The 66,664-nt window shown below is 36.1% G+C and overlaps 2 protein-coding genes and 1 long non-coding RNA gene across 3 annotated transcripts; 1 reads left to right on the top strand and 2 right to left on the bottom strand.

Annotated features, from left to right (window-relative positions):
• The first annotated feature begins 17,903 nt into the window (after window positions 1-17,903).
• On the top strand, window positions 17,904-23,932 carry LOC127848872 (uncharacterized). Its single transcript, XM_052381534.1, has 5 exons — window positions 17,904-18,592; window positions 19,256-19,384; window positions 19,580-20,222; window positions 20,747-20,897; window positions 21,072-23,932. Exons 1-5 carry the CDS (start codon window positions 18,086-18,088, stop codon window positions 21,280-21,282), a joined length of 1,641 nt encoding a protein of 546 aa, XP_052237494.1. The 5' UTR covers window positions 17,904-18,085; the 3' UTR covers window positions 21,283-23,932.
• Window positions 23,933-47,367: 23,435 nt separating this feature from the next.
• On the bottom strand, window positions 47,368-48,966 carry LOC127847136 (uncharacterized). The gene is made up of 3 exons (XR_008033835.1): window positions 48,688-48,966; window positions 48,176-48,366; window positions 47,368-47,839 (listed from the first exon to the last, which is right to left on the bottom strand). It is a non-coding gene; the product is annotated as an uncharacterized LOC127847136 (long non-coding RNA).
• Window positions 48,967-56,478: 7,512 nt separating this feature from the next.
• Window positions 56,479-59,728, bottom strand: LOC127849295 (uncharacterized). Its single transcript, XM_052382014.1, has 3 exons — window positions 58,638-59,728; window positions 57,705-58,001; window positions 56,479-56,489 (listed from the first exon to the last, which is right to left on the bottom strand). The coding sequence occupies exons 1-3, from the start codon at window positions 58,993-58,995 to the stop codon at window positions 56,479-56,481; spliced, it is 666 nt and encodes a 221-aa protein (XP_052237974.1). The 5' UTR covers window positions 58,996-59,728.
• Between the last annotated feature and the right edge of the window lie 6,936 nt (window positions 59,729-66,664).

Here is a 66,664-nt window from a genome sequence, read left to right as displayed (position 1 = left end):
ACGTAATACCGGCATATTGGTTTTCTTAACAGCTCCTTGTCATATTTTTAATAATATTTGATATGTCAGTTTGTATGCATTTTCAAGTTAACTGCCTTCTGACAGTTCTCTCTGATGTAGTTTATGCTTTAAAAACGTAATAAAAGTAAAAGCCCGCGACTAGGTAAATATCACGTATTGATTCAAAATTTAAAACGGATTAATATATGCTTGTTTTTTGTAATTACTTTATTTGATATTTGATTTTGGTAATATGTTTTGGGTATGTAAGGGAATCTCGTCATAGTGATTAATAACGACGGCATGCAAACTTTGCAAAGATAATGATTGTGAACCATGTCTGGATATTATTTACACGTATTTGTTAAGTATTAAATGTAACTTAATTAATAATCAACGAATACAATATATTCAATATCGTTACCGTTGTATGATAATTGTTGTCTAAGCCGTCCCTCTTTCGAAATACCAATATTTCCGTACTGGAAGTGTTAACATGTATACAACGGTTTACATTGATATGTAAATAGAATTTATCTCAATGTGATAACTTCAGCAGGATACTGGCCAGGTTACTTCAGCAGGTTAAATAATAGTAAAATCAACACAATATAATCTGTAATGAAAACAGAATTAATTTTAGCTTGTTGGTAAAGTTTAAGGTCCTCAACAAACAAGAAAAAACAAAATCGGCGACATAACCTTATTGTTCTTCATCCACACCGCAGAACTAAAATGATCTGAATGAGATTAATATGATTAAACATATGACTTAACATACGCATACATAGCCTTCACTACTCTAAGCAATTTACTTGGTATACCAGATAATTTCGTACGATCGACATCAATTTATAAATAGCATAAACCGCTTAATAAGAACTGTGCATCAGAAATAATAGTTTCCTAAATGCAAAATGTTCAATCAATCGGTATCCGTGAGGATGACAACCGAAACATGGCACTTAAACATATACCGGTAAATAAAAAGTATCGAATATTAAGGATAACAAACCAACACATAGTGAGATTATGTCAACGAAGAAAACAACTCAAAAATGACATACGGAGTTCCACTATCTTGCAATCGACAATTATGGATGCTTAAAATACTAATATAGTCTAAACCCGATGGCTCAAAGTTGTGGGAACCGATAACAAAATTCGAACCGTCCGAACTGCGACCCAAAGGATGTCTAATATAATGTGTTTACTGACATAAGTCTTCAACAGATTTGCATCGCTATAGTATTTAAACTGCATAATTTCTGTATTTCTTTCTTTATATAAATTAATAAGAATAAAATATTTTCGAAATAGTTTTATCAACCATTATTTTCGTACAGTTACACATACATCAAACACAATTCATAATATCAATTTATAAAAGTTCAGCTCGTTTTACGAAACACATTTAGTGTTATTTGTTATAAAATATATAAGATACATAATTTGCAATGTCACGATATACACATCACAGAACAAGTACACAACATTATTTACTAATTCGTTAGTTTTTTTAAGAATGACATGATGTCAGTTTGTGTGGTGTTTATGAATTGTCGTTGAGGTGCGAATTTTGTATTGCCTCCATATTGTGAGCCTTCGCCCTGATCTAGAAATTTCCGGAATGTATTTATCGCTCATACTGTTGACTTTACGGACGTACAGGGCCCTCAATCCATTTTAGGGGAAGCGGGTCGCTACCCATAGCAGGGGGAATTTTCACGGCGTTTCCCTTTTTGGGGGATTTTTAACTTACTCTCTAATTATTACGTTTGTACATGTTTGCACTATATTCATTGCTTATTTCCTAATTTAGTATGTTTGACAAGATTAAATTAAAATAGAATTGAATTATAATAATCATTTGACTTCTATCTATAAAAAAAAAATTTTTTTTTTTTTTTTAGGGGGAATTTTTCCCCCAAAAAGGGGAAAAAAGTATACTTTTCAGGGGGGGGGGGGATGCGGCCGAATTTCGGCCGTGGATTTGACAGATTGAGGGCCCTGACATATTTAACTCAAATTAATTAACAATTGTGTCAATGCCATTTTTTCGACTGTATTCAAATTTGACATTATAATGATAACAACAAAAATTATACAAGTATCTAATCGTAGGAATAACAAAGACATCAATTCCAAAATATGTGATAGACGGGCACACCACCTTAACAATTGAATCGTGTTCTGAGAAAACTGGACTTAATGCACGTGCGTTAAGTGTCGTCCCAGATTAGCCTTTGCAGTCCGCACAGGCTAATCAGGGACGACACTTTTCGCCTAAATTGGATTTTTGCTAAGAAGAGACTTCATTTAAACAAAAAATGTCATAAAAGCGGAAAGTGTCGTCCCTGATTAGCCTGTGCGGACTGCACAGGCTAATCTGGGACGACACTTGACGCACATGCATTAAGTCCAGTTTTCTCAGAACACGACTCAATTGTACTAGTGTATGTGTGTGTGTTTCATAGTTTATTTACAGGTCCCGCTGCGTCTTTACGACTGCATCTATGGGAAGACCTCCCGTGTCAAAAATTGCAGCTTACTGAAGAACTACTAAATTTCAAACATCTCATAATAATGAAAAGAAGTCAAAATATCAAAGAGTGGGGTTAAAAAGTCAACACATGCCGTAATAGGGACAGCAACTAGACATATGATACAAAAGGACACCACTATACTCTGTCTCACGACGCATTTTACGATGCTTGTTATTTTCATTAAAGAAATAATAATGATATTTCAACATATAACACAATAACGACAATAAGAAAACATATGAAATTATTAGGACAACAGCTCAAAACATTAAAAAATATAAATATATCGTGAATTTCAAAGAAACATTAGGCTTTGAAAAGTTTTACACAAAAAAAGTATTCACGCCGTGTCCAGTGTCCATATTTTTGCGATAGAACAAAATGTTTAAAGACGGTTTGTACAAAAGAGTTTCAAAGAAAAGATAAATACTTTCAATGGAATGTAAAATTACTAAATAGCATTAAAACACATGTGCTTAGTTATTTATTAAATAACGGAAATGTACATTTAAAAACCATTCCATTTGATTGATTTATTTATTAGCTCGGCTGTTTTCGGAGAAAACCCGAGGCATTTTCATAGCCAGCTCGTCGTACGCCGTCCGCGTCGTGCCAAAACTTTAACATTTTGTTTAGGTTTTGAACATTGGCTCTAAAATCAAAGTGCTTCAACTCACAACTTTGAAACTTCATATGTAGCTGCACATTGATTAGTTCTACATGCCACACCCATTTTGGGTCACTAGGTCAAAGGCCAAGGTCACTGTGACCTCTAAAAAATACAAAAATAAAAATTCTGACAAGCTTTCATTTATTCAAAACTGCACCCGCGGCCGAGCGTGGCACCCGTCACGCGGTGCTCTTGTTTGAGTTATTCTTCTGTGTCCGGTGGCAAGAATAATGGTACCAGTTCAGAATGCCCTGACTTGACCAAAACTTCAGACATCTCTGCCTTGTCAACACGTGTCTGTGACAGCCTAACCAAAAGGAATCGGGCTGTGTTTTCTGTCATTTGTTTATCGTGTATCCGATCGAGCATTTCCTTGTAAAATTCGAATCTGATCATTCCCTTCTCGTACATGTGGTCGCACAATTTCATCGGGTCCAGTTTTTTAAGGATTGTTGTAAAAGATCTACGAATGGCCGTCTCCATGCTAACAGCTCTATTGGAAGTAACTTTCAAAAAGCTTTCATCATTGTTTGCGGGTTTGCCATAGTTCGCGATTTTAATACTGGCATCGGATTTAGAGCAAACGTTTTGATGTTTATTAGTCGGATGTAACATAGAAACATGTTTATCAAACGTTTCTTCCGCAGTGGTTTCTGTATCAATCGACAGTAGGTCAAATTTTGGTAAAATGTCTTTGATATCAACCTCGCGTGCCATATTTATGCCAATGTTCAAGTAACACTATGCAAATAAATAATATGAACCGTTTTGTTAAATAGATTTCAATATTTGTCAAGTATGTTTAAATGAATTAATCAACGGCATATTTATTAAGGGCCTCGAAGTTTTGTGACATGATTTCACCTGAAAGACCTGAAACCAAAAGTACCCACGTGTATTACGTCATTCGTATAACCATATTGTTTACCTGATTCGTGTATAAATGTCAAAAATGGCAATATATATTTCATATTTGCTTAACTGTAAAAGATACATATTGCGGAATGATTACATTCAAAGAATATTCGAACAATATTTTGTTTAATGTTGGTGACTATGTCGATGCGGTTATATTTTAAAATATTATAGCTTTACCTCATAAAAGCATAACACAACTCTGAACAGATTGTTCACTTTTAAAATGTTTAAAAAAGAAATAAATAGGGTACCTAATAAATAAATAAGTAATAAATAATAACACCAACCTTCGTTTTATGAAACTTTGTTGTTTTTACATTAATGACATTAAATTATGCACTGATACAATAAATCTATTGAGCAGATATTTTCGGCTTAACTTAACTTCCTTGTTAGTGTCTCTATTTTAAAATTTTAAACAGTGCACGCACATAGTTAATGTTTTACATTCTACAAATACTGATACTGTGGACACGACAGATATATCAGATAAAACTCCCATAATAGGTGACTCAATTCTAAGTGGAATTAACATGCGTGGGTTGAATAAAAATACACACATTAAAACTCTACCAGGGCGGAAAATTAAAGACTTTCGTTTAACACTGGATTCATGGGACATGACAAAATACAAAAATGTGATAATATATATTGGTGGGAAAGACATGGCGGAAGGAGGAGACCCAAGAAATGCATACCGTGAAATAAAGCAACTGTTACATGAACTTAATTGACATAACTGCACTGTATACTTGTGCGCAGTTGCCCAAAGACGAGATGCAGATGTAGTTCCACTGAATGATATAATTAAACAAATATGCGAAGAAACAGACTGTATACATCCTTTATTTATGGAAATGGTAATATGGCTCAACATTTGTATGGCAGAGATGGGATATATCTGCACGCTAGAGGCTGCAGTTCGCTAGTGGCTAACATAAACAAAGCCGTAAACATCATAAAACAGAAGACGAGCGGACTACAAGATCGACAAGCTAATCGTAGCGTAACCCTTCACTCTACTCAATCCGGAAGTAATGGTTACGTTAATTATGCTCCTGAACGAGGCAGTTCGAGAAACGGCGATTCACGTGACTATCAGTTGCAAAACGAAAGTAACGCACCAGGACGAGGCTCGAGAAATGGCTATTCACGTGACGGAAGTGGCAGTTTTCGGACGCAAACCGGAAGTTACGGCTACGGAGATCATGCACCAGGTCATGGCGTGACGGGCGAGATGACTGTCAGACGCAAACAGGAAGTAACGTTTTCCGAAATTACGCATCGAATAAAGGCTCAAGGAATGGCGATTCACGTGACGGTAGGGATGGCAAGAAGAATAATCTACATTCATATAAGAATAGTAGTAATTATAGGCAACAACAAAAACATTGTGAGTACTGTCTTTACAATAATCACTACACTAGTGAATGCAGACGATTTAGTTCGGCTCAGTAGGAACGCGTAGACAGACACATACATGCACTGATACACAATAAATTTAAAGCACTTAACAAGGTTTGTGAAAATTGTAATTTTAAGATTTGTATATGTAATGAATCCAAAATAGTGTTTAAATATGGTGATATAGACCGTGTCTTTGATGCCAGTATTAAAGTTTCTGATTACTCAAAACAATGTCATAATATGTCATGCAATAATAATGATGTTTCATTCTCAAACTTTATTGCAAATGAAAGATTAAATTTTTGCGAGGATTAAGATGATTCAACAGGGTCTACCTTAGAATTTTCCAAAAAGGGACTTCATATCGTAAGTTTAAATATTCAACACTTTTTGCCAAAACTTGATGAAATTAAGAACGTTTTGTTGTCTCAAAAATGTAATGTGGATGTTATTGGTTTTTGTGAAACATTTTAAAACGAAAATTTGTCTGATGTAAATTTAAATATTCCGAATTTTACATACATTCGTAAAGACAGAAGTAAAAAAAGGGTGTCGGAATCTTGCTTTATATAGGTAACCATGTACCATTTAAACATAGGCCAGACTTAGAGCCTGATGAGATTGAATCTGTATGTATTGAGATATGCTTTAAAAACACAAAATCTTTTCTATTAAATTTTATCTATCGTCCACCTAATGAGACGCAGAAATGGATAGAAAAATTTGATGCATTACTTGATAAGTTTGAGGGTTTAAACATTGAGTATCACATATTAGGTGATTTCAATTTTAAATACATTGCTGACAGCAAGTCCTATGAATGCAAAATGTGGTCAAAAACTGTATTAAAGCATGGCCTCGTGCAACTGGTAAACACACCAACCAGAGTCACAGATAAATCGTCTTCTATAATTGATCATATATATACTAATCGAACAGACAGAGAAAGTATTACTTATGTCCCACAACTATCTATAAGCGGCCACTATCCGGTATGCATGACAAGGAAAATTAACTATAAAATCTCGAAACAAGGCACGCACTCTAATATTAGATATAGATGCTTTAAAAAGTTTGTAATATCTGATTTCCGATTTTATCTATCGATTTCGCAACTAAATTTAATTGAAACTGTTCACGATCCAAATATGTCCCTTCAATCTTTATATAGAATTTTGAATAGCGTTTTAAAAAAGCACGCCCCTTACAAGCAAAAGAGAATATAAAGCACATATATGCCAAAATGGTTAAACCAAGAAGTTATTAAAAGTATGCGCGATAGAGATCATTTCCGCAAAATTAAAGACTGGGGCAATTATAAACTGTTACGAAATAAAACTACGGCATTAATTCGCAGAAGCAAGAAAGAATATTACAACAATGCTGTTAAAAATGGTTCTAGTACGGCACATATTTGGAAAAATTTGAAAATTATATCTAATAATGACAATGATCAAAACTCCGGAGTGAATTTGCCAAATAAAATTTTAGTGAACGGTGTGTATGTTGAGGGCAAAAGTAGGATCCTAATTGCCTTAAATGAGCATTTTACAAACATATCAAACATTGTTGATAAGCTGAAATTTCACGAAGAAAACTTTTCTTATTTAAAGCTATATCTCGACAAATCCTTAAAACAGCATGAATTTTCTATAAATTACATTACCCCTCTCGAAGTAGGTAAATTAATTGGCAATTTAAATGTAAACAAAGCTACGGGAATCGACGGGATCAGTGCAAATATTATAAAATACTGTGGTGAGCATATTGTTTTACCAATAACCTCGATAATAAATAATAGTATTCGTACAGGAATTTTCCTCGATTTGTAAAAAGGAAGCGTATGTTCTACCAATATATAAAGACAGAGAGGACTGTAATAACTATCGTCCGATTTCAATTTTGCCAACTATATCCAAGATATTCGAAAGACATCTATCAAATGAATTAAAAGAATTCTTTCGTGTAACAAATGTGTTAAATAAACATCAGTCAGGGTTTAGAGAAAATCATTCTTGCCAAACAGCACTGATTCGACTCATTGATGAGTGGCTAAAAGAATTAGATAATGGTAATTGTATTGGTTCTGTTTTTATTGACATGAAAAAAGCTTTTGATTTAGAAGATCATAAAATTCTGTTGTACAAACTAAAACTTCATCACTTTTCAGATGGTACCTTGTCCCTTTTTTCGGTCTTATCTTAGTCAAAGACAACAATGCGTTAAACTAGGAACTAGTTTTTCTACCCATCTGACTATTAAGAGTGGTATCCCATAAGTTTCTATTTTGGGCCCTCTCTTGTTTCTAATTTATATAAATGATATAGGGTTATTTTCTAAACCAATCAGACATAGACTTGTATGCTGATGACTCGACACTATATGCTACAGGGGCCAATCCTTCCGAAATTCAGACTAACTTACAAAATGATATGTATTTCATACAAAAATGGTGCACCCTCAATAACATGATGATAAACCCTAATAAATCAAAATGCATGCTTATTGGCTGAAAACAAAAAATTAAGAATATCGTCCTTAATCTAAAAATAGATAATAATGCTTTTGAGAATGTCACTAGCCATACAATTTTAGGACTTTATATCGACAAACATCTGCAATGGAAAGTACACATTGATAAAACATGCTCTAAAATAAGCAGCAAAATATCTCTGCTAAAAAAGATATCAAATTATCTCACTTTTGATATGATGAAATTATTCATAATTCATATATTCTAACCAATTTCGATTATTGTTGTACGATCTGGAGCAACGCTAATAAAACCAATTTAACAAAGGTGAATGTTTTACAAAAACGCGCAGCGAAAGTCATTCTACAAAAGCCAAAAAGAACACCATCCAAAAATTTGTTTTTACAACTTAATTGTCTTTCGTTTAATAAAAGATGTAAATACCACACGGCAATCTTAATATATAAATGTGTCAACAATCAGACTCCAGAATATATAAATGATATTATAACTTTTTCTCAAAATCTCAACTATAAATTAAGATCTGCCACCCATAACGATATTGTTAATACCAAAGCAAATACAGATTATAAAAAACGAGCTTTTTCATACCATAGCATGAATATCTGAAACAGTATACCAATTGGAATAAGAATGTCATGCTCTATCTCTGCTTTTAAAAGGCAATATTTTTTTTTAAAGCACATTTATTTTCTAATCAATGATATGTCATGTTATTTTCTAATCAATGTTATTTCATGTGTGTCTGTCTAAAAGACAAAATGTGTGTTATGTATAGGTGTAAGAAAATATTGTTTGAATGTTTTACTTGTTATAGACCTATGTGTGTATGCTTTTTAAGAAGGCAAAATTGTAAAAAAAGTATTGATTCATCTGCATAATATGTATAATGTGTCATTGTCTTAATGTGTAACCTTCTGTAAATAAAGCTTTTATTATTATTATTATTATTATTATTATTATTATTATTATTATTATTATTATTATTATTATTATTATTATTATTATTTAGAAGAGTTAAATATCACTCTCAAAAACGCTCTATAGATGAACGGTGGAATGTCAAGATCAAACTTTTACACAATTTCTAAATAAAAGACGAAAATGCTCATTAACTGGCCTTAAAATGATAGAACATGAATATCATTGTAGTCCATATGGAAAAAAATATTTTTTTCACCAAAACATGTGTTTTGAATCTTCATACAATAAAATAAGAATTGAATAACACCTGTTTTGAGGTTTACAGATTGTTGTTCATTTGAATACAAAATCAACTTAAATGAATCAGGCGCATCATTTTATTCGAGAAAGTTTACAAATAATAATTTAATTAAATTTTATCACAGTTCTATATCATTTGTGAAATGAAATGTGAATGATAATTATTAGATTTATCTAGAATAAGCACACAATATTATTATGCTACATTATTCAGAAATTACAAATTAACACCCATGTTAAACATACCAATGCCAATTGGACCTGAGGCAATTATTCCTTTTATTCTGAAGGCAATATGCGTCACGTGGGATGGCGCCACTACCATCTCGACAGTGGATCCGGATGTTTAAATCGCAACTTGTCAACAACTAGTTGACGTTTGCAGATTCAACGAGGTCGGAGACACAAAGTTGCTTGCTGACCCTTGTCAAACCCGAGCCAGATTTGGCTTTTTGTGTCGACCTAGCCCATCGGCGCGGACCGCTTTCGATAAAACCTTTCGCTACACCCGTAAGTGTTTAGGTCATTAGAAAGGTTAATTATTGTGCTACAGTTGCGTCATTTTACCGATGGTTAGCCTTGCAAGACTCAAAATAAACACATAATCGACCAACCTTGCCCTGCGAAAGGCATCGGAAAGCCACCCTATAGAGAGCGCTCCGCGATTTATCGGTGAGTTCCCCGTCTGTGTTTACACGGGCTTTGGACCGTTCCAAGTTAGTCCACAGAAAGTGAAAAAGAGAATGAGTGACGCCTCTTCGGCTCCCACCCTCGAACCAAAATGCTGCTGTCGGTCCGGGGGTCTCCGCCGTCGCCAATGGACCGCCCTGTCTTTCATGGTCGACCGCTTCCCGGGCAACTACTTACCTATCGTCGGATTGCGGGGCGATGCCTACTTATTGGGACACGATAAGCGACACCCAATATCTACCTGCCTCTTCCGACCTGCTAGAACGGAAACACTACCGTCAGTCATGCTGGGCATCCTGCGTCTACTGAGCCTTTTCCGGACACGAGCTCCACGAGCCGCTACGTACTTACCTAGACGGCGTCTTCCAATGGGCTTCGGGAAGCGCCGATTCATGTTCGTCATTTTCGGATGGATCCATACGTCACCGTGCGCAACCGCGTCGGCGGGGATCACGCCGTGGCCCCACTCCTACAAAATATCGTACACCTCGTTGGCGGTGTAAGTCTTGTCTTGAAGACAGCTTTCCGGAACCCACATGTACTATGTAAATGCGGCATAGTCTGCCTTGATGTGCCAACATACGGATTTTTTTAACGATATTTTTCTTTATATAATTGTTGAAAATCCTTCACATTCTGTCCAAGTATTAAAAACTGATCATTCATAATTTACGACTATTTCGTATCAAAAATAAACAGCAACCGGTGTTTGTTTCGGCTGTGTGTAATTTAAGCAATAATTACTAGAAATTGGAAACAACGTCCCATTTGATTGCTCCCACCCACTTGAAATGTGTTCAAACTATTTTCTCAACGGCTACTATAAATGAAGAGTACCAACATTTCATGTTTTCACATTCAATAGTTTCTTTCATATTTACGGAATACGCCATATACCTGCATCATAGTATTTGTAATCAGTTCGTGTGCATGATAGAATGATAAGATTAAAAAAACGACCAGTCCCTGTGTCAGGAAAGTCTTCAATTACCTATTTCTATGTCAGGACAAATACAGAATCCTCCTCAGAGAGTGCAATAAGTGGAAAATATTTTTTTAGAAACTATCTGATCACTTCAACATTTCCGTTGACGAAACACTCAACAACTGGAGGTATGTTGACGAGGCGATGAGGATGGATGACCATCTATTTACGGAACAGCCACATCCATCTCTACAAGCTGGCAGCTGTTGGCCTGCTCCTCCCTACATCTACAGCTGGTAAGTACTTGACTAGGCTGTCAAGAGCACAATATTAAACGAAAGGTGCAAAGGTGCTTTTTGGCTTTAATATCTCTTTGTATTTAAATCAAAGCGACTATATAGATATGGTGTAAAAGTAATTTACAAATTGTTAGTTTCAGACTGCGAAAGGGGCTTCAGCACCATGAACATGGTGAAGACAGAAGATCGTGCTCGACTGAAGTCTGCTGTCCTCCATGCTCTTATGATGATCAGCATTAAAGGGCCAGACATTGAGGCAGTGGACTTCGGAAGAATTGTGGATGCCTGGCACCAGGAGAAGCCTCGTCATATATACTTTTATTCCTCTATATACAAGACACGAAGAGCAAAACACAATATAACTATATATAAACAATGGTTAGATAGATACAAACATTAACGATATATATGGATGTTAATATCAACATCAGCAAAAAAAGAGAACTGTATAAATAATATTATTTAGTAAAACTGTGTTATGTTACGTAGAAGAGTCTCCAAGTTGTCCCATCTAGGAGGCAAAAGCGAAATTTTAGACAGGGAGCTAGGAGTATCGTGATATCACGATCATTATATAAAGTTACATATATCCCCAGAATATCTGTAGCCTAGCACCGAAACACAAAATTGCTAGACAGACGATTCCTGGCTGAAAAAAAACTATTTAAATGTACTGTATATACTATATATGAGTTAATGTAATCGCAATGTAGTCATTTAGTGAGTCCCCTACTGTAAAAACATTTTGCAGACTAGTGATGAAAGTTTTGTATGATTGAGGTTGTCATAGTTTATATTAAGAAACATCCGGTGTATATAATTGCACTGCTCAGAAAGACTAGAGCGACACATTTGGTTGAAAGCACTTAGTCCGTTTGTGTCTATTATGGTATTCCATAACTGTTCACGAGTGTTAGAATTCATATTACAGAGCAGAATACGATGGTGAACTATATTCAAATTCACTCCATTACAAAGTGCACATGTATTTATATACGCGGGCATAGTAAGTCGCCCAATTACTCGCATGGTCTTACTACATAGAGAGGAGAGTTCAGGATTATTTCTGGCGATAGTCCATAAACCACACACTCCGTCAGACCGTAATATTGTTGAGCCAAGAAAGGGGTACTTCTCTGAACACTCTTGAAACAGATTTACATTCCTTTTTGTGTAACGTGTCGGCGGAGCATGGTTTTCCACACACTTTCCACCGGGAACAGGCCTTCTGCAATGTATTGATCCAGGATGTGGTGTAGTTCGTACTTGCATAATAACGCACGTATGTCAGGAATAAATCCATGGTGTTGTTTGTCAAAGTTTTCATAATACAAGAGTCTGCTGTTAAAGGGATCTTTTCACGCTTTGGTAAATTGACAAAATTGAAAAAAGTTGTCTCAGATTCGTAATTTTACGTTTTAGTTATGATATTTGTGAGGAAACAGTAATACTGAACATTAACCATGCTCTAATATAGCCATTATATGCATCTTTTGACGATTTTAAAACCTAAAAATTATAAAGCGTTGCAACGCGAAACGATTGAATAATTTGGAGAGTTCTGTTTTTGTCGTTAAATTTTGTGAAACTACGAAGATTGCTTATATAAGGTATAAAATACGTCAAGGATGTGTAGTCGGCGGAATAGCTCAGTAGGCTAGAGCGTTTTTACTTCAGGACTCTGGCAGGACTCCAGGGGTCACTGGTTCGAAACCTGCTCCGGGCAATGTTCTTATCCTTTTTTTTAATTTTTTTCTTAATTTTTTACTGGAGCTTTTACGATCCAATGTTTACATTTATCAATATAAAGCATTTAATGCATAAGTTAAAAAAATGCCAAAATCTGTGAAAAGGCCCCTTTAAACAAATGTTTGGCCATGTATGTATTTGGCAGGTTACAGAGTTGTCCTGGAAAAACCAGCTTTCTGTAATCAACTATTGTCTCCATAGGCACGGCATGGATAGCACATGAAGTAAAGTTAGTTGCAGTGTTTCGTGGCTGACCCTGTATGTGTTTTAGGCAAAACCTATGAGAGCGTTCTAGCTTAATTATGTCCTCTGCACGTATTGAAGTCCACAGTTCACAGCCATATAATGCTTTAGGTATCACAAAAGAGTTATAGACTTTTATAGATGTTGATGGATTGAGTGCAAGGGGAGATATTCCACTATTAACGATACTCAGATATGTCCCTCGAAGCTTGTTGCACGCGTCATCAGCCATTCCTGTAACACGTAGAAACGGGTCGCACTTCAAACCGAGGTGAACGCAGGAAGATGCCTCTTTGATTGTGTGAGTACCGAGTTTGAAAATTCGGTTTGTCTCTCCCTTCAAGCGTTCATTAAAAACAACGACTGCACATTTGCTCGAGTTATATTGGTACTGCCACTGTTTTGAATAGTTGCTACAGATTTCAAGCATTGCATTTAATCCATGAACAGAGTATGACAGCAACAGCATGTCGTCGGCGACTGTAGGTGAGCTGACCCGAATATTTTACACATAGATACCAGCCCCAGATTTCTCTAAGGTACTGATAAGCCCGTTGATGTAGAGTAAGTAGAGCAACGGGGAGCTGCGTCCATCTTGCCTCGTGCCCTGAAGGACGTCGAACCACTCTGAGTGATTCCCCTGATACCGGATACAGCTAGACATGTTCGTGTATAAAGCACAGAATGCAAGAAAGCTTGTGCTGTCAATGTCTGTTTCTGTATACAGCTTGTATAGCATCCCGCGGTGCCAAACGGTGTCGAAGGCCTTTCTGCCATCCATAAAGCATGCATATAGCTTGGAGTTGGACTCTCGTGCAAAATACACAGATTCACGCAGAATGAAGGAAGTCATTAGGCAGGGTAATCCGTCTTGGAAGCCACATTGTTGTTTATTTATATTCGACATTATATTTACTTTTGACCTTGTCAATAGGACTGATTCGTACAATTTTAATAAGACGGAAGTGAGAGTTATGGCACGAAAATTATCCGGCAAGTCACGACGTTTGTTCCCCCCTTTGTGCATAGTAATGATGACGCCACGCTTCATGCTGTCTGGGACGTGTCCGGTACGTAGCATCCAGGTATAGATGTTCGCCAGCACTGGGGATATCACATGTTTTGCATTTATTAGATGTTCATACTGGAGATACTGTCTCGGTCCCTCACCGTTGTACCATCAAAGTTGATACCCGAGCTGAGACTAGAGCGGTTACGGTTCCTGCGGGCGTTTACCATCTTCCAGAACTTGTGAGAGTCGACTTCGGCCATTCTATCAATTTCGTTATTTAAGTTTGATAAATAGATATTAACACATTTTCTATGCAGACGGCGAAATTCTCTTTTAGCAGTTTTATACGCAGAAAAGGCTTGGTCTGTAGCGTCACGTGGCCGACCTTGACGACACCACTCTCTTCTTACCAGGGACATACTGTCGTGAGCCGCAGTGAGTTCCGAGTTCCAGTATGGCTTTAGAAAGGAAAGATATTTTTTCTGCGGAAGTGTAGCGTTTGCATAGCTGGTAAGTCTTTCACACACCCGCACATATGCAGCGTCTATAAAGTATTTTTGTTTCAGGTCACAGTGCGCTAAATCGTGAATATCACAATCATACATTAATAATCTATTATAATCATTAAAATGAGTGTCAATGCATTTGCGCCAATTAACAGACATTATCGTATTATCACATGCATCAGTTTTACGAGTGAGTACATCGATCGAGCAAATGATAGGTCTATGTCTGGAGACATTCATACAATCATCATCTATAACAATACAATTACTTACACAGTCAAATAGTTCAACGGGCACACAAACAAAGTCAATAATCGACTGACAATTGCCATCATATGATACATATGTTGCACTGGCCCCACTGCATTTTTTAGTTTTATTTACTGGGACAATATAATTATCTGCAAAAAACCTATACAGAAGTGAGTCTCTAGATCGCGGACTTTGAGCATCATACTTTGCGTTAAAGTCACCAAGCAATAATACAGTTCCATTGATCGTGTAAGAGTTCCATATGTCATACAATTTATCAATATAGTTTCTTAATATATCAGCTGAGTGATTGACACACAGCAAATATACCTGAAATATGAAAATTAATTGTCCCGGTGATGTCTGAAATTGGACCCCGACTATCCTGTCATCATCAATGGGAAGAGGAACCACACAGATGTCCCATCGTTTGTGCCACATCAGCGCCACGCCCCCAGTTCCTACCCTCCGCGCACCTGGGACTAGGAGCGCACGGTCACAAACGCAGTGCGAGCGGTAATCAGATGACAAAGAATCAATAAAATGCATATTATGTGGATACAGAAAATGTTCTGATATACCACAGAAGTCAATATTATGAGTATTTAAAGAGTCACACAAATATGATGAGCTTGAAATCAGCCCCGTTACATTCCATGTCATGAGTTTTATAATTATCAATAAGAGCGTTATATTGCAAAGTAATACAAACATTTCCATGACAAATAGCTGATATGATATGACACAAGATGATGATATTAGTCAATATTCACTGATTCAGATTCAACCGCAGAAGAGTCAGAGCGATTTACATCGTAGTAACGCTTCGACCACATGGAGTCACGTGATTCGAAGCCGGCATGCTTGTTGGAGCACTTGAAGCGTGGGGGTAGATCGTGGGTTCTTCGGGTTGTCCCGGGTCGGTGGTTGTCATCTCGTTGTTTTCTCAATGCCTCGCGTGACATCCATGGTCGGCAGGTAATACCATGCGGCCAGAATTCCTCTTGCATCACCTTGTCTGCAGAATGATCGGCTTCAACGTTGAGTCGGACTATAACTCTGTCGCGAGAACTTCTCACGGGAAAACTGCGAATGCTCGTTAAAATTGGCCCCTGTGAATTTACCATAGCCGTCACCTCATCTAAAGAGACGCGGCTTTTGTACCCCCCTATAAAGTACTGTTTTGTTCTCCGCCTACTTGTCTGGAAACCCTGATCATCTGTGTACGGTTTGTTTGTTCGCGACGATATAATAACCGAAATAGGTTGGCCGGTCCTGCCAATGTTACCGTCCGTGCGGCTGTGTAAAGCGCCCGTAGGTGTGATGAGTCCATAACTGACATCGGAAGTGCTGGTCCGTTTGGATGCATGGCCTGAATCCGGAACTATAATAACGTCAGTAGGTGACTTTGTATCAACAGAGTGGTGACTACCGCCTGGGCTACACAATGGTGGCCACTCTGAGTCCACTTCCGGTTCTTGGTTTGGTGGAGAGTAGGTTGGCGCAGCCTCGTCACACGCCGAAATGATAACCGCATTAGGTGGTGACGTTGGTCTCCTGGGGTACTGGCTATCCCCGGAGTTACTTAGTGGCGACAAGTTAGCTTTCTCGGCCGAATTTTGGTTACATGGGGGAATATTTTGCCTTGCCTAAAGTGGTTGCACAGCCGCTGTGATAGCAGAGACATTCGTCCTATATAGAATGTTCTCCGTGTTTGAAACTCGCCGGGAAACAGCTAAAATGGCTGATTCGAGAGGTTGTAGCGTAAGTTTCAGATCATTCACACTGAGGTTGAAATTGCTCAAGCAATTAGACATAAACTGTTTACATTCAAGTAGGTCACATTTCATCACTTGAAGCGAGTTGGTGAAAGTTTTCATTTGGTCAGAGCGTATTTTTTCTGCAGCATGTAACATTTGTTTCATGTTGAGAACATCTGTTTGAAGGGCCGTAACATTGTCTTTCAATAGTAAGACTTCACCGGAAGTCATGAAACATGACACATCAGCTCCAGTGATTGTTGTCTTAGGTGTCTTGCCCTGTGAGGGTCTTGATTTGCTGAGGCTGATAAGCTCCCGGATGTCGCAATAGTCTTCCCATTCCATGACCGACACTAGTTTGTAAATGTCTGTAGCAAGTTTCACCGAAAGTTTCTCGCCTTTCCGAGTGGTCACTCTCCTCTTTAGGTCAGCTTGAACCCCGAACGGAAAGTCGTCATAAGCTTTTAGCGCCTCAAAACACATCATTCTTGATTCCTCTAAATCGGGCTCCGAGTATTTATATTCACGCAACAGGCGTGATATGAACATGCCCTCCGGTAAATCTCTGTACCAAGACACTAAACGGTTATATTCTTTAAGAAATTTGTCTTCTTTTACAATGCCCGATAAGTTCAATTCGGAAGCCATCGAGTCAAAGTAGTCTAGATTTTGATTTAGAACATAAAAAAATAACATTTAAAAAATCGACACGGGTAAGGGGGCACTTCAGCTTCCAGCCCCCCCCCCCCTTCCGCACTGCCTTGTCGCTGTGTCAGATAATATATATATAGACATAAAAGAACGTGTTTATTCGAGATTCGCAAGCGTAGTATTTTAATATATTTGAGATTCGGACGCTTTCGTTTCTCCAGTGCATACATTCAAGTGCATATTTGAAAATAACCAAATGGACCCACGTCCCTTTAAACGCCAATTTCTAGCAAGAACTATGTATCGGCCATGTGTTTTTATTTATTTTTTTTATTTTGAAAGTTATTGCGTATTGTATGTATGTGAGGATTAATTTCTGCAATATCAGTAAATAATAGTTGTGTCACTCAGGTTGTGGATTATCCACATCGCTTAATAAATCCAACGGCAATATACAATTTAGCGACCTAAGAATGTGGGAGTAACGACAGTCAGGCATGTCTATTTTCAGGATCACATTTAGAACGCGGATGGTTTTGATGCACACCTTTTGCACTGTATTTCGGAACGAAGCTGCGTAAAGGATGTTAAATATTTTTATATGTTTAAGTAACTGATTATATCTGCGTTTGTTCTATATGTTACAATATACGGAAATGATGTGAAAATAAATCGTTGAATATAATTGCGATTTTACTAAAAGTATGTATAATTATGTAACAATTGTTTGTTATTGAACATGTCGTGCTTGTTTAACGCCATGTTTCGGCCTCTCGAATTCCTTTGTGCTTGGCATGCGGTACTGATGTGCATTGCAGCGACCGTGTCTAGTCCGCCATGTACCGGAAATCACTGTTTACCGGGACAACCGTGTATGCCGTCATTTCCGGAACGCCTTGCGTTTGCGCGCGATTTACAAGGGCAAGTTGTCTACCCATCAGATCCGGAATATCGAGGTCTGAATATCGTATACAATCCTCGGACGACTGCGTATCCATACGCCATAGTTTTTGTGAAAAATGTTGATGACGTCATCAAAAGTGTGAACTTCGCAAACCGATACAAGTTGCAAATAAGTGTGAAGTCGTCTGGTCAGGATTATATCGGGAGATCTACCAAAGACGGTACGCTGCAAATAAACCTATCTCGTCTGCAAGGAATTGCTTTTAATCTAACTTCCGGTCGCAATGAAGCGGGGGAAGTGACGGTGCAAACCGGAACCACATGGAGAAGGGTGTTCAACGAGGTACAGGTCATCGCTTGTGTTTTAATAATTGTTATCCGCGGCATGGGGCCTTACCTTATCAAAGATATTGCGAAACGTTTTTAAGTTACGTCTTTTGCAGTTAAAGATATGAGTAAATGGTTAGTGTTTCCGTAACGTTCAAATACAGAGCTGCCATATAAATGAATTTATTAAGGACTTGTTCAAAAACAATTAATACAATTACAAAAATAATGAAGTCTTTGATGTTGGTTATCGGATTTATCATTAGTCTTTAGATTATATCTAACCATAGATAAAAATTACCTACGATGTTAAGAAAAACGGACCCTGTATCCGGCGAAACGCGAATTATGGTCTTTGGTACAGGTCATCGCTTGTGTTTTAATAATGGTTATTTGCGGCATAGGGCCTTATCTTATCAAACGTTTTTAAGTTACGTCTTTTGCAGCTTAAGATATGGGTAAATGGTTAGTGTTTCCAGAACGTTCAAATACAGAGCTGTCATATAAATGAATTTATTAAAGACTTGTTAAAAATCTAACCATAGATAAAAATTATCTACGATGTTAAGAAAAACGGACCCCGTATCCGGCGAAACGCGAATGATGGTAATTCAACTTAGTAGTACTGGTATACAATTGCGTGCACACGTGACGTTCAAATTAGTTTTGTATTTCACAGACATTCAAACGCGGGCGAGTGTTACCCGGAAGTGCTGCCCAGACGGTGGCGATCGGAGGTTACACGCTGGGCGGCGGCCATTCTCCCGTTAGCCGAAAGTTCGGACTGGCCGTTGACAACCTGCTTGATGTGAGATATTTATATGAAACAAAAAACAATACGAAACTAAAACAGCTAAAATCTTTGAACACGTTTCTTTAATAAGCAGTGTTTTTCTCCACGACATTTGAATATAAAAGCTTGAGAAGACATGCCCGGTTTAAATAATTTACCGTACGTAAAAATTCGAACTAATACTAATTACTAATGACATGTTCTCACCAGGTGGAGCTCGTTGCTGCAAACGGAAGTCTCGTCTATGCAAATGAAAACTCCACTACCATCGTAGATCCAGTTTCCGGTAAGAAAATGACGTCATCAAACACGGACATTTTCTTTGCCGTTCGAGGAGGAGGCGGTGCGTCGTCCGGGATCGTGACGTCGTTCACGTTTCGACTGCACCTCGACTCAGAAATCGTGTCAGTATACTGCAGTGCGCCTTTCTATGACGATAATGGCGGTCATATTGGAAAGAGAGTCTTACAACTGTTTGAACGCGTTCTGACGTCACAGCTGGCATCAGAATGGGGAGGCTACGTCATATTTTCATCAAGAGCTGCGCCAAATACTAGCAATTACGGGTCTATTACATTAGCATTAAACCACTTTGGTCCTAAGAATACTTCGTCTTACCGGACAATCAATCCATTCCTGAGCGCGTACGGTCGATACTGTTCGAGTCGACACATCCCGGCGTTCTCCGACTACGTCAGCGGCATGACGGACTCTGAAAACCGGAAGAACGTGTTCACAATGAACACGCTGCTAGACACAATGACGGACGATTTCTTGGACTTTGTGTTCGGTCTGCTCCTGGACAGACACAACATTTCCGGCGAGATCGTATGCACGGGAACTTTGATAGGAGGTACATTTTGTGCGCACGTGGTTATTGGTCATCGACCATTAGGTTGTTTATTGATAAATTTCGCGTTTTATCTATGGGCAGTAAATTTAAATAGGTTCATGTGCGTCGTATACTTAAGCAAAGATTTCACTTCAAATCTATTAATATCTGTACATTTGATTCTGATACTAATTGAGTAAATGTTATCACGAGTATATTACAGTTAAATTCCTTTTCTACGTGTCAGAAACAAAATTGACACACACAACCGTTATTTTAATACGATTTTTGTGGTTTCTGAAAAAACTAGAATAAATTAATGAGATACAATTAATGCTAATTGTATAACACGTCGACGAAATTAAAAACAAATAATTTTTAATACACAGTTGTTCTATTTTATTAGCGAAATAAAATATGAATGCTTTATCGATTTTTCTACAGTGAGCACAAAAAGTGATTTTGTTCCAAAATTATAAACTTACACCAACATCAAACATATCATGCTCTTTAGACATAAGGCACATCTTCTCATTATTCTGTAGGAAATATGCGCAATGTGGGAGAACACGAAACTTCCGTTAACCCGCGCATGCGCACAAGTCATCTGAGCTTCACGTGCGACGTGAAGTGGGACGCCGGGGAGGTGGAGCCGCAGGTTTCCCTCTGCGCATCTCAGGCTGCGCATCTCATCAGGTATTAACAACTTCCGGTCGTACACTGCTGGTTATGCGTAGTAGCGGGACATTTCAATACGAATTTGAGTTCATGTATCAAATTTCTTTCTGCGTTCTAAACAGCGCTATTTAAAATAATCGCATATGTATATGTTTTCACGGATTGTTCACTCCACGTCGTCTCTTTTCGCAGGTTCGGGGTCGGCGCATATTACAACAATCCCACGGAGTCCCTTCCAGACTGGCCCCTGCAATATTGGGGCACCAACTACGCGCGCCTGCTCGCCATCAAGCGTCTGTGGGACCCTGGTCATCTGCTCTCGTGCACGCAGTGCGTTGGGGAGGAGGTCACCGGGTGGACCGGGAGTAGTCCCGGTGTCAACGTTCCTATTCTGATCGGATAAAACACGTCCTGTTATTTAACTGTATATATACATGTATGAACAATTAAAAAAATGAAAATATGTTTTCTTTAATGAAAAAATCCATATGCACGTTCAAGACTCAATCGCCTTAGTTTGTCAAACCCACGGGCACATGTGTTATTTTAAAACTCTCGTGTTTGTATTCTGTTCATGTATTTGCATGTTCATTGTTTCATTATTCGTGAATATATAACAGCTGCATGCAATTACTTTGAAACACTTAACACTGCATTCCGATATTGTGTTACTAGTATAAAACGAAAAACATTACAACTGCATCGGGAGTAATGTTAGAAAATGCATAAACTTGCACTTATTAATATGCTAAAAAACGCACTAAGCTGTTCTGGACATTATGTAAGAAGCCATCGCAGTTGTGCGTTGATTCGCTGGCTGCAACAGACCGACACTGGGTGCTTCAAGCAGTCAGGCGAGACGATGGCCACCACCGTCTTCTGGAGTCGCCTCACATCCGGGTGTTTGCGCGAGTGCGGTGGGGTAAAGTCCCAGACGTCATCCTCCAGGTTTGGGTCATGATAAAGCACCAGCAGCTTCAGACACGCGGTCTCCAGGTCGTCTCGCAGACGTTGGTACTTCCGGGCCGCCTCAACATCGAGCTGTCGTAGCGCCGGTCCTATGGTTACGGATTCCAGCAGAAAGGTGGCTGGACCTTTATCTAACAGCTCTGTCATAACACGGCAGAGGTTCTGTCCCGTGAGAATGTCCGTACGCCCGGCAAACAGGTTTCTCTCCGGCATGATGTAATGCGGAAGACAGTTGTCTATGACCGCGTCGCGTAACCGTCTCAATGCGTCCAGGGTATGGTCTAGGAGCGTGCTACTGGTGAAACTCTCCTGGGGTATTTCTTCCGCCATCCAGAACACGATCGTCTGCAGGACGAATGACGAGATCCTATGAGTGACCGGAAGGAAGTAGGTCCTAGCGAAGCACTGCAGGATGACGAGGATTTTGCGCTGCGTGTCGTTGAGGCTCCTCACCAGCAGTTGCTCGGCGCCGAAGAAGCAGATCCGCCACTCGCGCTGCACGCTGGGATTGATCCGGCTGTCCACAACGAGCGTCGCCTCCGATCGCGTCACGTGCTGGATGGTTTTGTTCGGAGGCCAGTTTTGGGCCCGCCTCCTCTGTGCCCATCTTTTCAGAATGTCCGGGCACATGCATCGTAGGCCGTAGTTGACCACTTTCTGTGGTCTGACTGCAATGCCGAGAATTTCACTCCGAAGGTAGCGCTCTTTCGAAAGCTTGACGTTCTTTCTGGTTTGAAGTGCACGAAACAGGTTACTTGACACGTATATCTTGCCGTTATCCACGACGAAGCATGACCTCAAGTCGGAGAGACTCTTGCTACCGAAACTCGCAAGTCGCAGTTCAGTATACCCCGGAGTACACTTGTCCGTCAGCATTTCTACCACGGTATAGTCCGGCGGCAGCGTTATAATGCCTTCTTTCTCTGTACAGATTATGTTCTTGGGTACCAATAACGTATCAATATCAGCCGTTCCCAGGAATACGTCGTTCGCGTTTCGGCTCCCGATGACAACGTGAACATAACGTGGGTCGCGGAACAGCGTTGACGTTAAAGACTGTAGGACGTCCTGACGGAACTCGGCCATTTCCTTACTATACCCGAGGCTGTCAAGCACTGATGAGAGGTGCTTTGAAAACACGGGAAGGAAGAGTATCTCACCTGACAAATGAAATGTGTATGTTAAGTCCATTTACGAGTTACTTTTATTGTTGTTAACGAACTTGTGTATAACTATGATTGAGCTTAAGTTTTTATTTTTATTTTATTTTTGGTCGAATACAATTCATTTCTATGTAACAAAATATTCAGATATATACATTAATTCAAGACAGAGCCATACAACCAATAAAATAAATAAAAAATACAAAGCATACAAAATATCGATAACAATGAATTCAGAAATTAAGCGACTAACAATTTAAAATGAGCTAAACTAACCGGTGAGGCTCAATCCGGGTAGCTGACTGACGTCACAACCGGTGCCCATCTGCATGCGGTTCTTCATCACCTCCAGCTCCCCGGTCCGTGACCTCGGTGTGACCTTAAGGTACAGCCATCGCAGAAACTGCTGGATAGCCGGAACACGGGATCTTTCCCCGCCGTGGTAACTAGACAAACTTGAAAGGCTCTTCCAGCGTTGCGTTGGCGCGAAGTATTCCATGTCAAATTCATCGTCAGGTGCGTTGTCGTTCTGCGCTTGCGCTCGCGGGAGAAAAGTTACTGTGTGTTCGTTCAGCGCCGTCGTACTTCCGGACAGGAAGCGAAGTTGCTGCTTCCACGCAGTCGGTCGGTGGTAAGAGCTGTTCATCGTTCTTGTGGTATACTGGGGCCAGTTTCATTAAATATCGATTGTTATATTATAAATGTTTTTTTCCGACTGCATGACACTTTCTTGAACACGGATCTGTGACAAGTATAGTATAATTAGTTCGTTATGTGGATTGGAATTATGAACAATTGCACCGAGAAAATTAAATAAATGTCCGCTTATGTAAAACGTCTTCTATCCACTGTTTAACAGATATCCAATTTTGTCATGTGTTTTATTGCAATTTATATAAATAAATATATTTGCTATCTTTTCTATGTTTAAGCGACTTAATTTGGTTTTAACTATTGTGTTGTTTAATTTTAATAACTACCGATTTCGTTAATTATTTATTAACACTTATGCATAAATATGTGATGACATTTAAATCTGCTTTCAATGTTATTCATTCGCGCAACAGTTTTGTTATGTCGTTTCTTAAAAATATAGACATTTGAATATATTATATTATTTTAATTAATTTATTCACAATAGATAAAGTCTGTGTAATGTTTAAATACCGTCTCCTCCACACATTACGTTACCACCTCTTACCAATCAAATACACTAATGTATTTTTCAAACAAGTTATGGTTTTAATTAAGCGAGCGTTTAATTTGCCGAGTTTAATTTATTCGAGTGAACAATGTGTACGCATTCGATTACACTACCAGACACAGATTTGTATTTTATGAAATCTAGAAGGGCACATTCCAAACGCGGGTCATGGATTTCAATAGACATCAATTAACATTAAAGTAACTTCTTTATAAAAGCAATCAATAAATATTATCGTATAGTATCAAGTGATACAGCTTTTCTTCAATACACAATACATATGATATAATTATATCAAATTCGGTTCAATCATTAAGTTTCTTCCAGGCCGGAGAGGCATAATTGAAATGCAAGAAAAACAAAATATTATAAGTATTTCGGGTTTTGCGGTGTAGTATTAAAGGGATCTTTTCACGCTTTGGTAAATTGACAAAATTGAAAAAAGTTGTTTCAGATTCGTAAGTTTTCGTTTTAGTTATGATATTTGTGAGGAAACAGTAATACTGAACATTAACCATGCTCTAATATAGCCATTATATGCATCTTTTGACGATTTTAAAACCTAAAAATTATAAAGCGTTGCAACGCGAAACGATTGAATAATTTGGAGAGTTCTGTTTTTGTCGTTAAATTTTGTGAAACTACGAAGATTGCTTATATAAGGTATAAAATACGCCAAGATGTGTACTCGGCGGAATAGCTCAGTAGGCTAAAGCGTTTTTACTTCAGGACTCTGGCAGGACTCCAGGGGTCACTGGTTCGAAACCTGCTCCGGGCAATGTTCTTTTCCTTTTTTATTTTTTTTCTTGATTTTTTACTGGAGCTTTTACGATCCAATGTTTACATTTATCAATATAAAGCATTTAATGAATAAGTTAAAAAAATGCCAAAATCTGTGAAAAGGCCCCTTTAAGGCTAAGACAACTGTGGTTTGCAATGTGTCGACTACAGACAAGCAGCCAATGATTTATCAATAAACGATTGTTATTGATAGATCTGTGTGTGTGTGTGTGTTCCGAAGTTTATGTGAGGTTCTTTCGCGCCTGACGCCGTCTTATGGGAGGACCAGATCGAGTATGTCCGAGCACTCCTACCTAATTATCATACTAGACTCATAAAAGTTGGCATGAATTTCAAGAACAGCTGATACTTGCAGCTATTTACTTTTAATGATGGCATTTTGGTGTGGTATTGTAGTGTGGGAGAGGGGGTAGGAGAACACGAAGGAAACGCCACCAATCCAGTACATTGACCTCCAACCAAAACTCACATGCTGCCGGGGACAGTGATTGAACCCTGGTCGCTTAGGTGAGGAGCGCGCGTACCAACGACAGCGCTAAGCGGACAGCCATGTTCATAGATTTCTGGGCTTACTACTTATTTCAGGAGCGTCTGCTGACAATTATATCAAGTCTGTACAAACACACCATTGTCAAGACAACTATGCAATATATTTTTATGATGTCATGCTATTATGATTATTAACCCACTGATCCGCCTAGCGACCGGGTGGTCACGGGTTCGATCCCCACTGCGGAAACGTTCTTTAGATTCCCCCTTAAGACACCAAGTACTGGTTCTAGGCCCAGGAAACGGACTCGAGAGCGTTTCAATAAGCCTGATCCTTTCGATGCAATCGAGCTAAAATAAATAGGTTTAAACTAATAACCCACTGGCTAGTAACAGTTGTATATAATATATAATGTTTTTCATACTTAACTGAATTTTCTTTCAAGCACAAACAAGAACATAATAAGTATGCTCAGTTAGAAAAGACACCACAGTATTTTTCGGACGAAAAAACCCTAAAAAATAATGTGCATATTTTTAAATGGATCGTCTTCCAGCATGGGAGGCAACTTGTCCCATTAGACATGTTTATTTATTACGATAGCTTCCCTTTTATTAAAAAAACAGAAGACAGAACTGAAGAACGGGCGACAGAATAAAGCCATTCATCAAAATAACAATTGAACTGCTGTGACTTGCAGAAAGATAATCATCGCTATAGTGACAGATGATTACCAATATTATAAAGATGAATAAAAGATCACTTTTGATATGTTTTAGTAAATTGTCGATGACAAAACAGCCATAAAGATCCAGTCGATAATGACATTCCTATTCGATAATTTCAAACAGAGTAATCTCCCGTAGCGGATGGCCTGATCGGGCCAAGGATGAATACATTGTGATACAAAATTATCAAACATAATTATATTGATACTAGGTACACAGGAAAATAATAAGGTAATGGTTTTATCTATCTGATTCCGTGTTACACACGATCCGTAGTACATTTGCGCTATCTTCCTGTTGTGAGCCTAATTCCGTCGCTCAATTATCTGTGCTAATATTTGGTTTTTTAGGCAATTAGGTCATAGGTCAGTAACTGTTTGTTTACAATTTTAAAATAAACAAGAAATATCTTTAAAAAAGATAAACGGCGTTCATAGTTCAATGAATGAGATCAATGATAGCGAATGTCTTTTTCTGTGCAGTTCTTAGCTGCATCACACGCAGTAAGGGATGTTACGCGGAGTTTTCGCGGCTTATTTTACATTATTACATATTGCTGGTCATGAACCTTTAATACAAAACAGAAAACCAAAAGAAGAATGGAAGTTAAACTAAAACATATGAGTCAACCGGCATCGCGCGAAGTATCCGTATTTATAAGCGCGTTCTTCGAACAAACCTGTTTTAGTGGTTTGCCGGACATTGCTATATGATTCGATTATAAACAGTTTCGAGAATCATCGCGCTCATGCTTAATACAATAGTCAATATGGTGGAATAATTATTGTTAAATTAATCTAAAATAAAATTTATCATTGTATTGTTGAAAACACATTAATAATCTATTATTGACATATCTTAATTATATTGCTGAATATCTTCATTTAACATTTCTATTCTAAAGAAAATTCCAGGTCACCTAGTTCACGGATAGAGTCTTTATTATATAACAATTATTTTACTGGCTGCGAACTCCGGTGATGAACTGTATATAAACTCTGACTTTCACACACTGGCCGCGAATTGACCCAAACCTCGCGGGTTGAAATGTAATGCATTAAAGTGAGGCCTCGCTTCTACTGCTCTTTATACTTTTACATGTTAACATGTTGACATGAATATGGAAGTAAGTACTAAACATGAGAACATAGCCTTTTGTATAAACGGTTTTTCGCTGGTAATTCTCTAAAAATTAAGGTGCACGCACAAACTGTATTTATGTCGAGAATTGATTGTAAAACTGTTCTATCTATTGAGCCTTTTCATTAGAGATAAAATTGTTTCATGCAGTATCACAGTGTTACAAAGACGCGGATATGTTTCCAATGTTTTGGTGTTATACTCAAATCAGCCAATGGAATAAATGAAGTGTATTCATTCGTACCTAGCCGCCGGAAATTTTATTTGAATATTATTGGACACTTACAAAGGTCAGGTCAGGTGAAAAGCTGTCTTAATACAGCACGCCGAAAAAATACCACAGATGATGATAGAACTGCAACTTGATATTTTACAGTTTTGTGAAAACTGCTGCATTATGTAATTTTATATATTTTGTTAGCAATTTGTGAACTGCATATTACTTTTAAATTATCACTTTTTTCCTCAACAATTTAACTTAAAATTAATTGAAATGCATATGAACATAACTATCGCAATACCATGAAACTACTGAATGTATATTCAAGAATTGCAGGGACAGGGAGCCATAGAAAATAAATCGTTTAAGTAATAAAAAAATAATTTTATGGTTTCTTGCATTATATTACTACAATTCTTCCACTTTCAATTCAGATGCATACATTTACAGCAGTTAGAATCTTACATTATCCTTTCTTGCTAATTTAATCATAGTTTTTCATACATTCAATAATTTTTCTGGTCCATATCGAGACATTCCATGAAAATTGCTTTTACATTTGACCTTAGAGTTGGACTGCCTGGCAGGGACACCTAAATGATCTTACTTCATTATATTATAAAATATCAATAATTATTGTTTTAGTATAGTCATGGCTAAAATTAGATAAAATCCCTGTAACTGTTTGCAAACTTAAATTGAGTTAGTCAAGTAAGTTTTATATATCTCTCACAAATATTGCACACTTAGGAGTCAATTTTTAACATAAATATGGAGGGATATGTAAAGCTTTTTAAGGTAGCGCACATGTAATTGGCACCTTTCTAAATATAATCTAATGTATTATTTTCTTAATCAGCATCATTTCACTGAACTACATGCAAATTTTTAGGTAGGCTTTCCATGCTTTAAAAAGAAATATACTGATTTTTTCAAAACCACCCCCACACTCGGCTTTTGTCCAGTTTATTTACACCACTGTGGTACATATATATGAAAGTTCCATAATTCATCCAGATTTCCAAATATGGGCATGCAGTTGGTGTACAGATGCAGTAAAGGTGTTTAGAGTTTGAACAAGATTAAATAAGTATTCTTTTACAGACATTTATTTTTTATAACTTGTTATACATGTATATGGAAGAGCACCATGAAATGTAAGTGGTTTCAGCCAAGTACATGTAGAAATTGGGTTGGTTAAAAACAAAGTGTCATAAAATTCAAAATAGTATCATTTAAGTCATATTTTAAACTTAGTTTTTATAGATACACTATATACAGCAAAAATACCAAGAAATAGACAGATGTACCATTTATTTTTGAAATAAAAATGCAACATGCATGATTCGTATTTTCAGCAGTAAATCACACAATTTAGCCATAACGTCGTTTTAATTTTAAAAATTGAAGATGTGATGATGATGACAAATTATTCATATGGTAAAAACGGCCGGTTAAAACCAGGGGCGGTCGATTGGTGCTAAGCCTGGTTTGGGGTTATTACAGAAAGTAGAGAATTGTTAAAATAATTTGTAGTAATCTTACAGAATTTTAAGCCTTTCTGTCTTCACATGTAACAGAAAAGGCATTCATTGTTTAAACATTAAAATATATCACCCGATGTTACATGATGTTTAGATTGGTGCACACAAGTGCCAACATATGTTGTATAAGAAGTGGGTGTTACTATTTACACAACAGTTAGAACGATACGCAATTTATTGCAAGGATGGAAATTACTTTTTGCTTGTTTCCCGAGTGGGCTCCTAGGTATATATATATCAATTTTGAAGCCCACCCACATTTTTAGATGAGCACCAAATAAATGGTACAACATAATAAAAACTAAAAAAAAATAAAAATAATTGAAAATCCAGTACTAGACGTCATAAGTGGACTACCTGCTTTTAAGAAGAAAAAATTCGCCCACTGAGTAAATCGGGTCGTGTGGGGTGTGCATGATGGGTAAATTTCCATCACTGGACCTTTTAGAATTGTTTTATTACAGGAGAGTCTGTTTCAAATTGCACGAATTTGAAAGAAAATCAGAATATACATAATCTTACCAAAAGGTATGTCATAAAAGCCTTACATGTATATGAAAAAAATTCTAATTCATCATGTACATTGCCAAGGTATTTTTATTTTTCAACAAGTTGCAGATCGCAACCTATCAAAGAAGGTCCCAAAGTATTAAGCTCCAATTTTATGGTCTATCACCTTTTTTTCCCAATCAAAAAGGCACATGCGGTAAAATATCAAGGAAAAAAAATCATTGCAACTGTATACATATTCAATGACCTACATTTAATTTTACAAGGCAAACAGTTCATCTTTGTGACAATAGCCGTTTGAGACAGTCGGTCAGTGTCAACCTGACTATAGATGCAAATTAAGGTACCATTCTCTGTTATCGACCTTTTATTATCAGGGGTGGAACAAGTGTGCTAATTGTTGGTTTGGTCAAAGGAAAAGCTGTGTAATTGCTGGCAAGTTGTGGATTGTTGGTTTGGTCAAAGGAAAAGCTGTGTAATTGCTGGCAAGTTGTGGACTTAAGTACAGATTGCATTTTTTTTATGGTGCTACATGTATGTATTGAAATTGTTGTAAGGGTTTGGCAATTTCCTCACCTTACTTTAAGCAACTGTATATACAATACTCAGTGATTTTTTTGGCAAAAATCAACGTTTTTTCCCAAAAATTGACCAAAATTTCCCCAAAAATAGCCACATGTTCCCAATAAACCCAGTGATAATGTCGTAAATAGTGCCAACAGAGTGTGTAGATCTCATGTGTCCCCGAACGACAACTGATCTAAGTATTGGTGTGCGAATTTTGTGCACTTTATGAGATTGACAGCGTTCGACACTAACGGGAGTCCGGGAGTCCGAAACTCCTTAAAATGAGAGTCCAAAACTCCTTAAAATGAGACTCAGACTCCTTGGTTTTTGAGTCAGGGGAGTCCGTGTGGCTCCTTTAAAATCATCTTTGAATTAAAATAAATCAGTTGATTTCCGTATTTGTTTCGCAAGATCAGAATGTCCGAACTTTTGTGGATCCGAAAAATTTGCCACAAATCATTCTGCTTGAACACATGGACAAAAACAAAAGAATCCAAAATTATATATTTTGGCTTCCTGTCACTGTCCGTGCGTGTAGTATAGGGGAACATGCAAACATGAAACGATCGTGGCCATTATTTTCACTGATATTTTTGCTGTAGTAAATTAGCTTCGCCAAACAGTTTTTCATTACTATAAAAATCAACACAATACCCACATTTTTTTACACATTGTACGTTTTATGGCCCCAAGGTTCTGAAGATCGGACCGGCTGTGAATCATTTGAGCGTGAATGACCAGTGTCACTATCAATCGATGATTTCAGTGGTTAATTGCAGTTTGTAGGCATTGTGTACACACCGGTCTTACTGACTTGTGTACTAAGGCGAAAGGAATTGTGGGTAGCACTTCTTTTACAAGTGAAAGCGAAAGTAGGTCAGGTAATCGTGCTTTTGATAATCGCTATCAGTCTTAATAGAGATTCAAAATCACATTTAAACATAATTAAATAACATTTCTTTAAACAACATTCCGTTTTAAACACACAATAAAAAAACGATTTTCTTTCTTATTAACACTTTCATTCCTACGCAGAACTACTTTGGCGGAAGCATAATTCCCCAAACCAGGGGAATGTGATGCGTCTTAGTATAGAGGTGACAATAACGTAGTGATGTCACCATATATGTATAGAATGGTTTGTAGGCATTGTCATACCAACCACACTCATCGGTTCTTACCATGTACACATCCAAGATAAAATAGAGGCAAGTTACTTAAGAGACTGATGATGGCAATAGGGTGTAATCCTCGTGGAAATTGTGCTTTGCAGGCAAAATATTGTCTAAACATGTTTTCATGGTGTAAAACCCTAATGATGAAATTACAATAAAATTAGAATTATATTGCGTTTCCCTTTTTCCACGTTCTTGGAAATATTATAAAGAATATATATAAAGCAATGAGAAATATAGGGTTGTTACACCCTTACGATGTGATTTAGTAACTATGACACTAACAAAACAGAATGCTTCGAGAATGTTTTTAACCCTTAAAATATCGAGGTTATTACAAGCAATCATAATGCATAATAGAAAATAGTATATGTTGAAATCTTACAATTATTAAGTTAATTATTACCTTAAATATTACTGGAATGCGTTAAATATTTTGCAATGTGATATAATAAATATTGAACGGCAATCACTTACAACTTCGATCTTAAAACAAACATACAATAACAATTTAACATTTCATAGATTGGCATGTGTAAATGGCCGTAAATATGATATAAAAAAGTGTCTTAATTGTTGGGCTCCTTGAATTCTGTCCAGACTCCTAAATTTCAAAAGTTAGGAGCCCTTGAACTCCTTATTCAGATTAGTGAGTGTCGAACACTGATGGAAGATGAGTTCCGCTTTGTTTTGCTATGACCTTACCCCTGCGAAATGTTGTTCTGCAGTTCACGAATAATTCCTGAACAGTTCATGAACTGTTCGTGAACTGAGTTCATGAATTGTTCACGAATAGTTCGTGAACAGAAAATGAGCCATGTCTGTGAAAAGTTATTGAAATTTTAGTTCATGAACTGTTCATGAACACTAATGGCATGAAGTGTTCATGAAATATTCTTGAAACCTAATGGCATGAAGTGTTCATGAACTATTCTTGAACCCTTATGGCATGAAGTGTTCATGAACTATTCTTGAACCTGTGTGGCATGAAGTGTTCATGAACTATTCTTGAACCAATATGGCATGAAATGTTCATGAACTATTCATGAACATCAATGGCATGAAGTGTTCTTGAACAGTTCATGAACAACACAATTCTTGAAAAATTCTCCAGGGTTTTGCTGTTCACGAACAGTTCATGAACATTTTCCTTCTATTTTTCAATGGCTCATTTTCTGTTCATGAACTGTAAGTGAATAGTTCATGAACCATAGTTCTTCAAGAGTTCATGAACTGAGGTGGCATGAAGTGTTCATGAACTATTCATGAACAAGAATTTGTCAATTTATGCAAAGGTTATCATAAGTGTTACTAAAGCTCAACAAACAGGTCAGGGTAAGAAGAAACAAGTCTTGTATTAGCACTTAACATATTGATAGCAACATATAACAATAATTTAAATATAACACTAATAACTGAGATACAAGTGGTTTGATAATACTCTTTAAATTTCATAATAAAACTTTGCACTATATGTTCATGAATAATTCATGTATTGAAAAGATTATGAATAGTCTCATTTTCAGTTCAAGAATCATTTACTAATCAATGGTTTCCCTGAAATGGTTACACTTACAGTGCCAAAGAACTTGAAATGGAACCAATGGCTGATCAGTTCAGCCGGTAATTTATTAAAGACTTACATTTTCAAATATAACATAAACCATGTGCCTTCCGTTTCAACTTCCTGTGCACACAATATTCTTTCTTTGTAAAAACAGCAATGCAATGTGCATTGAGTTCTTGATATCATCTTAAACTGTTCTTGAAATAAGATGTCCTTAAAACGTTCTTAAACTTGTCTTTTAAGTCTTCCAAGAACAATGACAGATCCTTTTAAGAACATATTGGATTCATAAAAAGTCCATCATACATTCAAAAACATTGTGTAGACCTGTTTAAGAACATCAGAAGGAAACATGTTGTTCAAAAAAGTTCTTAAAGTGTTCTTAGAATAGTTTAAGAATAATTCAAGAACAGGAAAGGTCCTTAAAAAGTTATTGAAGTGTTCCTGAAGGCAGTTCTTGAACAGTTCTTGTACAAATGTTCTTAAAATTCTCTAGAACAGGTCAAGAACTCTAACTTACAGTGGTGAAAGTACTATGCATATTCATACTAACTTCACAGGTTTCACAAATCTACAAGATTTGTATGCTAAACATTTCAATATTACTTTCAAAAATATGTATGAAACATCTAGCACAAAGGAATTCATGAATTATTCATGATGGATCCTTAAAGTCTGTCTCAGAAAAGTCATTAGAAATACGTGTGCATGAAATGTTCATCACTAAGTATTTATGGTTAGATGAAGAACTGTTCATGAACTTTGAAATGTTCAACAATAATTCATAAACAGTTCATGAACATGTCTTAAGAACAGTTCATGTCCAAAAGTTCATGAACCAAGCTCAGGAACTTTTTCAGAACCGTTCATGAACAGTTCTTGATTGGCTTGAAGTGTTCATGAAATCATGAACAACATTTCGCCGGGGTTGTATGATAATTTTAGAAATACATGTACAAATGTTAGGGCTGTCACGATTAACCAGTATATCGGTATATCGCGGTGCATGTCGTGAAAAAAATCGCACCGCGGTACGGCGTTGCCGCACCGGTTTTTTTTAAATATTATTATATTACATGTAGCACAGATATAAATACATTACATAATTATTTTGATATAGATATCGTTTTGAAAAATGTAGAAGCGATTCAAAAGGACTAAATAAATAATCCGTTAATATCCAGGTCAAGCAAGCGCTTCCACTTGTAGATGTTTAACTTTCACGTTTAAAATACGGCGATGTATGGGTCCGTACCTTTTTTGGAATTAGTGACAGATTTCCTTTGCAAATAAGTTCATAATTATCCAAAAGATGTTTATTCTATTTCTTATTTTCTTTCTTTAGTATATTGATCGTTCAAAGCATGGAACTTCGGAATCATGTTATCTTAAGATTCTGAATAAGTCAAGGAAGAGTCAGATCGCTACGGATTTTCAATACCGGGCCCGCTGACTCCGCATTTTGAACATGCCCTTGAAGCGTTCGATTTACACAGATCGTAGTCACAGCTATTGTAAACAACATGGCGGACATTTTAGAAAAAGACGCAAACAATAACAATGACTACTTCTATCAAGTTTATTACAGTTTCTTTTACAGTTTCTAGTCATACTATGATACCAGTGTTTTCTTATTATTGAGTTTAATAAAGTTTGTAAAACTTGTTATTCTGCTGTTTTCTTCACAGATACATATTCTGTAAAATATCGCGGTACGTACCGCGATACAGTGTTGCCGTACCACAATATACCGCGATACCCTCACGGTGTATTGTGACAGCCCTAACAAATGTACACTTATGCTTGATGTTTACAGAAGAAGACCAAGTATGTTTAAATTTTAACAAAAATTATTGAATGAGACCAGAAAATCTATACTGATTCTTCTTGCTAATTTCTGTATTAAAGCATTTAAACTTGGAGCCAAAAATATATAGAGAATATTTTTTCCCCACAATTGAAATTTTGTGTATGAAATCCTAACTGCATAATTTTTTCTTAATCAATAACAGATTTTGAAAATCCACTTAACTTTATTAAAAAATAATATAGTGCCTTTTCTTACATACATTGTATTACATTCTCACTACAATCATATATTGGTAAAAATGCATAAACAAATTTTTGTTATTTTGATGCATGTGTATTTATTGTTTAGTTTGACTATGAGCTGTAAATGCGTGAGTCGTAAATAAACTGATCTGTTCTGTTCCATGTTAGAATATGCTATAATTGACAGATCACATCTGGGTTTACTTAGCACAAACAACATTCAAACAAGTGCATGTCTATGTATAGAATCCTTTGTCCTAATGGAGCATTATGTTCAAACAGGAATGTGTATGCACTGGGGTTGGCATGTTTACAATGTTCAATCGATCTTATGAAATATATGTCATTTATTAGGTCTTTCTTTATTGTTATTAAGCATAACAGTATTACATCTGCTAACCCGGTATTAACATTTGGTAATTTAGATAATCAGATATCTTGTAGATGGTGTAATATTTACATGCAATATTGGAACTCAATATTTGCATTTATCCACAAAGGTTACAACTATAAATATAAAGATAGGTTTTAAAAAATGTTTGAAATTGATCTTGACATGAATTCTTTAGCAATATTTTCCTTATTGTCATTCAATTTAAACGTCATTAAAATTCATTTTCATAACTGTCACCAACATCTTCATTACAAAATATTCTTGCAATGAACTGTGTATTGATAATATTAATTGAAATGCCTTTCTCTTTCAAAATAATAAAGCAATGAAGTTGTGCATGTGTGATTTGTAACATCCTACGCAAAAAAGTTCAAGAGTAATGCCCCTTTTTCAACTCAGTTAAAATAGAATTGCCTTTAAAAAAAATGGAATCAAATTTCATTAAGAATGTTAAAGATTTTGAAAGCACAAACTTGGTTCACTTAATACTGATAGAAATCTTTTTGTTGTTGTTAATTTGTTAACAAGATTACATTTATCTATTAATAATCTAGAAATGAAACAGGATTATATATCAGGTATTTGAAATTAAGTGTATACACATGCAGAACGTTTCATATTACAGATTAAATTTTGTTAGCAATTTGAAGATTTAAGATATAAAACATGAGGGACTAAGTTTGGCAGACAGTGAGTCAAATGTTTGCTGGTATTTATTTCAAGCAACCAGGATTCTCAATTGTTGTTTAAGTGGGTACTCGAGGACCGATCCATTGTCTGATATAATCAGGCATTTTACTTTAAGAAGTATGTATCTGACATGGGAATGGTCAGCTGATACATCAGTTTCCCATTCAAACCTTGATAAATCTTGACATGGAATATCAGTAGGATGAGGACACTTGATGGGGTCGTCATGACAGGATCTGAGAGATGTCTTAGTAGATGTTTGTGTTCACTGATGATAGAAACACTGAAACAGGCATGCTTGCATCCTGGACAGGTTATTAGAAATGTTCTTAGAGGGTTTTTAATTGACATGTGTCTGTAAATGGTGAATTGAACATCAATACATACTCCTGATTGCTGAATTTCTTAATTTCCTGAATCCTTAATACTAAAGATTTCAAGCAAATATTTAGTCTTATGGATTCAGAATCTGTAAACAGATGAGCTGAAGTCATATCCGTATAGCAGATGTCTTTCTTAGATAATGCGCAAATATTTATGTTGGCTTATTTACATAAAGGATAGGAAAACAGTGTTATGTTCAATTTACAATATTATATCTATTTTCACTGAGACACTCTAATCAAAAGGGGCACATGAATGTATGAAACCATACAATTTTGAAAAAAGTTTTTTTGTCTCTTGGAGCTTGAGTTAGAGGGTGCGCACTTTGAATGGTGTCTTCGCAAAATTTGTTGTTTTTATGCCCCCGGATCGAAAGATGGGGGGCATATTGTTTTTGGCCTGTCTGTCTGTCATTGTAATATGTGTGTGTCCCAAAACTTTAACTTCGTTAAAGTTTGGTTATAACTTTTTGAATATTGAAGATAGCAGCTTGATATTTGGCATGCATGTGTACATGTATCTCATAAAGCTGCACATTTTGAGTGGTGAAAGGTCAAGGTCATCCTTCAAGGTCAAAAGTAAAAATAAAAATCCAAGGGAAGTACCGGTAATAAGCTTTGAAAGGGAGATAACTTCTAAACCTGCCATATGATATATTGAAATTTTATTTCAAAGCGGGGCAATAGGGGGCATTGTGTTTCTGACAAATACATCTCTTGTTTATTTGTGTAATTATTGCAATGTTCTCTTCCATGTATCTTTAATCTGTATGGTACCTACAACACTGAATTACTTTTGCAGGTTTTTTTTTAGCCATTTAGGGAAAAGGAGTCTGGTTTAATTGAGATTTGTTTATCGATAAAATGGCAAATTTGGGATTTTTTCATCGACAAAATGGCCCCAATTGAGATTTTTTTATCAACAAATACTGACACATCAGGCCTTTTCCTGACAATTGTGGGTACAAATCATATTAAGTATGTACATGTAAATTAAGTATATAACTATATGTTTATGAAATAAAATTTAGATACATGTATCATTAGACACTTCTTTGTAAAAATAAATAAATATATATTAGTTTTTTTGGAAATTGGGATTTTTGTTTCTACAATTTCGGTTTGGGTCCGTTTAATACTTTGGGATCGGATCTGTTTTACGGCCTTTTTTTACAGAGCAAAAAAAACCTGTTTAACAATATGCAAGGTGTCCTTATCTAACATAATGTTATTAAATTAGCTTTGCAAACACACAGGGTCATTATCTTGTAAGCTCTCAGCTAATACTCAAACTATGTGGATCTTTGAAATATGCAAGGTGTTAAATCTATTTTCTGATGCTAAGTTTGTAGCCTATCCATTGCATGTTACAATACAGTTCACTTGAACAGACAATAAATGTGTACCATCCATGATTTATGTGAAAACAGAGGCAATGTTTGGGGTTGTGCTTGATTTGATGTTCCTGAAATTTATAGCCATTTAATTACCGCTCTATTTCCCTCTGGCATGGCATCTGGCTCTACCAGTGGCAGGTTTTCATTTTGATAGGTTTTATCTGTTATAATCTTCACATGTTGTAAATCCTCCCAGGAAAAAAGTATGCATAAAACTGTGAATTTCATGTGTTTGGAGTTTAACTGGATAAAAAATGTGATAATTGTTTCCAAGAAACTTGAGCCTATTTAAATGTATGTTTTTTTGCAATAATGTATTCATGCTGGCATTAAGGTAATGAGCGTCCCTCTCTGCATATTTATATTCCTTTTGAATAAAGTAGAATATATATTCTCTGTGTTTGCTTGTACAATTGTATAGAAACATGAACCCCATGGTGTTTGCTTGTTATGTGAGTGTCTTGCTTTGAACTATCAACCTCAATTAATTTGCTTACTTCTTAGCATGTTTCTGCTCTATTCTACCTGATCATGTTCTCTTCGTTATGCTGTTTCTTCTTTAGAATCTCTTTGTTTGTTTCCATTACTTCAGAGACATTGTATTCCCCCAGTTTATTTGAATAAACATCGATTACATGCTACATAATAGTATACAGGAATTGCTCTCATGGTGGCTTAGACTCTGTGATCTGCATGGTGGGCATATTGATCAGGTATTGCTTGCCATGGAACCATAAACATGTCAGCAATATTTAGTGGTTGGCATGGAAGTTATCATATCTGATGTCAAATGAAATATTTGAATCCTCTTTTATGGTTCAAATGTTTGTTTTGAAAATGTTACAGAAAGGTAAAGAGAAAAGCGGACTTGTCCACAAGAGTTTTTCTTTGAATAATCTTGAAATGTTTGATGATGTTTGTTTAAGAAAGACTGGCTCTTAGCCTTATGCTCCTTGTTAAGTCAGTTAATCTTTAAGTGCTGATCAAGAAATTATCTGTGAATTACCTGTTTGCATGCAATTGTCAGAGTATTGTCTTGACACTAAAAGCAAAATAAATGTAAGGTAGATAAGCAAGTAATACAAGTGAATTTCTCTTGGTACAATAAATGCAATGTGTACTGGCGCAGTGAAATTCTTGCCAAAGAATTGAAATTCTTGCCAAAGAATTGCAAATTGCAATTCTTTGGCAAGAATTTCACTGCTCCTGCATTTCCTCATTATTGGCAATTATGCATTTACTGCAATTGTGTTTCTTTGGCAATAATTTCTCTGTTCTGGCAATACTTAATTCTTGTCAATAAATTAACTAATATTGCATTACTTTGGCAGTAAATTCACTGCTTTTGATTTGCTTTGATAATAAATCCACTGCTATTGCATTGCTTTGATAATAAATCCACTTCTGTTGTATTCCATTGGCTCTAACAGCACTACTTTTGATTTATTTATGCAAGTAATGTACATCTTGAGCATTTATTTGGCAATAAAATGCATTTCTCATGAATCAACATAGCTTTTGCAATTTATTCAATAATACATCTATAAAAAGTTGCTCTTGATGTTGCAAAGAGACCGAACATGCATCATGAATACAATTATTAGTTCAGGATTCCGCCTCACATGCAGTTGTGCAAAGCATTGTGTGTTTTCTTGAAAAAATATGACCCCCTGAACACTTCATTCAACACTAATAAATCATTTACTTGGCCTTATAAATGGCAGGGTAAGTCCCTAGGGAGCTTGTTAATTGCCTGGCCTTATTAGGAGGAACATTTTGCAATTATCAATAATACTCGATTGATGACAAAACCAGCAGTGTTTGCAAAATACTTGTTAATGGAGATGTTTCATTGATTTCTGCATATGAATAGACTTGACAAAGCTGAATACAAATACAACAGACAGGCATTGGACAAAGGGTATTCAGTTTTCAGATCATGATGAAATTAGATTTATTAAAAATGAGAAAACTGACAAAACATGATAATGCAAACTTTTGGTGGTTTTATTAGCAAATTAATATTATTATGTGGTTGCTATTATTGTTGCTAAGATTCAAACAACGCTGAAACATTTCTTTGCCTCATGCAACAAATATTTTAGAAGCTATGATTTAAACTGAGTTTGAGAATTCATGAGATCTTTAATGCTCAGTGCTCTACAGGCCGCTGAATACGATATATATGAAAGTTGCACTCTGGGAATATGGGGCTTTATGTTTGTGCAAAAAGTGTTGGCCCTCTTAAGCCTGTGCAGTCCACACAGGCTAATCACGAAATTAACTTTCGTTTTTTATGAATATTTTTTATTTAAATTTATTAAGGAAGTCTCTTTTTTAATTTTTTTATTTTAATGGCGGAAAGTGTTGTCCCTGCACAGGCTTATCTGCAGTTTATGCACATGTATTACGCCCAGTTTTCTCAGAACAATGCTAAGTTTGACACATGATTGGGACATGGGCATGGAATACTAATTGTATGGCCTTATTAAAAATGGCAGTTAGCATGCTAATCACACAACTTTACAGACTCAAGGACTAGCTCTTTCAGCGCTGGATGCTCATTTTAGGAATTCAGCAGACAACATTTTAGCAGACGACAAATTTCCCAGCATGCAAAGGGTTAAGGAAGGTGTGTCCATTCCTGGCATTTGATTGGATCCTCCAGACTAGCTGAGTTGGACTGACACATATCTCTTTGGCTGGCATTTGGTCAATTATTTACTGATTTCCCTGAGGAATAATTAAATTTGTTGGCAGGAAACAATCCCCTTATCTGGTAATGGCAGCTGCATGCTTGGTAGATAGTCAATGTTCCCTCATTATCTAATAATCGTTGATGCTGTTTAGTAGGTGGTTTGTGCAGTTAGGGCACTGATTAAAATTATATAAATAGTAACTCAGGCCTAAGTTATTTCATTAATACTGGTCAAGACAATTTAGCATGGGCATTTTTGTGTATCATTTATTCATGTCTTGTGTATAATAACAGTGGCCATTGTCTACTTTATAAATGATGGAAGGTAATTTATGGGTTTTGGTACAGTTTTTTAGCCGGATTTTTTTCGAAAAAATCTCGGCTTATAGATTGATGTTGTCGGGCGGGCGGGCGGGCGGGCGGGGTGGCGGCGTGCTCGAAAATGTTAAAGTTCTTATTTCATGGTATAACTTTGGTATGCTTGGACCTAGAGTCTTCAAACTTGACATGAAGGTTGGCCAGGATTAACAGATGACCACTGGTCATTTCAAGGTCATTCATTTGAAGGTCAAGGTCACTGTGACCTTCAATAAAAAAAATGTTAAAGTTGTTATAACTTTGGTATGCTTGGACCTAGAGTCTTGAAACTTGACATGAAGGTTGGCCATAACTAGTTAGTAACCACTGGTCATTTCAAGGTCATTCATTTGAAGGTCAAGGTCACTGTGACCTTGAATGTAAAAATGTTAAAGTTCTTATTTCATGGTATAACTTTGGTATGCTTGGACCTAGAGTCTTCAAACTTGACATGAAGGTTGGCCAGGATTAACAGATGACCACTGGTCATTTCAAGGTCATTTATTTGAAGGTGAAGGTCACTGTGACCTTCAATATAAAAATGTTAAAGTTGTTATAACTTTGGTATGCTTGGACCTAGAGTCTTGAAACTTGACATGAAGGTTGGCCAGAACTAGTAAGTAACCACTGGACATTTCAAGGTCATTCATTTGAAGGTCAAGGTCACTGTGACCTTGAATGTAAAAATGTTAAAGTTGTTATAACTTTGGTATGCTTGGACCTAGAGTCTTGAAACTTGACATGAAGGTTGGCCAGAACTAGTAAGTAACCACTGGACATTTCAAGGTCATTCATTTGAAGGTCAAGGTCACTGTGACCTTGAATGTAAAAATGTTAAAGTTCTTATTTCATGTTATAACTTTGGTATGCTTGTACCTAGAGTCTTCAAACTTGAAATAAAGATTGGCCAGTACTAGAAGATGACCACTGGTCATTTCAATGTCATTAATTTGAAGGTCAAGGTCACTGTGACCTTAAATGTTAAAATGTTAAAATTGTTATAACTTTGGTATGCTTGGACATAGAGTCTTCCAACTTGACATGAAGGTTTGCAAGCACACTTAGATAATGAAATTGATGGAAACTTCAAACAATATGTTACTAATTTGCTAATAAAAAAATTGAGATCAAACTTTCCTAATTGTCAATTCAAGTTCATATTTGTGACCTTAAATGTTATTGTTGTTCATGTATATGCATGCATTCAAAACATAACACAAGGTTTGCTCATGCCTTGAAAAGTACTTACATTTCATTTTGACCTTTGAACAATATTTCAGTAATTTAAGTATTGCATTGACAAAAACACGAAAGGTACTTTCCTGTCATTTAAATAAAAAATCCGGCTTCAATGCGGTCATCTCCGACCGCGGAACTCTTGTTAGCAATAATTTTAGAAATCATGTAAAAGAAATATTGTCAGTGATTTGACCCACTCTGGGTGCAACTCTTGTAGTCGTTGAAAATCAATCTTGGAAATATATCGGCCATAAGCAGATACATATTTATATTAGCCGGTCTCTCTGAGTATTAAATCGGGGTTAATGCATGTGGGTAAAGTATTGTGCCACATTAGCCTGAGCAGTCTGCACAGACTTATCAGGGATTTAAATTTTTCCTTAGTCTGGATTTAAATTTAGAAGAGACTTCCTCTAACTCTTTGCATGCTGGGAAATTTTTTGTCTGCTGAAATGTCGTCTGCTGAATTTCTAAAATAAGCATTTTCTTCGATTTTTTTTCCAAAGAATACTATCAAACAAGCAAACAGTTTGGATCCTGATGAGACGCCACGTTCTGTGGCATCTCATCTGGATCCAAACTGTTTGCAAAGGCCTTTTAAATTCGGTTCCAGCACTGAAAGGGTTAAAAAATTATAAAAGTGTTGTCTCAGATTAGCGGGTGTAGACTAGACTATACTTGACACACAAAGTACGGCTCATATATATACATTCTGCATTAGCTTTGGCATATTTATTGCTCTCTGAACACTATGTAATTCTCCTTATGCAGAATCATGCATATTAAACCACCCTTTTGTTACAAACAATCAGCTTTTGTGGGTTTTTAGACTTCCCATTGAGTAAGAAGAAGTCGACTTAATAACAGCGTGAGTAATGGTCCTAATCCCATATGTTCTTGCGTTGCATTTTTTTCCATTTAGAGTCGACTCATTGTCTATTCAAATGCGTCATTCTGTGTCTGCAAAACGCAGGAAAGTTTGTCTATCTGAGACATGGCCCAGACGTTTTATGTAATCAATGATTTTCAGCATGCAGTTTCCTTATTGACATAGTGCTTTATCATAAAAGCTTCATGTGGGTTATCTTGGAGACACACTTCACATCCTTCCAAATTGCTGATGCAGTAGCCAGTGCTCCGCTCCGTTTGGGATTTGAAAAGTGAAGCACTCTGATTTGTGCAAAGGGCATGTTTTCATTTAAAACATTGTTTGTACAATATATAAAATATGTAATTTATTAAACTCAGTTTCACTGTGAACATTTCCTGCATAATTAGTTCATGAAAAGGGCATATGCTTGGGTAAAACTGGACTGGGTGGGCGATAGGGTGATATATGCGTCCCTACTTTTAGGCCAAGCTGGAGCTCGCTGTACTTGTGACTAGTAAGCACCTATTGAGTATAGAACTATTTATTTATTGCTTTGAAATCCTAAGGCTTATTGTAAAACTATCAAGTCTGTCCTGTTTTTTTGAGGAGTCTATAGAGGAAACAGATGGAACCTATGACCTTCTGATCGCTAGGCAAACATCATTATCCACTATGCTATCATGAACTTTGTAAAAAAAACTTCAGTCTCATTTTCTGTCTTGTATTTTCCATCTCTGATGCTGAGACAGTTGTTTTCTAGATGCATGATAAATGATTGCGTGCAATTGCTCACAGACACTATCTTTGCATGCCATCTAGAAGCCTTTTAAATTGCTTATTGATTCTGAGTTTGGTTTTTGAATGCTTTGCACTTTGTGGATTATCTGTATGAAATCATGTGCGATGAATAATGAAATCAGGTTACAGTTGGTGTTTTCATGATGCTGTGGATGGTTTATCATACATATAATTATTCTATTGTGGGACCTCAGGTAATGAATGCGACATCTGCATGGCTTGTATTTAGATGCTTTTATTTAGTGTTTTCTAATCCACACTCCAATAAAGATCCCCATATCAAACAAAAATATGTTTTTTAAACACCAAATACAAGTTGTATGTTTACATTTTATATGCTGAAGTGAATAATAGTAAAGAAATACAGTCAAAACTGACCGGTCACTTGAGAATAACGGTCAACTGCTTGTGTTATAATTCCAAGTATTTGTGTAGTTTTAATATTTGCTTAAAAGCAGTCTGCTGTGGTCAGGTACTCATCAAATTTCCTGTTGCAAGTATTTCGTTATGAAACATCAAACCATTTAGTAAACTCACTCCACAGAAGAAATTAAATAAATGTAAACTAATCAAAGAAAAAAAAAGACCATGTTTTATTATATGATTCCCTCTCCCAGCACCTACAGAAGGGAAACCCAAAATGATAAATTTTCCTTAACATGTACATGTAGCATTAGGTCTTTTCTGTGCCATTTTGGAAAAAAATGTGATTTCTGGATTGGGATTTTTTTCAGGAAAAGTCCACTAAGTTGGGAAAAACTAATTAAATATTACTCTTTATAAATATTTCAAATAAGAAAAACAATATAATATAAACTATAGTTATATACTTTGTGAGATGTAATTGAAATAAAATTGAGATATAATAATCATAAGAAACATTTAAAATAATTTTTTTTAAATCTGGAAATTGGGAATTTTTTTTTCAAATTTAGAAAGTTTCTTTACGATTTGAGTTTTGAAATAGGTCCATTTAACAGACCCGTAGAAATGCCAGGAAAAGGCCTGAGCACCAATAGTACTTACTGCAAAGCTCTTATATACTACTCCAGTCCTTCCCAAAATTATAATTTATTGCCGGCCATGAGGTCCTATAATCATGCAGCCATTTCCGGCCCAGACTGATTATTTCAGGCCCAAAAAGTAAAAAATGATGACGAAAGACAAAGATGACATTTTTAACAATATTTTAATATTATCAGATTAATTTAATGCCCTGCTTGCTTACGAATTAATCGGATATAACGGGAACCAAAAGTATATGGTATCGTTTCTCTCCCTTTGCGAATCTACTCATATAGTGATGACGTAGTGTGTAATTTGCATTGACGACGCAGCAAAAATCTTCGGATACCGTATATGCACGTACGTCATTCAAGAAATGCAACCAATGAAAAAATGTTTTACATGATTGGATTATTCATAAATAACTCAGTAAATTCCCACTTTTGCCATGAAACTTTTCTGGAAATAGCTTATGGAATTCCAAATTTCGCCATAATTTTATAACCGGACACGAGGTCCGGTAATATTAGAATCATTTCCGGATTTTCCAAATTATTATCGGAAAAATCCGAGGACCAACGGTATTTCGGAAAGACTGCTACTCAAAATTTGCTAAGGATCACTTTTTATTTTCACATTATCTTCAATTTAATTTAATATAAATTGTTATTTTGCAGGTTTTGATATTAGAATGTGTGTTTTTGATTTTATTTTTATGTATTGATTTATCATGATGCGTTACGCTGGCTGAATCTAGCTAGGGGTGAACTTCAAGTTACACATATTTTAAAAAGTGATCCTTAGCAAATTTTGAGTAGTATATTTGCTCAGATGTCTTAATGTCTTAAAAAAATTCAAAACGCTGAAACATATCACCTGATCTCATTTTTTTATTTTTCACCTTGACAAAATTGGGCCTAGTTTTGGACTGAAGACTAATTCAGGTGGTTTAGTTAACCCAAAATGATGTATGTCGTCTAACATCCTTATCCCTTACTTCAAAACTTTGATTCTATGAATATTTTGCAAATTGTGGTCAATTAAAAAAATGATTGTCAGGTTATGAGGCAATTTTGATTGAACACTACATGCTTAAAACTTTTAAGTTCCTTGCGATCTCAGGTGAGCGCTTAAGGACATTTGACCCTCTTGTTAAGGTTGAAGATAAATGGATAAACACTACCTGCTCACAACCTCCCAATTCCATCTAGGACCTTTAAACAGAATCTTGATTTCTCTGATTTTTGCCACGAGATGCACTAAATGGTGTTTTATCTATGTGCAATGACTAATGGAACATCCTAAATGGTGTTTTATCTACATGTATGTGCAATGACTAATGGAACCACCTTGCAGGTAGTGTTAACATGATGATGTGTGTGATTCATGTTGTATATAATTAATCTTTTCTGGGACTTGCTGTAATATTTATGTCACACTTGGTTGGATTGTATTATAAGATGGTTTTAGTTTTCTTTCCAGGGCTTTGTTTTCTTTATTTGGGGAAAGGGCCTGTCCTTACATTTTGGACAAAACATTATCACAAAACTGAGGAAAGGGATTTTGTTCCCAAATTTAAAGCTTAAAATATGGGGAAAATTGCATCATTTTAAAGAAATTCATTTTTGGGAAGGGGCCTTTCTCTTGGGGAAAGCCCTTGTCAAAAAAGTGAGCAAAATCCGGTTATAACCCAGTTTTAAACTGGGTTTAACCCTGCGGTATTGGCACCGAGTTAAAAGCGAGTCTTTTAAACACACTTTTTGCTTACCGACTTGGTTTTATCTGAGTTGAATCTTGGTTTAACTCGCTTAAAGCCAACATAGTGGTTTTTTAACCGTCTTAAGTGGGTTTAAAGTGAGTTTTTTTCAGGCATCTGTGTTTAACTCTGCTGTATTTGCACTGTGCTAAAAGCGGGTTTTTCAGACACGCTTTTAGCTTACCGACTGGGTTTTTTAGCTTACCGACTTGGTTTTTTCTGAGTTAAATCTTGGTTTAACTCGCTTTAAACCAACATAGTGGGTTTTTTAACCATCTTAAGTGGGTTTAAAGTGAGTATGATTTTCTACAAGTTGGTTTTTTGAGGTTTTTTAAACATGCTTAGACCAACTTCTGTCTGTGGAGTTGGTTTTAAGTGGGTAAAAAGTGTGTTTTTTATGTGAGCTATAAGCAGGCTAAACACGGTTTTTAAGTGAGCGAAAAGTGAGCTGAAAGCACGCCTTTGTTAGTTTTTTTCACAGTGAAAACAAGCTTTTAACTCGCTTTAAACCTAGTTATTAACAGTATTTTATCTGTGAAAAAAAACAAAAGAAATTTGTGGGTTTGGGTAAGTTGATTTTTGTGGGTTTTAACAGTGTTTTAGTGAGTTTTTTTAAGAAAGTAGGTTTTTTGTGAGCCTTTTGTGGGATTTTGCAGTGTGAAAAAAAATAATTTTGGACTGATATGTTCTAGAAAAAATGGTTTTTGTGAAGCAATTACAACAGTTCATTATAAGCCCCATGTGGTTAAAAGGGAAAAAAACGCAATGTGTACGAAAATTATGTTTATATGACAAAAATAGTACACCGCAAATTTATACAAACAGATTATTTTTACAATACATTATAAAATAATAGACATTTATGGAAGATTTTAAAGCAAAAGGTTGACCGCAATGGACCACTGCGGGTGGAGTATTTAGACCGCAGCTGCTGCAGAGACCTGGATCTCAGCTGTTGGAGGTACCTGCACCGCAGTGGAATGAGGAACCTGGATTTCAGCTTATGGAGGGACCTTGACGGCATACGGTGTTGGGACCTGCACAGCAGCTACTGGAGAGACCTTGACTGCTAGGGGACCTGTAAAGCAGCCAGTGCAGGGAATTAGACCTGATCTTGGCGGGTGGAGGGACCTGGAAAGCAGCTGGTAGAGACCTGGAAAGCGGGCGCTGGAGCGACACGTAGTTGTACCATTGATGCTGCTTGTGTCCTTCTCCTCTTGAGCATCTCTTATGCCAGTTGATCTGCAAAGGATTAATACCATATCACTTTCAAAAGGGCAAGGCATTCTTCAAACATGTTGATTGGTTATGTTTTCGTTCCACTTATCTATGAAATATTGCTGTTATGGTAATCTTGTTGCTTTAATAAAAATAAATTTAAGTTATTTGCTTGTTGTTTTTGTTTGTTTATTTTTGAAATTTTAATCCCGTGATCACATGTGACTTAGCACTTTTCATCAATTATTAAAAGAAATTGCGTTTGGTAGAAAATGCAGTTTGAAAATGTACCAAGATGCGTGGTCTCATTTGGCTGTGTGGTCTGGTGGCATTGTAAATGCAATAACCTGTATAGTTTACCTCTCAACAAATCGAGCTTTCTTGGTCAAGGACAGGGCGAGGTTTTCCCACTCTTGTTCCCCTCAAGTTTGCCAGCTTGTGCAGGGTAAAAACCAGGTTTAAAAGTCCATACGTCAGGCAGGCGATGATGCACATTCTTTCCAAAGGATCTTCCCATCGATGTCAATTTTGCCTTGTGGCAAGAGTTTAACCTTCAAAATTAAAATATATACGTTCTAATTAAGTATGAGGGAAAGAAATCCGTTCAGTAATAACCAGAAATAGATATAAATAAAATTTTAGATGACAATAACCATGAAACACAACCATAATTATTCACTGTACACAACATTTACACTATTTCATGTGTAAGTTTATCTATTTTTGCTTCAAAATGTGTTGTTTATCCTTTAAATTGCAATACAATAACTTATCCATTTACATTTCCCAGTGACAATACATAAATATGATAATGATCATAATTAATTCAATAAACTAAATAAAAAAAGGGGTAAAGAAATGACAATACAAACCTGTTAAAACTGTTCTTCAGTATTCCAAAAACAACAACAGGCAGTTCAACCTCCTTTCCAACCAACTTATTATTGATTTCCACATTGCAGTAAAAAACACATTGTTTTCATCACACAATACTTCATGCTGACAGAATTTCAAGACATTTTACACTACCATTATAAGTCTTTCACTTCTTTATATTAATGTTGCTGAATTAAATTTAGCTCAATATTCAATTGCTGACACCAGCTTATTTTTCAAAAGTTGTTGTTTTCAAAAAGATAACTTCCTCAGTGCAATAGCCAATCAAAAGCCTTATATCTGGGGAGGTATAAAACCCGGAACTATCCGGAAATCTTTATGGTAAAACCCGGATCCGATATAAATGGTTATAACTTCATTATTATTCGTCCGATATTAATTATAATGGTACCGTTGTAAAGAAGATCCTCTACAGATTCTAACCATATCAAAATATTTTATGGCAGGGTCGTAGTCGGCCTGTAAATCGCGGACAAAGTCGGCCTGTTTTAACGTTTTTTTTTACACACGCAAATGCCGAAAAGAAAACCCGGATCCGATATAAATGGTTATAACTTCATTATTATTCGTCCGATATTAATTATAATGGTACCGTTGTAAAGAAGATCCTCTACAGATTCTAACCATATCAAAATATTTTATGGCAGGGTCGTAGTCGGCCTGTAAATCGCGGACAAAGTCGGCCTGTTTTAACGTTTTTTTTTACACACGCAAATGCCGAAAAGAAAACCCGGATCCGATATAAATGGTTATAACTTCATTATTATTCGTCCGATATTAATTATAATGGTACCGTTGTAAAGAAGATCCTCTACAGATTCTAACCATATCAAAATATTTTATGGCAGGGTCGTAGTCGGCCTGTAAATCGCGGACAAAGTCGGCCTGTTTTAACGTTTTTTTTTACACACGCAAATGCCGAAAAGAAAACCCGGATCCGATATAAATGGTTATAACTTCATTATTATTCGTCCGATATTAATTATAATGGTACCGTTGTAAAGAAGATCCTCTACAGATTCTAACCATATCAAAATATTTTATGGCAGGGTCGTAGTCGGCCTGTAAATCGCGGACAAAGTCGGCCTGTTTTAACGTTTTTTTTTACACACGCAAATGCCGAAAAGAAAACCCGGAACCGATATAAATGGTTATAACTTCATTATTATTCGTCCGATATTAATTATAATGGTACCGTTGTAAAGAAGATCCTCTACAAATTCTAACCATATCAAAATATTTTATGGCAGGGTCGTAGTCGGCCTGTAAATCGCGGACAAAGTCGGCCTGTTTTAACGTTTTTTTTTACACACGCAAATGCCGAGAAGAAAACCCGGAACCGATATAAATGGTTATGACTTCATTATTATTCGTCCGATATTAATTATAATGGTACCGTTGTAAAGAAGATCCTCTACAGATTCTAACCATATCAAAATATTGTATGGCAGGGTCGTAGTCGGCCTGTAAATCGCGGACAAAGTCGGCCTGTTTTAACGGTTTTTTTTACACACGCAAATGCCGAGAAGAAAACCCGGAACCGATATAAATGGTTATAAATGCATTATTATTCGTCCGATATTAATTATAATGGTACCGTTGTAAAGAAGATCCTCTACAGATTCTAACCATATCAAAATATTGTATGGCAGGGTCGTAGTCGGCCTGTAAATCGCGGACAAAGTCGGCCTGTTTTAACGTTTTTTTTTACACACGCAAATGCCGAGAAGAAAACCCGGAACCGATATAAATGGTTATAACTTCATTATTATTCGTCCGATATTAATTATAATGGTACCGTTGTAAAGAAGATCCTCTACAGATTCTAACCATATCAAAATATTTTATGGCAGGGTCGTAGTCGGCCTGTAAATCGCGGACAAAGTCGGCCTGTTTTAACGGTTTTTTTACACACGCAAATGCCGTAAAGAAAACCCGGAACCGATATAAATGGTTATAAATGCATTATTATTCGTCCGATATTAATTATAATGGTACCGTTGTAAAAAAGATCCTCTACAGATTCTAACCATATCAAAATATTTTATGGCAGGGTCGTAGTCGGCCTGTAAATCGCGGACAAAGTCGGCCTGTTTTAACGTTTTTTTTTACACACGCTAATGCCGTAAAGAAAACCAGGAACCGATATAAATGGTTATAAATGCATTATTATTCGTCCGATATTAATTGTAATGGTACCGTTGTAAAGAAGATCCTCTACAGATTCTAACCATATCAAAATATTGTATGGCAGGGTCGTAGTCGGCCTGTAAATCGCGGACAAAGTCGGCCTGTTTTAACGGTTTTTTTTACACACGCAAATCTAGATGACAATATACAATATACGCACCGTGAAGAAACTAACTCACAACTTATATACAGAAAATATTTGAATTAAATCATTAAAGGCACTTCTAGCAGAAGAACCTGGAGTTCGTAAAGACTTTTATTAAAAAGTAAGGAAATGAACTTTCAATTATTACTTTAATCAGCAATTCAACAACAAACGGGCCATATTAAAGGGTTTCATGTGACCTAATGAACTGAACTGTTAGCCCAAAAACCCCGCCCAAAACAGATTGTCATCCTATTCGTTGCCATCCTTGCAACCACAATTTACCTACGAAGGTCAGATCGGGATTCGAACCCGAAACCACCCATTAGCCATCTAAATAAGATATGATTCCGGCCTGGGTTGCTCTACCAATTAAGCTATTCTGACCTTTTGAAAAATATATGGGTAAACTGCAATGCTGTTGAATAGCATGATTAACTTGCTTAGAAAAACGTTTCCAAAGAATTACATGTACATTTCATTGAAATTGTTTTATGATTTAGAACGATATATTTGCAGTTTAAAAGGTCACACGAGGCAATGTTTGAAAAGCCCACAAAAGCTTCCGTTTGTAAAATGGTGATAATTTGCCGACCGTGTAGTTCATATAAACCCTTATTTTGCACAAATCGGGAAGAAACATTTATGGATCGAAAACCAACTGCAGATAAGAGCAACATAACAGTCCTTGTAACTAAGTAACTTTTTTGTTTTAAAATCGCACAAAAGCTGCTGTTTGTAAAATAGATAAAATCACCTTATGTCTGCACTCATCTGAAGTATATATGGTTCGAATACCATCTGCGGATAAGAGCAACTAAACAGTCCGGGGCAATTGCACTTTACCGGTACGCACTATAACCCAAGCCCTTATAATTAGTGTTAAGTTGCGCAAATTTCGGAATCCATGATGGCAGCGTACCGGTAAAGTGCAATATAGCCAACATAAATAAGGAGTTAAAGCGGGACTGCACGATTTGTGTCAAATATGTTAATCAGCAATTAAACAACAAACAGGCCATATTAAACGGTTTCATGTGACTAGACGAACTGATGAACTGAACGGTTAGCCCAAAACCCCGCCGAAAACAAATTGTCACACTATCCGTTTCCAGCCTTGCAACCACAAGTTTACCTACGAAGTTCAGATCGGGATTCGAACCCGAACCCACCCATGAGCCATCTAATGATACCGGCCTGGGTTGCTCTACCAATTAAGCTATCTGACCTTTTGAAAAATATGTAGGTAAACTGCAATTCTGTATTATAGCATGAATGACTTGCTCAGCAAAAGTTTACAGTTATTCGCACATCCCTGCTCATAGCAAAACACAATTGACTAACATAAAATCTTTTTCCGTAAATTTATAAATCTTTAATCGAAACATCTTCATTCATTTTCATAAGATAATGTTTTATTAATTTTGCATTGCCTTGTAGCTTTACATTTAAATTAGGAGATTTGTGACGTATATCGTGTGTGGTCATTTCAGTGACGAAAAAAACTAGTTTAACCTCAAAATATTTAACATACAGTCCACACAGGCTAAACAGGGTCGACACTCTTCGCTGTTATGACATTTTTCGTTTAAATGAAGTCTCTTCTTAGCAAAGATACCATTAAGGCGGAAAGTGTCGTCCCTCATAAGCCTGTGCGAACTGCACAGGCTAATCTGGGACGACACTGTACGCACATGCATTATGCCCAGTTTTCTCAGAATACGACACATAGTTTAAACGCATTTTCGATAGAATTAGCGACGACATATGAACGTGGTTTGTTTTTAACAGTTAATTATTTATTCAAAGCATCATCAAATGCAAAACGTATTTAGGATTGTTTGTTTGTCATGCATTATTGTAAACTTCGATAAGATTAAAAAAAGAGCAGACATGTGTATGTGGTTAAAAAAATGTAAGATAAATTGAAAGAGAGCATAATGTGGATGTGCATTTCGTTTGACTCTCTGGATTTTAATGACAAGTCGGACGTGGCATTTTAGTTAACAGTAAAATATTTGTTAAAAATTCGAACGAGCCCAAAACGCATTTTGGATCTTGTGTTTGTCATGCATACTAGAAAACTTCCATAGGCATAAAATAACTCGCTTCTACGTGATCGCGGGTTTGTAAAAAAATGGTCAGAATGGTTAGCGTTCGAAACAAACGTTATCAATAATGGTGTGGTTTAAATTAAATTGCGAAAAAGTGACTGAAGTACAAAAATGGTTGTGCATATCATTGTAAATATACCTTTAGACTTTTTTTCGTTGTATATTCGGAGTCCAATGCAATCAATGACGATTTGTCCAGTATACTTATTGAATTATCTGTCTATTTGTAAATCCAGTATGAAATTTATCAAACCCATTTTGATACTTAAAATACTTTCAAATATATATGCATTTAAATACAAGCAAAGTTCGGATTTCAATACACATATCTATACTTAGATTCTCAAAACCATACCCATATCAGTAATTTTAGTCGAAAAACTCACCCCGTATTTTCGGCACATCCCTATATACCCGTATATAGGAAGTTATCCCCCCCCCTTTTTCCGGGGCTGGATGTCGAAGGCATAAATTGCATTTTATTGGACGAGATAGATTAATTTGTTATAATGGAAATGACACCATAAAAGTAACTGTACTGGAGGATATCATTACATTATATCTAAATAGATATCATATTTATAAACATTAAGATATAATTGTTGTACCATAATCACATACCTTTATCTCAGTGCTTGTTCATCTCAAATTACCATGTGCAGTATGGACACAACCATTTTTCATCTTGGTTTGTCATTGTGTACCCAACACATCTTTTGTGAAACCATCTATTCATTTTGCATCTTTTATTGTCACATTCCACCATATCGCCAACTATATCAGGCAACTTACAAGCGCAAAAAATCTTAATAGAACAACTTTTTGCTACTTTACACGGCATTTTTGGCATTTTTTCTATTTTTGGAAATGTTGTAAACTGTTGTTTAGTAATACATTCTAATAAATGTGCTCTCATTCTTGGTATATCATATCTGATAATTGAAAAATCTACATCATAATTGTTGTGTAACACCTCAGTAAGATTGGCAATAGCAAAAACACCACAATCTGTGTAATTAGGTTGACGTTGTACGTCGGGTATTTGTACTTGTACACTGCGCTCTCCATTTTCATAGATTTGAGCGATTTGAATTGAAATACTACTGTTTAGAGTTCTTGGAGATTTTAAACTGTCCACCACAATAACATGTCGATCTTTCTGTGATTGGTATGATAATACCCAGTGATTACTGGCGTTGTAATGTATTTGGGCGGACGGGGGATTTTGTTTCGTTAAACGTTTATTTATATCCCAGGTACCTAAATCATGATTAAAGTACGGAGCAAGAAGTGTGTTCTGCATCCCACTGTCAAGCGCGAATTGTTCTTTTAGCATTTGCTGACATTTGTTTATTATTGGGTCGTTCAGCCACCCGGATGGATTTTTAACTAGCTCTAAATCTATTGTAGATATATTTGCAATTTCTACATTATCGTCTTCCGCGTCATCAATGATCATTTGATTAAAACACGTCTGTTCACTGGTAAATGAATCATCGCTGCTTATATTTAAATGGTTTTCTTCTTCGAGAACGTCTTCTGCAATTGAACTTAAATTGTTGTCAAACTTTATTTGTTTACAAGAAGTGAATGAATTGTTGGTGTTCCGGCTTCTTTTTTTAGACGTTGGTGTTTTTGGGGTTGATGCTATTAAATTGGCGAGCTTTTGTTTCAGCGATGTGTCGCATGATTTTCCAGTTGGTGTCATGAGTATTGAATCGGGTGCTGGGTTAATTTCGAAGTCGGCTTTTTTCGGTTTCTTTTGTCCCGTTTTTTTGGCAACACGCGGTTTGCTATTTTTTCGAAGAAGCGTGAGATTTTTAACCGTGCGTTTATCACAGATTCCATCAATATTCAGAGTCATTTTAACCGCTAGTAGGTGATAACAAAGTCCAGTTGACGGACAACTACATGTTTCTTTTGGCATGATTGTCACCAAACGTTTGGAGCCATGTATTCCCTCAACAATAAAGGTTTTCATGGATGGGATTAATTTTATTTTATCATTATTTATAATAAATTCCGCCAAAGCTTTTTGGGACATATTCTTTTCAATACCCTTCCTTTCCCCTAATTCCTTATCGTCAATACAAGTAATGTTTTTATCTTTAAATATTTCCAAATTATTTTTTTCTCCGTCGATGACATTTTCTCTTGTTATTAAATTGGTTTCAATCGGTTTATCAGTAATTTCACCTGATTTTTGGAAATGCTCTAGTGCTTCTTTCGCTTGTCTTAAAATATCATCCGGTGTACCGGATATGTGGGGTACATTAATTTCACTTCTGTCTAATCTGGCGTATTCACAGTCTTTTCTTAATTTAAAATTACCAAATCCTGCTCGACCACATTGTATGTCTGCATAAACTGATTTTTGACACATTAGTAAGTTTAAACATATTAAATCTACCGGTAGCTCTTTCCTGTGTTGTATTGCTTTTATCATATTATTAATTGATTCGGCGGGGTTACTGGTTATTCCTGAGTAGGGATTGTATATGCCTAATTTTTCTAACACCCAACGACCAGAATTATTCAAAATGGTTTGATGCAAATGTCTGTCAAAATAGTTCTTAAATTCCTGGCTCCACTCTTGTTCTATTTTAGATTTATGGTCAGTGTAATCGTCTTCAGTTGCACATTTCATTAAGTCTTGCACATGTTTAGTGTACACGGAGAAATCATCACTTTTTGCATTAGTTTTCTTAAGCCAAGTAGTTACGTCTGTTCGTATGTGATTCCAGCAGTGAATAATTTGTATGTTGGGTAGCGAATTCTGAATTGCTAATTTTATTCCGGCCTCGCGATCACAAATTAGCGGAAAATGTGTTCTTTTTAAATTTGGAATATGTTCCTTTAAAACACTGAAAAACCTTTCATGGAATTTTGCGTCTCGCCGTTCGTGCATCATGAATGCTACGGGCACTATTTTATTGCCTTCAAACAAAATATGTTGATATGACAGAACACTAACAAACAAGTGCCCCATTTTATAAGTTGTGTCATAAAACATTTTTAGGGGTGTATCGGAGTCGAACATTAGTAATTCATTGAATTCTGTCAGTATTTCTTCCAACCCCGATATGCACACCAGGGATGGAAAGACGTCAATTTGTTTGTTAAAATTTTCTAAATCTATTGAAATTTCACAGAGATTATATATTTCGTCGTTGCTATAACGTTTTTCACTTCTACTTTTGTATAAATGATTTTTTACCTGGCGAACGTTTCTTGCTGTTTTTACACCAAAATCTGTACCTTTCTCAGCTTTGCATTTCAATTCTTTGTCTATAAAATTAGCACTAACGGTTTCATCATCAGCACGTGACTTGATATGTTCAATAACAGAAGGATTTGTTCTTATAAACACCGTTTCCTTACTCTTAGAATTCCCATGTGCTAGTGGTGTATATATGGTGGGGTCTCCAAGGTAATGTATAATTGCAAATTTTCCATTTTCTAAGCGTTCGTATAAATGCTTTTGAAAAGATTGTGAATGTTGGTTTTCGACTAATTTAATTTTGAAAAATGACTTAAACATCGTTGGTTTTTTCTTTGGAAAGCGTCTGCGACCGTTATTTACCCACATATATTTGTCCACGCGAACGTCTTTTTTCATTGCTAATGAGTCTAAAGCTACCACATATATATCCCCACCACTTATGTTGAAAGGCATGTCAGTTGATACCTTACCTTGCCCAGCCTCACAAGCACCCATTATGTCGTCAACAATCTGTGCAGACAATGGTTCCTTCTGGTTTGAATGTACTACTGCAGTACCGCCCCCACCGGACTGTCTTTTTCTACCGTGCGGAACTTTGGTAGCATCTTCAATCCATCGGACTATCTCATCAAGTTCGAGATGAGTATATGGAGAAGCGTGCTGCTCGTGTCGCGTCTCACCACCACCATCACCACCACCACCACCACCACCCCTTCTACCAACACTACCACCACCACCACCATCAATACCACCCCTACTACCACCATCCCTACTACCAACACCACCACCCCTACCACCACCACCGCCACTACCACTACCACCAACACTACCACCACCCGTACTACCACCACCATCCCTACTACCACCACCACCACCACCAATACCACCCCTACTACCCACCACTCCTATTACCAACACCACCACCATCAACACCACCGCCACCTCTACCACCACCACCGCCACCACCACCACTACCACCACCACCACTACCACCACCACCACCCCTACTACCACCACCACACGCCACCACCACCACTACCAACCACCCCTTCTACCACCACCACCACCCCTACCACCACCATCCCTACTACCAACAACCACCAACCACCACCACCACCACCACCACCACCAATACCACCCCTACTACCACCAACCCTACTACCAACACCACCACCCCTACTACCACCACACCACCACCACCACCCCTACTACCACCATCCCTACTACCAACACCACCACCACCACCACCAACGCCACCACCACCACCACCACCCCTACCACCACCACCGCCACCACCACCACTACCACTACCACCACCGCCAACACCACAACAACCACCACCACTACCACCACCACCCCTACTACCACCACCACCACCACCATGTGACGTTACGCCCTGACCTGATAGAACATCACTGTAACGCCGGGGTCCATATTCGTATGTCGGTGTTGTATGTGTAGGCGCGGGACGGCTGGACTGAGTATCAGGCCCTGGGTAAGTCGGTCTAGTTGGTTTCGTTAGAGACGTGACGGCTGTTTCTATGTTGCTTGCAACCGTGTTCGTACCATCTATGGTCAGATGCAGACCATCTCTGCTGAGGAGATAGACATTGGCTCCTGCAATGAGACCAAGCTAAGATTGTTAAAAAAATGAACAACTATTGTTTTTAGAGAAATGTATAGATAAACAATAATAAGAATAGCAGTTAAGTTTTTCTTCAAAATTTAAAATTTCGCATTGTTTACGAAACACCCATGTGTTACGAATTTGCGTTGTTCGCCATAATTAAAGATGATGGACATTTAAGTCGAGGTCGATATTCCATGATACCACCATAGTTATGTTGAATACATAATATATAATAACAGTGCCACAAGATTGATCACCAATGTCAACATCTATATTTTTCCAATGTGTGTTAGCAAAATAGTTTTTGAATGTCAAAACATCCTGATATTGGCGGTCTTCGAACCCATAACCTCCCGTTCTATATGCGACCTCTCAAACTCTGCCGCACGGAAGCTTGATGTAAGTAGGCCAATAGTTAACAAACTTTAAGAGAGCGTAAAACATTAGCCAATTGTAGCGTCTTTTCATATTACATATTCAGGGAAAATTGAAGTTACTTGCGGGCGAAAGAATAGTACTATCAAACTCAAATATCCAAAAGCATTATCGATAGTTAAACGTGTGGATCGATATTACGGGTTCACATAGTATAAGAAGATACAGTAAAACGTAAGTTTGTTTACCGAACATGGTGTGGAATTCCGGATGTTCAATGACACGAACCCACGGCACCTTGCTGGCAAACTCGCGTAGCAGCTTGTTGACAACGCCAGCATCGTAGTTCCAGTGTTCTAGGAAGTCTTGTCGATAACCGTTGCCATTGAAGCGGTTCCGTGCCCTTGGGAGTAGTTCGGATATAAGGATAGTCGCGCTTGGTGTAGCGTTGTGTACCCCTTCACAGAGTGCCACGATGTCCTCAAAAACTCGAACCGGGGTCTTTGTGCCGATGTCATTTGCACCGACGACGAAAACAACAACCTGTAAATATGGTTTAATGTACAATGAACGGGATTTGATGTGAAGAAAAAACAATATATTCATGTTCCGTTCATACAAGAGAAATTGAGAAAAATAAGATTCAGGTGAGATGGGGACAAAGAAGGATGAAAATTCTTATCGCGCATGCATACGACCAGTTTCTTAGGTTTTACCTTAAATTGGTGGGGTCATCACAGGGGAGGGGCTCAGGCGGGCACAAATATTGACCAAGCGTGACCAAATGACCGTTACGAAGGGCATTCATAACGTTGCATATAAGTGACACGAGTGTGGTCCTTTATGAAAATTTAGGTTTAGGGGACTCAGAAAATTTAGTTGAAAATCCTAACAAGTATTATTAAAGTACGGAATCCGGATAGTGCTATTAATAATCTCGCCCTACTTTATATACGATTGTGATAAAACAAGTAATATCAAGAAACATGATAATTATAATGACGATTCTATAGTGTGCGGTCATTTATTTTTCAATTACAAATGTTTCACTATGAGTTGTGTATTAGGCAGCAGCGAATTTACTGTGTATCTCATTTCTGGAGAAAATCATATAATGAATTCACTGATAAGGATCTTGTGTATTCATTTAGGATACAATGTATTCATGGCTCAATTCTCACTATTACAGGTTTGGCACACCGTACTGTGTACGAATAAACAATGCATATTAAAAACTTCAAAAACAGAAACACAGTTGAAAGCGAGTTGATACGGATTTATTTGTATTATTCAGTATAATACTTACAAATATACACAATCAATTTTTGCAAAAGATGTTATTGAAATTCCGTAGTATGGTTCTGATATTCTAGATGTGGTCAGAAGATATGACCAAACATTTACAAGGGTGTTTTAATGATATAATAGAATAACACTAACACATACAAGCGTGTTTGTATTTACATTGCCTCGATCAAAATGCTCAACCTTATTCAACATATGAATATTTTTTTTTCTTAACCAAGGAAACATACATGCTTTATGAAATGAACACTTTTTCAGATACGGAATACTATATAAATACTGTGTTTGACGGTAATAGCCGTTTTACTGAGACAGTGAATTGTTATCATGAATAACAATTTACACATAAATATTAACCTTTGTATGGGGGAATTAGGTATTCAGATTCAGGAACAATTGGGGTTAATAGAATCAGATATTCCAATGGCCATAACTTTCTACATAATAGACAGTACATAACTTTCCGCAATTACGCACAACTGCATGTCGCCCTGAATAATGTCCATGAGTTGAAAGAAAATCAATTGAAATTGCAAGGAGATGCGTTCACACAAAAATTATTCTTATACTAAGTATATTGAAGATATAATCATAGGGTCATTATTTCAGTTTAATGGCATGCGATGTTTAAATTTCCGAATAAATGAAGTGTAAAAAAAATGAAATTATTGAATACTAACTATTTACTACATTTAATCTTTAAAAAATCACAATTTGGAAAACTCACGTGTTTTCGCAAATATTGCAAGTTCGCGACTCATTTTCACAATTCTGAAGAATTCGCGACTTCAGAAATTTCACAAATTAGGCATGTTTCTTCAATGGCCATTATATACTTTCTTTAGCGCGTTACATGACTTAACGAGTGTTGGTTTCTATTCAAATCTGCTAAATACTGCGCTCTTAATTAGAATCGCATAAACGGTTTTGGTGGCATTGTTGATGACGTAAATTACTTAGATTATAAGACTTATACTACTAAATGCTGATTGAGCAAATACGACGTAAACAGATCATAATTTCAACAAAGTCATAATCTTGATGCAATTTATGTTTTTATGAACGTGTTTACACGAGCATTAATTTGTACCCGCGCTTTCGGTAAATCTAGTAACCGTTGATAGATATATAAATATATTTACGTAAAACAATGACACTGCGATAAGATGCACTAACGCGCATAATATAAAATGGTTTAAGAAATCAAGTATATTATGACCAGGTCGGAAATTAACTCATTAGCAATGGTTACCCACGCTTGATTTATAACTAACAGACCCTAAAAACAACGACAATATTTACATAGCTTACAATTAAAGACTATATCAGTTATAAATTATGTCAACCCTCCTGAACATCAACATACAACGGACAGTGAACGAGTACATGTATTTCATCCTCGATCTTATCTGTACAATGAAAACAAGTTCTGTTACATAGCTCATTATTTTCATTCCGGTCGGTCTCTAGCCTGACTACTGAACATACTAATATTCGCGAATAAACCTGAGTTCACAGAAATGAATGCTATTTACATTATTATTTCATGTTTCAAAATTAGTGTGCACTTAATCAACTAGATCTAATAATTAGCACTTACTCATTCGTACAATAACAAAAAATCTGTATAAATTAAGACTCGTTTCATGAAGACTGAAATCAAAATCATGATGAGAGCTCGAATATACGAATTTGAGTTTGTTAGTGAATTTTACTTTAAACGAGAACATTGCACTATGAATGCATACTAATTCGTTGATTTTGGACCAATTCGTACAAGTTTTTACCCGCAGCCTTGGAGCGTTCAAGTCTCTCTCTCTCTCTCTCTGGTGTTAAATGCAATATACGTTTACAATCTCATATTTTTGTGCAGTTATTTCAGCTTGTGGTCTTGTTTACATAAGACGTTTAAAACGATTTTACTACTAGCGAAAGGCAAGTCAGTCTTTCGTTGATTTTTTTGTTCTAAAAAGTGCTTTCTGCAATGCGTGCTTATACTTTTGTAAGATACGCTAAAGAGAAGTACAATTCCTATTACCAAAATATGAATCATTTTCTGCACACGTGAAATGCAAATTATTTCATTGCGAATGAGATGCTAATAGACTGATGTAATGACAGCGATGAATTTAAAGAATCTGTTTGTCTTACATGTACACTATACATGAAAGGAAGGTATCATTACTCTCGTTTATTTTATATATATTATTATGAAAAATTATTTCGTTAAAGGCATAGTCAAACGGAAATACTTTTCATGGTTATTATAATATATCATTCCTTCACTAAAATGAATGATATATCTTTGGATAATTGTCAATTTTGTGGTTTAAATTTGAAATGTCATAATATGTAACGTCTCTTACAGAGTATATTATATATACGATTTTGTAGTGACTGTCATGTTTTATACATAGCACACACAATGCACCCATATCCGATTTTTCGTCATTTAAAGTCAAAAGTTTCAATTGGTTGCATCAAAATATCACTCACTACAAGTTGGTTTTTAACTACTTCAAAAAATGAAAATGCCCCTTTAATTGACTATAGAGGATTTGACACCATTGAGTTAATGCTGTTAGTACAGATGACATAATAGTTTCAGATTTTAATTCGCACCGTTCGCTTAACTCAACGTTCAATGGCACGCGAACTTATTATTGTAACTAATGCAAGCTAAAAATAATATGTGAATATTTTCTAAAAAAACCACTATCCTGCGAAAATGGATCTTATTTAATTGTGGTTCCCTCTTATGTTGTCCGTCGACTTTAAGAATAATGTGTCAGTAATAAAAGTATTGTACATATTCACATGCTTTGTAATAAATGAAAGATGCAAATGTGTCCAATTCATCTTTTTCAGTGCGCTTAATGTAGCTTCTTTAATATCCAACTTAATTAGCGCCGTCTTTATTAAGGCTATGTCTATTTTAAGAACAGATTACGGGGCGCCTAGATTACAGTGAAGTTTATACTAATGTGCAACAATGATGTGGGTCCACTCTCGTTGTTTATTTTATATGTACATAACAATTTGGCAATAAATGACATCAGTTATTTTCAGTAAATCCAATTTGTTCATAACAGTAGCCAGGTGCCTGAGATAGAGCTGATAAATAGGGATAACCACAGCAGGTGGCTAATACACAGTGTAGACTTCCCCTGTTGTATTATTGGAATTGTTTTTTATCTGATTGGCATTTATGAAGTGTATTAATTCGGGTCTGTTGGCGATCATTTTATGTGCAAAACTGTGTTTCTTACTGACTTTCAATCGTTATGCTTTTAAACACAATTTCATGAAACCATTTAATTAAATACATTGGCGCGTTGGAACATGAATTGTAAATCAAGCTGAGTGGTATCAGTTTTTAAATCGCATAACTCGCTTAAATCTACGTTCAATATCACGCACGCTTAACAAAATTATAAAAACATCACGTGATTCATTATATTGGTTTAAAAAAGTATGTACACATATGATATGTATTGTTATATTTTGTTTTTGTTTTTAATCAACAAGAAAAAATAAAACATTGTCATATATATAGCGCTTTACCTTTGCAAAATTCTACATTACATAAAGAAGTATCGTATTTGTTAAAGTGAACATGCTTGACATATTTATAATGCATTATTACAAGTAATATAGTGCACACGGAATGTGACCTTTAACTTTATGCAATCCACATTTTTAAGCGTCGTATTGTAACAGTAGCAGACAACAGGCATCAGGTTAATAAGAATAACTGATGTATTTATAGAACGTGAATAAAATCACCAAGTAACATGTTTTGAAATTACAAATAATAGTATAACATTATTCATCTATCAATAGTCATTAAAAGCTATGTTTAAAAGCAAATAATATCAAAATGTTTGCCGAAATAAACAATTGTGCTGTGGTTGTGTCACGCTCTATTGGTATTTAAGTCGGTCCATACAATCACCGAAAAGCACCGAAAGGCACTCAATTTCTCTCTCTATATATGCAATATATCGTTTCTAGCGTGTGTTAACGGGTTTAATTAGTTATTAATGGTTATATGAATGTATGTCTATACTACATTTTGCCCAAAATTGGATTAATATCGGCAATATACCGACCGAATAGCAATTCATGTCAAGACCGAAAAGCAATCAATTTCTTGTATATAAATGAAAAATTGCGTTTCTATTGTGTGAGTAACGGATTAAATGAGTTATAAATGGTTATATTTTATGCATACTTATACTACCTTTTGTTTATTATGATGTATTAATGCCCAAAATTGGATAAATATCGGCAATATACCGCCCGAAAAGCACTTCATGTGACGACCGAAAAGCACTCAATTTCTCGCTATATATATGAAAACTTGCGTTTCTATTGTGTGTAAACGGACTAAATTAGTTATAAATGGTTATATTTCATGCATATTTATACTACCTTGTGTTTATTATGATGTATTAATGCCCAAAATTGGATAAATATCGGCAATATACCGACCGAAAAGCACTTCATGTGAAGACCGAAAAGCACTCGATTTCTCGCAATATATATGCAAAAATGCGTTTCTATTGTGTGTTAATGGACTAAATTAGATAAAAATGGTTATATTTCATGCATATTTATACTACCTTGTGTTTATTATGATGTATTAATGCCCCATATTGGATAAATATCGGCAATATACCGACCGAAAAGCACTTCATGTGACGACCGAAAAGCACTCCCGCGACAGCACAGAATCACCGAAAAGCACTCAATTTCTTCATATTTTCATGAAAGTAAGCCATAAGTGCCGTTTATAATGGATTGAAAACATGTACGTATTAATTAAGTAATTAATCACTTCGTTAAATATTGATTTAAGTGTAAAGATCACGCACAAAAGTATTTTTATTTGCAACCGAAAAGCACTATCGCGCCAGCATAGAATCACCGAAAAGCACTCAATTATTCTATATATACATGAAAGTAAACTATAAGGGCCGATTTTAATGGAGTGAAAAAATGTACATATTTATTTAGTCAATAATGACTTCGTTAAATGTTGATTTAAGTATAAAAATAAAAAAGGCAGTTCTTCTTTTCATTTGCATCAAATTAAAGGTTAAAGACCGAATGTTTAAAAAAAAACTGCTATTTTATGAATATATATCAAGCACGTACACTTAACCAAAAAATACGATATTTCTTTATTTAATGTAGAATTTTGAAAAAGTAAAGCGCTTTATACATAACAATGCTTCTTTCTGGTACTTCTTGAGTAAATAAACAACAATGTACAGCATATTATATTTGTACATAATTTATAAAAAGAACTATGCGCGTCCCATTGAACGTTGAGTTAAGCGAGAGTTGAGAATTAAATTACACATTCATTGTTTCATTATTTCTTTTTTACATTGAAATGATTAAAAAATTAAGTCAGAAAACCAGCTTTGCTGCATTAAATGACCTTTAACAAAACGCCATCAGACCCGAATGAATACACGTCATTTATTCCAAGCAGGTAAATAACAAATACTATAATAAAACAGGGGAAGTCTACACTGTGTATAAGCAACCTGCTGTGGGTATCGTATCAGCTCAATACACAGGAACATGGTCATAATGGCTACTGTACTGGAAAAATTGGATTTACAGTCAAAATAACCAATTTCGTTTAAGTCTACACTGTGTATTAGCAACTTGCTGTGGTGATCTTATCAGCTCAATACACAGGAACATGGCTACTGTACGGAAAAAAATGGATTTACAGCCAAAATAACTGATTTCATTTATTGCTGAAGTGGTGTGTATTTAAATTAACAACGAGCATTGATCCACCTCACCGTTGCACATTATATTAAATTAATTAATTTAATGAACTAATTAAAGGCGGCGCTAATAAAGTGTGAAGGTGGAAATTAAGAAATAAGATATATTTTCGCATGACACTGAATACACACGATACATGGATAAAATATAAATAAGACACATTTGAATCTTTCATTTCTCCAACAAAATAGCACGTAGTCACATATATCAGATAGCTTAAAGACCAGAAAACAATATAAGTTAGACACATTTGCATCTTACATATCTTAAAAAAAAACAAACATGTGAATCTAAAGCAATACATTTATTACTGACACTACCTTTTCTATATGTTGGCGGACAGCATAAGTTCAAAGAAGGAACCACAATTAAATAAGATCCATTTTCGAATGATAATGATTGTATAGCAAGAAGTCATATATTAATTCTAGCTAAACTTGCATTAGTTAAAATAATTGTGTTCATTAAGTTCACATCAATCTGTTCTGTAAAAAGAGATAGAACAGATTAAAGACGGCGCTAATAAAGTGTGAAAGTGCGCGTGCCTTTGAACGTTGAGTTAAGCGAGAGGTGCGAATGAAATTACACATAATTAAAAACTGATAATATTGTGTCACCTTGCATTGTGCTAACATCAATAACTCAAAAGTGTCTCGATGCTCGCGCAATAAATGGTTTTAATGGAACCATTAAAATCGCTATTATTAATACAAAGCACATGAACTAAAATTCATGCTGCAATTTCTATTTAAGAGTTTCACGTCAATTAGAAAAACTTAAAACATTTACATCAATTTACGTATAAGATGATAAACAGCATGAAGTGCTTTTCGGTTGGTACATTGCCGATATATTTATAACTTGCTACCAGTTGATTATAACTATATATTTTATTTGATATTTTACATGACTGTCTTAGTCCTCTAAGCCGAAATGATCCGTAAACTAAAAAGTTTCTTTGTGTCGTATTACTTAAACTAAATTTTGATTCACATCGTGCATCGAATCATTTCTGTCGGTCATGTCGGTTGATATTCATTATTTTTCTGGGATTGTTTTAGTATGATGCTGCTGCCTTTGCAAATATAACAGAATAGTTTATTTTTGACTTAAGCATGTGAAGCTCATCGTTATTAACATACATATAAATAACAGCATG

This window comes from Dreissena polymorpha, chromosome 10 (assembly GCF_020536995.1).
Source record: "Dreissena polymorpha isolate Duluth1 chromosome 10, UMN_Dpol_1.0, whole genome shotgun sequence".
NCBI lineage: Eukaryota > Metazoa > Mollusca > Bivalvia > Myida > Dreissenidae > Dreissena > Dreissena polymorpha.
This window is presented reverse-complemented; position numbering and strand designations above follow the sequence as displayed.

Bases quoted from the DNA above. Each gene is read 5' to 3' on its own strand.
- LOC127849295 (XM_052382014.1), bottom strand. From the start codon at position 58,995: ATGAATATATTGTTTTTTCTTCACATCAAATCCCGTTCATTGTACATT. The intron at 58,002-58,637 runs GTAAACAAACTT...GTCTCATTGCAG, and splicing joins GGAATTCCACACCATGTTCG to GAGCCAATGTCTATCTCCTC.
- LOC127848872 (XM_052381534.1), top strand. From the start codon at position 18,086: ATGTCGTGCTTGTTTAACGCCATGTTTCGGCCTCTCGAATTCCTTTGT. The intron at 18,593-19,255 runs GTACAGGTCATC...TGTATTTCACAG, and splicing joins GGAGAAGGGTGTTCAACGAG to ACATTCAAACGCGGGCGAGT. The intron at 20,898-21,071 runs GTATTAACAACT...CTCTTTTCGCAG, and splicing joins CAGGCTGCGCATCTCATCAG to GTTCGGGGTCGGCGCATATT.